Below are 70,922 nucleotides of genomic sequence, written 5' to 3'. Positions count from 1 at the left end.
GATCGTAACTATATGTATTCTCGACTAATTTCATGTATTGCAAGAATTTCAGAGTGATTAGAGGATGTTACAACAAAAGTCTGTTTTGTAGACTTCCAAGAAATTGTTATACCATTAAACATAAAAACATATTTGTTTGTGAATGAGCTTTATGTGGACAAAATAAATAACCTCCATCAGCATAACGAACAAGATCTAGATTTTTTTGTTAATTTATTAAAATAAAATAAAACTAAATCAATTGTTCTTCGATGATAACAAAAAATGTGTTTAACACTATTCAAGTGTCTTCTAGCTCGTTCGGAGTTGAATCTAGCTAACAAGTTAACAAAAAATGCTATGTCCAATCTGGTACATTGTGCTAAATACATTATAGCATCAATTGCATTTAGACATGATATTTTAAGACCAAATATCTATTCATCCTCCTTTTTAGGACGAAATAGATCTTGTTTAGGATCAAGATATCGAACCATCATTGAGGTACTTAGTGGGTAAGCTTTATCCATGTTAAAGCGTTTTAAAATTTTCTCAATATAAGTTGACTGATGGATAACGATGTCATTAGGTTTGTGCTTGGTTTGCAACTCGTGACAATAATTAGTTTTCCCAAATTTTTCATTTCAAATTCATTTTGCAAATAGTCAGCTGTGTTTTGGAGCTCTTTAGAGGGTTCTTATTAAATTCAAATCATCAACATAAACTATAGCAATAACAATACTAGATTATGATTGTTTTATAAAAACACATGGACAGATAGAATTATTAACATAACCCTCTTTTATCAAATATTCACTGAGGTGATTATACCACATGTGTCTAGATTGTTTTAATCCATACAAATCTTTTTATAGCTTTATTGAATATAAGCTATGATATGATGACTGACAAGATTTTGGCATTTTAAATAAGTTGTCACCACATATATGAGATGTATATCATGATTTTCTGATACAGTCAAACCAATTAAAAAATCAAAATGTAATTACATACGTTATTGGAGAATATGTCTCATTATAATCAATACCAAGTCTCTATGAAAAACCTTGCACAATAAGTCGTGCTTTATATTTTATGACATTTTCATTATGTTTCCATACAAACTCCCATTTGTACCCTATAAGTTTGACACCCTCAGGTGTTTACAATATAGGTCCAAATACTTCACGTTTGGCTAAAGAAGTCAACTTTACTTGGATTGCTTCTTTCCACTTAAACAAATCATGCATCAGTCTACATTCATCAATGGTTTGCAGATTATGATCATTTACAATGTCAGTGGCTATTGTAAATACAAATACATTATTGATGATAATTTCTTTATTTCCAACCACTTTTAGGGCTTGTGCCATATCTTGGGCATGTTCATTTTCAAGAGGTCTTTCAGTTTGTTTGGTCTCATCAAGGACTAAATGCCTATTCAATAGATTAACCTGTGTATAATCAACAGAAATCTTATTATTTCTATATTCAAGTGCCTTTTCAAGGCTTTGTTCTTCATGAAGAGTTTGCTATTGTTAGGGTTTTTAGTTTTTTCATAGACCATTTGCTCTTTTGAAGCAATTTTTTCTTTTAGATTTTTAATATTGTTTGCAATATAACCCTATTTAATTATTTCTCTTTTTCGTGGAACACTATTTTTTGAACCCATTGGTCTACCATGCTTCGGCGTGCCATATGCAATTCTTCAGCTGCACTTTTCATTAATTGTTTTTCAGGTATAATGACTTGACTAGGCACATTAGCAGTTGATATATATGCTTTCATTACTTTTACCACATCTGTAAATGTATCTAGTAATTGTTATGCAATTTATTACAAATGAACTATCCTATGCACTTCATTTTCACTTTAAGATGTGTATGGATATAAATGAGACAGACGGGTCACTTTCCACTAAAAGATCATGCCTAACCTCATGGATCTTTTTTCTTTCTCTCAATATAGGAAAATTTCTCTCATAACAATGACAATCCACAAATCATGCGGTAAATATATCACCCATAAATGGTTCCTGATATTTAATAATAGATGGTGAGTCAAATCCCATATAAATTCTCAATCGATATTGGGGTTTTATTTTAATAGATTGTAGGGGCGCAATCAGCAATTATACTACACAACCAAAAGTGCATAAATGAGATATATCTAGTTAATGTCCTAATATTAATTACAATGGGGAATATTCATAATAGGCAATAGGCCTCAAGTGGATCAATGCCACATTGTGCAAAATGGCATGTTCCCATGTTGAAATAGATAATTGACTTCGTAATAATAAAATTTTAGCAACCTATGGACGTTTCATGAGAGATTATACTAATCCATTCTGAGGATGCACATGTGGTATTGGGTGTTCTACATCAATCCCGATTGTCATGCAGTAATCATCAAATGTTTTTTAAGAAACTCACCAACATTATCTAAACGTATGGTCTTGATTGGATAATTTAGAAATTGTGCATGTAACATGATTATTTGTGCGAGCAATCTTGCAAATGCAACATTACGTGTAGATAATAAACAAACTTGTGACTATTGTGCAGATGCATCAATCAAAATCATAAAATATCAAAATAGACCACTTGGTGGGTGAATAAATCCATAAATATCTCCTTGAATCCTTTGTAAAAATGATTGAGATTCAGAATTAATTTTACTGGGTAATGGTCTAATTATTAATTTTCCTTGTGAACAGGCAGTATAATTATTCTCATTGGACAATAAAATTTTCAAATCTTTCAATGCGTGTCCAAAGAGTTTTCAATAATTGCACGCATTATTGTTGATCCTAGGTGACCAAGACAATGATGCCAAAGTATAAAAGATTTTGGATCATATAATTTATACCTTTAATGACTACATAACTTTCTGTTAATTTTATCGTTGTATAATATACGGCAGATAAGAGAATTAAAATCTTTTCTAATATTTGTTTATTTCCAAGCATATTAGAAGTAATGTATGGATATTCTACATTATTCTCATTCATTGTCTCTATATCAAAATTATTATGATGAATGTCTTTAAAACCAAGTATTTTTTTTTATTTAGGTGAATATAGAGCATTATAAATATCTAATTTAATTCCTTTCGTTAATATGATCATTGATCTTCTTGTACCTTTAATAAGATCTACTGAACTTGATATTGTATTCACACATGCTTTAATTAAATTTGAATTAGAAAAATACCTCTTGTTTCGAAGAATCGTATGTGTAGTTGCACTGTCAATCAAATAAATTTTTCCATCAAATATTTTATTGAAATCCATATCTAGAGTGAGGTCGTGCTGATAATGTGTTATAAATTTGAATGTAAAACTTTTTCAATTGGTACACCTCTTGGTACACATGTGGCATAACAATAAACATGTCAACAGAAGCAAGCTTGAGGCAATGGATAAGTTTGTTTCGAGGAGCTAAATGAATTGTAATGTTATTAGTGGAGAAAGAGCAATATATAGGCATTAGTGGAAGGAACACTTACATTTCTTAATAATATAAAAACATTAATGGAAAGACCACTTCCATTTGGTGGAATCCACATCCACAATCCACAATTTACAACACCCATTTTTTTATTTAACTCCTTCAAAAGAGGCTTAAGATACATTTTAAAAGAAAAAAAAATCATAACATAGGAGGGGCTTCAGTGGTTCAGCCCGTGATCCCAACTAAAACTGTCAAAATAGGTCGTCAGGTCATATCCGTGTCGTGTCAAATTTTGGTCAACCTAAAAACGGCTCATTCAATAATCATGTCAAAATATTAAGACCCAAACCTGACACTGAAAAATAAATAGGTTTTCTAAAATATCTATATATTTAACAAATGTTACACACACACACACACACTCTAAACTATTACACATTTACACTATTAAAGTTTTAATTATATATATGAAAATAATACTATATATTAATGTCATAAAATATATATGTGCACCAATATTTTACACATTTACACTATTAAGTTCTAAATCTGTATGCAATTTTATAAATAAAACACTTATATATGTTTATCATTCCAAAAAAATAAAAATAAAAAGAGAGAATTATGTCCAATATTTAAATTTTGATGATAAAAACTTAGAAATTAATTTAAAAAGAAAAATATAATCGTGTCATTGATCGGCTAAATGAGTTAAGAAATTTAATCATAACCCAACATGAAAAAAAATCATGTCGATTCGGACTCGACCCATTTAATAATTGTGTCAAATTTAATAGACTATACCCATTTATTTATATTATATTAGTATCAAATAATCGGATCGTGTCAAATTTTAGAATCTCTAGTCTCAACATGGTTACTAGGGAGGTCCACTGCAAATATAAGAAAAAAAATAATGGTCGGATTATTTTTCCTTTGTTAAAGAAAGGGGAGGCCAGCGGGTACGTGCTCTAGCATGTATTGTACCCCTAACGGGCTGAAACAAAAGGCCGCCTTATGGGCCTTAAGGAGGAAGGCCCACTCGAGATCGGGCTCGATCAGGAACCACTAGCAAGGGGTTAAAGCAATTGGGCTTTAATAGCAGTTTATAGACTTGGCCAACCGCAGAAGTCTGTAAAATTGAACAAAAATCAAATGAATTTCTTTAAATTCAACTCGATTACTTAAACGCCTAATTAGAGTCAATTTTGGCATCAAAATCTAATGCAACCAAATCCTTTTCTTTTTTTTTTTTGAATGGCTAATGCTACCAAATCAATTATACTAATCTTCAATCAAACGGTGTTAATCATTAATGACTGACGAGCTAATACTATTCCAAAAAAAAAAAAAAACCGAAGTAATACGAATATAATCAACTTTGAGTAGTCTTAATTAGTCAGATTATCAAAAACTGTGGAGCAGCGCGTGGTAAAAAATGGTGAGTGGAAAAAACTTACGACAAGAGATAAGGTGACATCAGAGAGAAGAGGATAAGAAAATCAATGTAACAACCAACCAACCAACCTGATTGATTAACGGCTACGAAGGAAAAAGGAGGGGCAGTTGCGCGTCGCTCGTCACAGTTTCGCTCCTGTGATTGACTGACGGCCGGATGGACAAGTAAGCTAATTCTTGATCAATGGCTACGCTTACACGCGTCACATTCATTTCCGCATCGTCACCATCAGGCAGCATTGGTCACTCTCGTAATAAATGCCGTCAGGTGGCGTCATCAATACCATTCCTCAACAGCCTTCCAGAATTTTCTTCTCACGCTTTCCGCGCTCGCTATTCTCCTTCTTCACTAACATCACTTCCGAGAACGAGATACCGAAGGAGTTGCGTCAGTAAAACCGAAGCAGTCAAAGTTTTATCGATGGCTAAGAGTACCGTTCTTGTCACCGGCGCTGGTGGTCGAACCGGTAATTTTTTACCTTTTTTTTGTTTTCTTAATTATGTGATTATCCAAATTAATTGTCATTTTTTAGCTTGCTATAAAATCCTATATCCCGTGATCATTTTTCGCTGGCGTCAGAGTGCGTAAGCTTTTCTTAATTCTAAATTTTAAAATCTGTTGAATACAATTGAGTTGATGGATTAGGAGCCTAATTGTTATGTTTAACAGTCTGTTTAGTACATCACTGCAAAACAGTGACTAAGCAAAACTGTTTCCGTAGTTGAAACTTAGCCAACATGAGCTTGTTAGTTACCTACTCAACAGTATGAGATTTTTTGTTTTTTTCCTTTTTCTTGATTTTGTGGTGAATTTTTGATGAGGTAAAATTACAATTAGGCTCTAAATACGCAGGCAGGTTACAGGCCTAGAATTGGTGCTGTTGGTTGAGATAAGCTTGTCAAAGTTGGTTGTTTGGTTTCCGTTTCATTGGTTGATCAGTTCAACTGGATCTGGATGCCATCTCTTTTTATGACTTATGATCTAGTTTTGTCTCCTCACACTGGTCTATTGTTGTGGCTTCCTTTGCATTTTTAGCTAGCTTGCTGATTTTGATGAATTCCCATTCACCAAAAGTAATTTTAATCCATTGGGTATGTACATTTTGCTCATTCCATAAAAGTGAAGTCAGTTTAAATGATTAACAAGCTTGTTACATGGTGAATTTTAAGGGATTGAGGAAAAAAAAAAAACTACATATTCTTGCAATTTTACATTTCTGTCAGATATCCAATTGGTGACATATGATTGCCTGATGCCTTTTTATTTATTAGATGGAATTGATTTCATTGTACCAAATGGCAAATGGACATTTGACAAACGACAATGCTTGAGTTTTGTTGTCTATCTGGGACTTTCTGTTAATTCACTAGATTATTGCGGTGTAGTAATCATCGATCTGTGTATATTCTCTGATTATAACATGAATACAAGTTTCACTAACATTTGAATTATTCTGGTATGACATATAGTTGCTTTCTCTGCAGAAATGAAAAGGATAAAGACATACATAGTTCCTTCTTGTCTTATGGATCATCAATTTATCATTTCTTCTTCTTTTCTCTTCATTTTTCTCTATTGACATCTTCCCATTGCGGACTTCGGCAGGTCAAATAGTTTATAAGAAATTAAAGGAGAGGTCAGAGCAATATGCTGCTAGAGGTTTGGTCAGAACTGAGGAGAGCAAGCAGAAAATTGGCGGAGCAGATGATCTTTTTATTGGTGACATAAGGGACTCTAATAGCATCATTCCTGCAATCCAAGGAATCGATGCTCTCATAATTCTCACAAGTGCAGTACCAAAGATGAAACCTGATTTTGATCCTGCCAAAGGTGGAAGGCCTGAGTTCTACTTTGAAGAGGGTGCATATCCTGAACAGGTAATATTTACGTGTATTCTTGTTTGAGAATTCTGACATTTATTTTTTTCTCCTTGTTTTCTTCCTTACTTTAATGAGATATTTTTGCTTCTTAGGTTGATTGGATTGGTCAGAAAAATCAAATTGATGCTGGTGAGTATCTACTTTCTTTCTTTTCATTAATTCAAAATACTTCGTTTTACTTTTTTTTCGCAAAATTAAATAGTAGATGAATTAAACAATTTTCATGAACAGCTAAGGCTGCTGGAGTGAAGCAAATTGTGTTGGTTGGATCGATGGGAGGAACAAATCTTAATCATCCCTTGAACAGTTTGGGCAATGGCAATATATTGGTTCGTAATCTTTTCTTATATATTTTTAGATTAATAACTTGTAGATATTTAGTCTATGTTTTGTTAGAGTCATTCCTTGTTTGTTGTATGAATCTATCTTTTAGTTTTTCCCCTTTGTTGTTATGCCTATCTTTCTTTTTCAGAGGGGGTAAACAATTTTCGAAGAGAACTGCTGTTTTAATTATGCTCTGTTTACAGGTTTGGAAAAGAAAGGCTGAGCAGTATTTGGCTGACTCTGGTATTCCATACACAATTATAAGGTATTCAAATTATAATTCATGTTTATTATCATAATAGCTTTATTTTTCAAGAAAATTAATGAAATTTGAAAAACGTGTGGAATGGGGAAAAAAACATATTTAGATAGAAAACTAGAAAAGTATAACTTCAATGTAATATTAAAACATTACTTAAAAATAGAAAAAAAACAACTATAATGTAATCATACAAATAGTTCTATGATTTTTCTTTTCTATTATTCTTGTGGGACCAAAAAATAGAAAGAATAATTTGTTTTGTTGATAAGGTGGGACCAATAAATTTTTGTGTTTTGCATTTGTGAATAATTTGTTTTGTTGATAAGGTGGGACCAATAAATTTTTGTGTTTTGCATTTGTAAAGAAAAAGTGAAAAAAAATGTATACTACTAATTTTCATATAAAAACAGAATTGATTCAAAAGTAAAGTCTACTGAACATGTTTAACTCTTTTTCGTGTTTGTCAAAGAAAACACTATTAGTAAAAAAACAAAAAAAACTGCTTCCCCCCTTCCCCTCTTTTGCCAATTGTTTTCAATTTTACAAAAAGAGAAAAAAGGTACAACTTGGTTGGGAAGCCTTATTTTTTACTAAGATTTTGTGTTCTATGAAAATGAGTTCTATTTGGTTTTCAATCTCTCTTACAAATGTGAAAAAGCACAATACTTGCTTTCTCTCTTAAACTGCAGCTTGAGTGTAGGTCCCACATTCTATTTTGCAAATATTATATGTAAAATTTCAAATATTTAAATCTCACATGTCGTAAGAAAAAGATATTTTTTTTAAATTTTTTTGGTACAAGTAGAAGAAAAATGAAAAATAGTTTTCCATACAACTTTTTACTACATAATCTAATTTAATTTATGGACTTAATGTATTCTTAGAGAATCACCCAGTTGATTGATCTCTGCATATGGTTCAATTCCATAGGAATAATTAAGTCTGCTCTTCCATCTCTTTGTTGATCCTTTTATAGTATTTCTCTTTCAAAAATTTCTTACAGAGAAGAGAACAAGCATTGTAAACTTAAAAGAAGAAAAAGAAAATTATTTCTTTTAGACCATTTGGGTGGATGAATTTGCTTGTTGTTCCACATTACTCTATCAATTTAACTTTTTGATAAACCCTTTTAGTTACAGATTGACAATTTGTTAAAGCTCTTAAAATATGATAAATTCTTATGATGTTTAGTCAATTAGGCTGAGGAAAATGATGGTTCATCTGTGGGACGATTATTAATTTTCTTTTCTTTTCTCATTATTTTTAATCTATTTGATACCAACTTTAACTGTGAGGCACTGTTTCATCAAAATAATAAGATTAGTTGTATCTGCCAAACTTGGCAATGTCTATTTGTCCTCTTTTTAAGAGGACTGGAAGTGTTGAATCTTGAAGCATTATTTACTATTTATTTATCATCACATAACAACATTTTTTATTTCCTTTTCTCTATGCACATTTGTGATTCTTCTACCACAAATTTTTTTTCTCTTCGGTCTGAGAAAGAAAAAAACATTTTGAAGAAAGATAACATAAAACAACGGACTGAGGTTGAGAGGAAAGAAAAATTGAAGAGAGTACTAAGTATAATTAGTGGGGTCCATTAATGAAAAAAAAAAAAAATCCATTTCATCCTTCAACCTTGAATCAAGCTTTAATATGATAGTTAGAATTTTGTGTCAAATCGTTATGCATGGGCAAGAAAAAAAGAAAAAGAAAAAGTTGACTGCTGTATCTGCCCTGTCCCTTTTATATATAGTGAGCAATTTCGCCCAACATATGGTGAGCAAACAGGCACGTACCATAATTCTGTGACTTGCTATTAATAGTGTTGAAGTGTACCATAATTCTGTGACTTGCTACTAATAGTGTTGAAGTTGTGGATTAACTTGATAACACTATGTAATAGTGTCGCTCACCATAATGTGAGCAATGTTACCCACTAGATCATTACTCATTCTTAATCCTAAATTTTTTCTAAGCAAAAGTCCAGTACAATTATCACGAAGTGGTGGATATCCAAGGAGTGTGTTGTGAAGTGTATCTCCACCTTGAGAATCGGGTTGGGTAATAGACGCCAATCAATTTGGAGGGTGTAACACACACACATCAACCTAGTTGTCTTCAAACAAAAGTTTTGAAACAACGCCTCACAATTCCATTATTCTGTTTTTTGATTCAAACAATAGTTTCTAAACTCAAATGGCTTCTTCGATATACAAATCATCATATATTTCTTGAAAGTTTTGGGTAAGAAAAGATCATTTGATGATCCCTCCTCCCAATTTGGTGCATTTGATGTGCAAAAGGCTACTGTAAATATGTAATAAATTGCTCTCAGTTACTCTCTCTCTCTCTCTCTCTCTCTCTCTCACTCACACACACACACACAGAGGCAGGCTCGCATAGATTTGAGACATGAGATGCATCCCAGGGTAGATTAGCTCAGGTTGACCTCAAATTGAAACCAATGCAAGGGTGGTGATTTTGGCAAGCTATTGAAGTAACATGTTGCTCATTGTAAGTTATTAGTTATTTAATTTTAGACCTCTGAGACTCTTCTGTTTATTGTCTAGGGCCGGAGGCCTTCAGGATAAAGAAGGTGGTATCCGAGAATTGCTTGTCGGTAAGGATGATGAACTTCTTCAGACAGAAACAAGGACAATTGCCAGGGCCGATGTTGCCGAAGTCTGCATTCAGGTATGAACATAAGAATTGTGCTAATGCAAGAATGCACATTAATTTATTTCAAGATAATCTCAATCTTTTTAGAGTAATGTGAGTGGTTATTTACATGCGCTTTTTGTTCTCCCTCAACAGGCACTACAGTTTGAGGAGGCCAAATTTAAGGCATTTGATCTGGCCTCAAAGCCTGAGGGAACTGGCACACCCACAAAGGATTTTAAAGCTCTCTTTTCTCAAATTACTACTCGTTTCTGAGTCTCAGTCGCCATTCTCCTCCTGAGTTTTTATGTTAGAAAACTGTAATGCCTTGTATTAAAAAGGGGAATGAATAAATGAATGCCGAAGATTTCTAAAAGCTGGTGTAAAACAATTTTATGCGAAAGATATTCTCCGCACTTGCATTGGATAGTTGTCTATTGGTATTGGAACTTTTCACATGGATGAATAGAGTGGATTCGGTGCTTTTGATTTTCAAGCTTCTCCTAAGGTAAGATCAAATATAAAATATATTAAGCGCTGAAAAAGGACTTCTCTCTCTCTCTTTTTTTTTAATTTTTTAAATAGTTCAAGTTCCCACAAAAGTATTGAGGGGGCTAAATGTTCTTAATATTTATAAATTTTTTTTTATTGCGAAATGCGAGTGGAGTATAAAAGTGAGAGGTTATTTGTCTGGATATGTATTTTATAGAATTTAATATAATAATATAAGTCTCAATTATGTATACTTGATTGTAAATATTAACATAATATATCTGTTATAATAATAATAATTATTAATATTTGTATAATATAGTAATTTAATGTATAATTAATATTAAAAAAAAAATTACTTCACTCATTAAAATTCGAATCCGTGACTGGAGACTAAAACGACTGTTAGAGCGATATCTCAACGTCACACATTAGTTTGATTTGATACTCGGGTGCTCACTTCTTTTGAATTTTTGTTTTGCAGTTGTCTCTAAGTTACGTAAGCGCCGTCGTTTCATCCAACTTTAAAAAAAAAAAAAAAAAAAAAAAAACTCTAAATCAGTAAATCGCAAAGTGAGCGCGCAAATGAGCTCAACAGAAGACTTGGACAGTTGAAATGGCGGTTTCACTTAACTGCCATAACAAACCCTTGTCCACCTCGCTTCATTTCCAGAACCCTAATTTCAGTTCATCCAAATATCACCGTAAAAACCAAAACCATATTTCCGCTTTTCGCCTTCCCGCGAAAACCAAAACGCACCGTATCGTAACCGTCCGTGGATTGGGCACTGACTCGGATCCGAACACTCCGCAAGAAGGTCTGAGGTCCCCCTCACTCTCTCTTCTCTCGACAGAAAAAAAGGAAAAAATTCAATATTTTAACTTCTTGACTCTGAAATTTGATGGGTTTTGGATTTTTAATTAGATGATAAAGAGGTCAATAGTTTGGGAGTCAGAGCTGCACTATCTATGCTGAGCTTTTACAAAAGTAAGTCCCTTTCGCTTTTTATCTTGTTAATTTTTGAATTTTTGGTGAATTCTATCAAATCATTGAAATGGGTATTGGTGAAAACAGGGGAAATCTCGCCACTGATGCCGAGGAGTTGTAGATATGTGCCAACATGTAGTGAGTACTCAATGCAAGCGTACAAGAAATATGGAGTTGTAAAGGGCACTGTCTTGACTGCTTGGCGTCTCTGTCGCTGCAATCCTCTTGGTAATTCAGTTGCTTTATTCTCCTTTTTGAAATTCATTTTTGGAACCCTTTTGTCCGTTGTTTACGTTGGTTGGTTTAGAATAATAGCTTCTTGGATTGAACTTTTTGATAACAAATAAGAAATAGCAAAATAGGTCATATTCAAAACCATCTAACTCTTTCTTTAGTCTAACTCATAAGTACTATCATTTTGTTTGTGTTTGTGCATTTGTGTCTCTTTATGTTTGGCCTAGGTTTAAAATTCAGCAGTTCCAAGATTCTGTCAACTTTACACTTGGAATTGCTTATTGGATTCATAAAAGAGACAAATTCATGATATAGTCTACATCAATGCTCTAAACACGGTACAAGAGTGTTGCTTCTAGGGGTTTTAGCTTGCTTCTTAATTTCTTGTTAAATCTATCATGGAAAAAAGCATTAATAACAAAGTGAAAATACATGAGGTTACGAGAATCACTCCTTTCTTCAGCTCAACCACTGAGTTTTCTTTCCCTCTAACTTTATTTGATACATATTGGTTCAAGTTTCATCCTATAGAACGCCTCTTCTTCTGTCAGGTCACTGATTTAACGGCTGATTTTTTCCACTCAGTAATTTTCCCCAAGCTTAAGCACTTTCTTTCTATTACTCTTCTTCACTGTCTTCCTCTTGCCGATAGTCTCATGTGGCCCTTAGATGCCGCAAAACCAGCCATCTACTACTTCCCAAAGACGGTGTTTCAGTCACTGTTGCTGAGTCTAACACCGACTTCAATTATCTCTGTGGAAATGCAATTCATGAAGCTGTTGAATTTCTTCCTTTGACACCCTTGACATCCCAGTTGTCAACCTCTGACGATAAAGCAGCGGTAATTGCTATCCAAATAACAATGTTTCCAAATGAAGGGTTTTGCATTGGCATTTCAACTCACCATATTATATTCGATGGAAGAAGTTCAGTAATGTTTATGAAGTCTTGGGCTTCTTAATGCAAACAAGATGAAGAAAACCCCTCTTTATCACCAGAACTTACTCCATCGTTTGACCGGACTGTCATCAGAGATCCAACGGGGATTGACATGGTGTTCATTAACAATTGGTTAGCTTTTACTGTGTCAGATACCAATCCCAACAAACGAAGCTTGAAGAGTTTGCCAAGCTTTGTCGATTTGGACAATTTGGTTCAAGCTACATTTGTGTTGACATGTGAAGATATTAAGGAACTTAGGGATAACATATTGTCTGTTTTGGATAAGGTTAATGGAAATGAAGTGAAAAAATTCGACAAACTACATTTATCAACTTTTGTGCTTACAGGTGCTTATGTATACTCTTGCATGGTTAAAGCCAAAGGAGCAGAAAACAATAGAGATGTTTTGTTTGGGTTCACAGCAGATTATAGGAAGTGTTTGGATCTCCCAATCCCAATGAATTATTTCGGTAATTGTGTTGGGACTCGTGCCATGGTTGCAAAAACTAGAGATTTCATGGAGGAAACTGGAGTTTTATTTGTTGCAGAGAAGTTAAGTGATATGATCAAAGAGTTAGAGGATGGATTAACTCTAGAAGGATTTGAGGAAAAGCTTGTGAAGTTAATGCCCATGATGAAATCAGTAGCACAAGGAGCACAGGGGCTTGGGGTTATTGGCTCCAACCGCTTTGATGCTTACAAATCTGATTTTGGGTGAGGAAGGCCAGAGAAGGTGGAAATTTTGACAGTATTCAGCGCAGGATCTATCTCTTTGGTGGAGAGTAGAGATGGTCCTGGGGTTGTCGAGATTGATTTGGTCTTAGAGAAGCAAGAGTTGGATATTTTTGCTTCTTTATTTGAGCAGGAGCTAAAAGAGCTTATTTAAGTTAGAAAGCTATTTTTAGTAGCCAGATTGCGAGTCTATAAACATTTGAACTACTGGTTGGTATTTTTGGCGTGAGTTTTGTATGTTATAAAAGACCTACTTTCTTTGATGATGTAAGACACCCCTTCAGATACACATAATTAGGCTCCCAATGTCAGAGTTATTAAGCATATAATGTCATTTTGAAGCTTTCGACAAGATCCAAAAAACTCTTATTTTCTCATCATACTTATTAAGTTTCATCTAGAACTTTTGTTCTCAATCTCTTTTGCTTTCATTTTGCCATTCAATTAAAACCAAAGACATCAAGTTTTGTGCTTCTAGTTCTTAATGGTCCATAATTAATATCCTCCATATGGTTTTTTCAGGTGCTCTTTGTTGACTTGAGTATTTTTCTTTTTGTGTGTGGTTAGGAGATCCATCAGATTTTGAACTGTTCATTCCCTTGAAGCTTAAAAGTATTCAACTCCCAATAAAACTCTTAACATCTGTCGTTTTTTCATTTTTTAATTATTTATTAAACACAGACTACTATCATATAATGAATCACACCATGATCTATAGAACTAAGGACATTTATGTTCATTCCCAATGGTTTCTCTGAATGTGATGTATATCTCCTCTTTTACCTTAACCTGGTATTCCTTTCTCTTCCCACATTATTTATTCCTTTTACCCTAAGAAAAATTTTATTTTGTGGTGAGCTAAGAGAATATTTCAATAAAATTTCAAACTTGTCCCTTTTCTAACTTGTTGGCTAGAGCAAGCCAATAACTAGAGGGCCATATGTCAATAAAGAAGAAAGAAGTACAATTTAGTGGTGTAATGAGGTTGGATGTTGCAAATAATGAACTAAATATTGCTCTAGATTATGCTAGCGTGCGTTTTTTTTTTTTTTTAATATGATATTTTTGAATTAGCCTGAGATCGCAATAGACTTGAATGTCTAAATATGGAAAAACATGTTTTTCTTTTTAAGATTTAAATATAAGTGTTAAGTTGTTTGTCTTTCTAAAATTAAAAATAAAAAGGAGAAATCTAGAAACCAATTCTTACACATCTTTGCCCTTATGAATTTTAACAATTATACTGAATGGATAGCTCTTTCTAGCCAAGGTTGACGTTTTTTTCCAATTCCTTACTATATGAGCTTTTCCAGATTACTTCTGAAATAATTCATTTTTCTTTAGGTGGGTCCGGATTTGATCCTCCTCGATGGTTTGATGAGGAAAGTCCACCTGAAGTATGACAGCATATAGTCTAATAGCTGCCAAGCAAAATGGTACTTTTCAGAGTCTTGAGGCTAAAGGTTCAGAGAACAATTGCTTATTTGGCCAAGTAAGCGGTAGGCATGCGGATAAAGTACTTACTTTGCATTGATTCTTTTTTCAGTCTGTGTCCCAAGATTGTAAATTACACTTTCATACTCAAGAATACAATGTAGAGTCCCTGCTTAATTATGAGTTTTTCTTAATATACAATTATATAGTGGTTTACTATTAGATTTTATGTGTTAATTTTCAAGGCTTTTGGCTAGAACAGTTACAGTTTGCTGGGCTCTCAGTCTTTTGTTTTGCAAATTTATGAAAACTTCAATCCGGATCCCTGAAGCCTTGACAGCTAGGTAGAAAATAGTTATTAATGTAATTAGCCACAGTCTTCTTTATTCGCTGACGTCAGAGAATTAGTATGTTGTTGTCACAGACTTGAGCTTTAAAGGAATTACTAGATTTGTAAATCGAAATACCAAGATATAGTGAGAAACTAGACTCGGTGGTGTCTGATTTCTGAACTGATGTTTGGTCCTCTGAAAGATCTCTCTTTTATATAGTGGTTCTTGTCTATGTATTCTGTTCAGAATATGGTTGAATCAGAGTTTTCATTTGTATTTATAGCCAAAAAAAGAAAGAATAACTTTTCATATGGAACAGCTCTTGCCATGGAACTTGTATACCAGAGGCTAAACAACTTAGACAAATATTTATCTACCAAATATTCTCGAGAACTTGTTGAGAAAAGGGAACTTCCAGAAGTGTTGTTGACCTTCATGCCTAAATTATCGTTCTTTCCTTTGTATCTTCTTTATATTCATGTAAACTCTGTTCTTGTTTTCGCTTACCTTAAGTTTTATACTTGTTGTACAAAATGTGTAAAAGCCAACAAAGGAATGCGCATGAATAGTGAAGTTGAAAAGTCATGCTTCCCAATAGTAGGGAGCAGGAGTCATACTCCCCAAGAGCGGGAACCAATAGAAACCGTGCTCCCCAAGAATGAGGACTAACAGCCATGCTCCTAAAAAATGGAGACTAGGAGCCATGCTCCTCAAGAGTGGGTACCATAGTCATACTTCCGAAGAGTGAGGACTAGAGATTGTGCTCTATCAAGTGTAGGGACTAAAATTAGAATGAGGACTAACAGCCATGCTCCTCAAAAGTGGAGACTAGGAGCCATGCTCCTCAAGAGTGGGTACCACAGTCATACTTCCGAAGAGTGAGGACTAGAGATTGTGCTCTACCAAGTGTAGAGACTAGAATTCATGTGCTCTAAGAGTAGAGAATAACAAAATAAGTCATGGACCATAAGCTCATGGGGACCGAGTCTATGGTCCCATGAGCTTATGATTTATAACTTATTTTGCTATTCCCTATTCTCGAGATGTATGAATTCTGGTCTTCACACTTGGTGGAGCACGATCTTTGGTCCCCACTCTTAAAAAGCATGGCTCCTGCTAAACACTCTTGGGGAGCATGGTTACTGGTTTCTACTCTTGGGAAGTATGGTTGCTGGTCCCTATTCTTAGTTGTTGGTCTCCATTCTAGGGGAGGGTGACTCCTGCTCCCCACTCTTAGGGGGCATGGCTTCTACTCCCTACTCTTGGGGAGCATGGCTTCTGTCGGTCCCCACTCTTGGAAAGTATGGTTTCTACTGGTCTCCATTCCTGGGGAGTATGGCTTCTGCTCCCCATTCTTGTTGAGCATGACTATTCAACTTCATCATTTCCACACACTCCTTTGTTGACTTTTTACACATTTTGTACAACAGCTGCTCCCCAACTCTTAATTTCTATTTCTACTAGAATCAAAAGCATAAGAGCTCAAGTCATTTCTTTCTTTATGCCTTCTATATAAACTATCTTTTACACCATTTGTCGGCATTGTTGAGTTTACATCTCTTTGGCTTTCACTTTCCCTGATGAGTATATTTTGTTTTTCTTTTAAAATTTTCAATGTCTTCAAATTATAAGGATAATGCGAACTCATTCTACCATGACTACTCTGATGATAATTATTATCCTGTATCAACCGACCAACCACCTCTTATTGTAAATTTTACTCCCGCATTATATCCCTGCTAACCAAACTAACTTCTAGTCTAACTCTGATTGGTCCATCGATAAGGTAGGGAATAGGATATTTGAAAAATTCATCTCATCCCTTTGAGTCAAATATGAGATCCTAAATTCAATTGAATTTAAAAAAGTACAAACTAGTGAGCTTACCAGTCAGCCTCCTTCTAGGGCTATTGTTTTTCACCCTGACTTTTTTTGATATGGCGTTTGGTTACCATTACACCCTTTTTTGAGGTACATATTTATATGTCTCAACTTTGCTCTGACACAGTTTTGTCCCAATGTTTGGTGCATCATGATTGCTATGTGTGTTGCATGAAAATTAAGAGGCTAGTTTTGAGGTACAATTTATTTGCCTCAACTATGCTCTTAACACAGTTTTGTCCCAATGTTTGGTGCATTATGATTGCTATGTGTGTTGCATGAAAATTAAGAGGGTTCTCTAGGCCTGCATTTAGTCAATTTCGGTGAGTTTACCAACTAATGAGCCTTTCATGTGGTAAAAGATCTTCTTTCATGCAGTTTTAGGTTTTTGGTGCAACCCTTGAACAATTGCAACTGCGTGGGAGGATGATCCCACAGCTTGAGGTGATGATTCTAGAGCTTGAAAGGATGGCTTATTCCTGAGTTTTCTACTGATCTTTGAGGCTGAATACTTGTCTATTTTCTTCTTTTTCCTAACAATGTCGTCTCCCGAAGGCATAGTTAAAAAAAAAAAAAAAAGTAAAATGTTACAATATTTATGTAGCATAAAAATTGTTATTCTTGAAGAGAAGCTCACCTGCTAGTGGAATAATAGCAGAAGCAGGAAGTCCCAAGTAGTTAGAAAGCCTATTTGAGAAAGATATTTTTAGAACCACAAGTTTTTCAGGGTCTTTAAATCTTCGTCGATCTAACCTTGCTCAGCAAGATCGATAGAGGCATAGCTCTATGACACTATTATAAAGAACATTAAGCACATAGAGTAAAAAAAACATATTCTGCAAAGATTTCCTATGAAGTTACTTGGGGTGAAAAAGTTAATTGGAACTCGATACGTAGGATACATGTCACGAAAATTCATTAACTCTCAATCCCCAAAGACAAAAAGCCAAGAATCCTTCTAGGAGCCATCTCGTTGAAATTGACTAAATGTAGAGCATAGGAAACCTCTTAATTTCTATGCGACATACACGCCAATTATGGTGTACCAAACATTGGGGTAAAGCTGTGCCGGAGCACAGTTAAAGCAGATAAGCATGTATCTAAAAAAAAAGTGTAATGGTAACCTAACGCCATATTGGAGAAAGTTAGGGTAAAAAGCGACGGACCCAGAAGAATGCTAACTGGCAAGCTCACTAGTTTTGCTTTTAAGTTCAATTGAACTATGGATCTCGTATTTACTCTAAGCGATTATATGGATTTTTCAAATATCGTATGCCCTGCCTCATCGATGGACCAGTCAGAATCAGATTGAAAGTTGGTTTGGTTATTAAGGATGGTTTGGTTATTAAGGATAATAATGCTGGAGTAAAATTTACAGTAAGGGGTGGCTGGTTAGTTGATATAAGATAATAAAAATCATCATCATCAAAGTATTCATGGTAGAAGGAGTTAAGACTATCCTTGGAATTTGATATAGGATAATAAAAGTAGTCATTTGATATAGGATAAGGGGTGGTTGGTCAGTTGATATAGAATAATAAAAATCTTCATCATTAAAGTAGTCATGGTAGAAGGAGTTAGGATTATCTTTGGAATTTGAAGACATTAAAAATTCCAAAAGAAAAACACTCACTAGGAAAAGTGAAAGTCAAAGAGATGAAAACTCAATGATATCGATGAATGGTGTAAAAATTGGTTTATATAGAAAGTATGGAGGGAGAAACAACTTGAGCTTTTATGCTTCTTATTCTAGTGGAACTAGAAACTAAGAGCTGAGGAGCAGCTATTGTACAAAACATATAAAAAGTCAACAAAAGAGTGTGCAGGAATAGTGAAGTTGAAAAGTCATGCTCCTCAAGAGTGGGGAGCAGGAGCCATGCTTCCCAAGAATAGGGACCAGCAGAAATCATGCTCCCCAAAAGTGGGGAGTAGTAACTATGCCCCTCAAGAGTGAGAGCAGGAGCCATGCTCCACAAGAATGATGGGGGCTGGAATTCATGCACCCCAAGAGTAGGGGATAGCAAAATAAATCATGGACCATAAGCCCATTGGGATTGTAGATCCGATTTTAGATCATGGACCACCCAAAAAGACCAAGTCTAAGTAGAGGAGCTATTGTTGTATTAAGGCCAGTTAAATAAAAATCAACAATTAAAGGATATTGCTTGGTTCAGAAGTAGAATAGATGAGGCTTGACATGGATAGAATCAGTTAGAAAATAAAAAAATATTTTATAATTAGAATCCTAAATGATAGAGGACAATTAGGATGAGTTTCAATTAGACATGGATCCTATCTGTAGAGAGCTATAAATAAATGGTCTCTCTTAGTTGGGGAACAAGCATGGAAAAAAAGTAAGGAAGAGAGTGGGAGTTTAATTGTAATTGCGATCCTAATGAAAGATTTGTTTTCACTACCCGTTGACGTAAGCCAAGAGTAAAACCATGCTAATTATTTGTCTTTTTATTATATCGCCCCCACCTAAATTAATTCTATAGTTGACCGGATTTTTACGTAACACTACTTATTCACGGTGTTTTTTTGTATGGTGGAATGATGACTGAATAGTGAGAATTGGAAAGGCCTAAATATTTAACCCGCTTATAAGAAAATGAAACATTTTCGGCATTGTACACATCGTTATATTTTTAAAACCAAGAGATACGTGATGATTGGCATTAGGGATGGCAATGGGCACCGCCCGCAGCGGGTTTGCCATTACCAAACCCAAATTCGTACAAAATTTAAATTACCAAATCCACCTGCAACCCAGAGCAGATTTTAATTTTTTTTTAAAAACCCACCCGCATTAGGTTTTGACAATTATCAAACCCGCAATGGTACCCGGCGGATTTTTTTGCGGGTTTCTATATTTAAAATCACAAATGTTTAATATATAAATTTATAATAATAACCTCAAATTTCATATAACATACTCAATTTTATATTTAAACAATGTAAATAAAAAAATAAAATTTTAACATCAATCCAATACAAATTCTCAAATTTAAGTATAAATTACACAAATCTATTTGAAAAACACTAACTAGTATCTAAAAATAATAATTACATTTCGTATTATCATTTAAAACAAGCTCGAAGAGAAAATATTCATTTCAGTTACCATCATAAGCACCCATCTAACACAATGCCTACAATAATAATTAAGATTAATATCTTCAAATACTAATTCGAAGAAAAGAATTACAATAATAAAATAATTCATGTATTAAGTTAAAGAAAAATAGTACGTATAAAATTATAATAGATATATAATAATCCATGAATTAAGTTGGGTGTAGGGCGCTGGCTCACTGTCACAAGGTCACGGCTGAAAAAAAAAAAAAGAATGATTGAATGAAGACAGAGATAAGAGATGGTCAGATGGGTGTGCGGCTAAGTCAAAGGAAAATGCATTTAGTTTTCTTTTAGGTCACGACTTTAAAATAGGAGATGGGCCACGTACACACATACACAACTTTAGGCCTTTGGCTATTTGGTAATTTGAATAATAACATTATTTTCTTTATACATTTTTAGATTAAAATTAAATTAAAAATATTTAGAAAAAATATTGTGGGTCTAGTGGATATCCATGCGGGTATCCACCGAATATAAGGTTAATACCAAATCCACCCGCATCCATGTGCGAGTTTTTATTTATAATATTAAACCCGCCCGCAACGGATAAAATTACCTGCATCGGACGGGTTTGGGCAAATTTACGGGTTTGCTGGTTTGCGGGTACAATTGCCATCCCTAATTGGCATCTTGTAATGATGGTTGTTGTCATCATTTGTCATAGAAATGAGTTGGTAGTCTTTGCTATAAGCAAACATTAGATTATCATAGTAGTATTAATTCTCTTTCACTAGTTCTTTTCAGTCGATGGCTAGGTTTGTATGCCTCTTTCTAGAATCATGAGGTGTGAAATCATAAATAACCGCAAAATATAAGTGGTTTGTGTGGTAGAACTCTGGCTCTGAACTGGCCAATCATTGGATTTTGCCAGCTCTAAATTCCTTTTCAACGTCTTCTTTTCTTATTCGCCATATTGCTCTCGATATTTCTAGTGAGATTCCCTTGACAAATTTTAGATTTGCAGTTTGTATCTTTGTGCGATGTATTCGTCCAATGGAATGAATTATTTCTGTGCCTCCCATCTTTTCTTTTCCACACATCACAGATTCTACTTTGTGGGTTCTTATGAATCTTGTCTATAGACCTTGTTTTAAGGCAACTAAGGATCTGCTTAGAACTTTGTTATATTAAAAAAAAAAAAGTTATTGGATTTCTTCTCCAAAGAGAATATTATTACTAGGGTATAGTCGTTAGTTATATCTACCCTTAATTCTCGACTACTTCCTTAAATTTTTCGTTACGTACCTATTGTATGCATATACAATGATAAAATTTGGGATGTTACCGAAAACTTGGGATTTACAACTAGAAGTGCGGTGGAGCTCTAACTTACTGTGCTGGTAAATATAGCTGTAGCCCAGTGAACGACAACTTGTTAAACAAAATTTGACCCCATTCCACTAGAAATCCTACCTTCTTATTTGCAACGGTTGATGTCCTTGTCGTTGCTGTCTCATCCAATATTATCGTCTCTAACTTGAGAAAAGAAAAAAGAGATAACGACCATGAAATTGAGAGTAAAAGAGTTGGACATTTTCCAATTATTATAGTGGTAACCGATCCCCACTGAAAAAGCAAGAAGCTTAGGCTAAGGTTCCGCCATGTAATTGGTTGCCTCTGTTGGACGAATCAATCCCAAATTTTAATAGTGGGTATCGACTTCATTCTCGAGAATAAATATCCATCTTACAGGACCACTAGTCCACTATCCTCAACTGCAGGTCTCTCTGGAACTTAGGTACCAATTTTCAATACAACCAATACTTGATTGAAGTAATGGCAAGTGTTAGTTTGATGGGTTTTCTAGAATGTGGAAGAGTTAATAGATGACCTGGAATGTTAATTTTGCAACCTTGTAGTGGCTAGACTTTGTTTATATTTTTGTTTTGTCGTATGTGGTTAGATGACATATTGGTAGGCCTAAGAATGCCTTAGTTGATTACTCTCTCTCTTTGTGGCAGTGGAAGCAAAAGGTTTAAAAATCAAATCCTACGCGCACCATGTTTGGAGGTTTAAGCAATTTGCATATGGTACAAAAAGATAGGAGAATAAAGACCACATGCTACTGAAATAAGAAGCTGAAAGCATTGCTGGTGGACAAATTCACATTAGGCGATTGGAACTTGTATGGAATATTAAAAGGCTCAAGAAGATGCTGATTGAAACTCTGGAAGCTCTCTCTCTTTCTGTCTCTGTATGAATATGATCTGTTTAGTGGATATTGAAAGCTCAGTTTTGGCTTCTATGAATTTGATTTGTGTACAACCAAAATTGAACCAGTCATCAAACTTGGAAGGAGCAAATAAGACATTCATTACCATTTGGGCACAAATACTAAAAACAAAAAATTAGAGCTTACAAAGAAAAAGGTCCATTAATAACATGCACATTGCACATTATAGCAGCATAGCTAGCCTATAGAGCAATCAGTATTGCTTAAGATTCAAGAATGATAATGAAGCTGAACTCTCACACGCATACTGTTTTCTGGAACAACTGAGGAAAAGTCTGAGCTTCATGTTGAACCGTTAATTTTTGACAGTTCCATCTACATGTTAATTTTTGACACGGTAAATATATTTTAGCCTGTTAAAATACAGATGGAACAATAAGAACTCAGCCACAATACAACATCTGCAAAGATATTATACATGTTCTGGTTCTCCATTCTAGTTGAAGTGAACCAAGAAACTTCATTTGTCAATACTTCGCTACCATATATACCTGCCATGTTGGCAAACATGTCACTAGCATTGCTTAACAGTAACAACATATAAACAGATCAAGGCTAATGAAAACCGATGAAAAGTCTTACATTTGCAATACTATATCCCCAAGAGCGATCTAAGGGGTCAGGACAACAATCAGATTCTAACAAGCATGATTTTCAAGCTACACAGGTTTCCAAGCTGAAAGAGCATAGATGATCCGTCCCTTCCATCCCTGCAGCAGCCACCGGTTATCTTCATCAATAACAAAGTCCTTGTGGTAACCTGACCTCACTCGATCAGTTGCCTTCTTCACTATATCTCGGTCTAAAGGAAGCTGAACAAACCCAGCCCTGAGGTTACGGACCTGCCACTGCTTGTACGTCTCTGGCCTCTCCACTCTTTCCCAGCCCTCACAAGCTACAACATTCAAGGCCTCCCTGCCAAAGATGTCTTTCTCGATCACCATCCTCTCACGATCTTCACGAGGTACAATTGTTTCAAGCATATCAAACATTGCAGAGAAGTGAAACAGAGCCTCTCGGAACCGGGTGACAAAGAAGGGTGCATTGTAGGCTCCATTCGTAATCCCGTGAATAAACATATGAGGATTAATCTTCCTTATAAAATTGAGAAAAATATTTCTTGAACTATCCACTGCAATAGTTTCATCAAGCAAGTTCTTGGCTCGATACAAGCAATTAACAACCAGGACTTCATCTCTGTCAATTTTGAGTTCTTCAAGTTGAATGGTGTCCCACCTTTTTGCTATGGCATTGTACTCAAAAGGCACATTGAAATCCTTTGCATAATCAGCCAAGCGACGGCCTGTTTCCTCAACTCGCTCCGCCGGCCGGAAACCAGGTTGGGGAAATTCTATTCCGGTAATTCGTAGCTTCGGAGGTCCACCTGGTCTCATTGAGATTCGCTGAATAAAGGTGGGCCACTGGAAACCATACAGGATACCAAAATCTATGATATGAAGTCTCATTGAATTTTGTGCCAAGCTCATTATTGTCTTGTTTGCAGTAAAATTAGACAACTTTCTGAAAGGGCATGCGGCAAGATATAGCTGATAAGCTTTCAAGATATCAGCAGCTGACGTTCTCTTATTAACAAAGCCTTTGTAGATCTGGCTACCAGTACCAGCCAAGCGTGCCTCAAGGCCATCAGCGAAGCATTTAGCCAATCTCTGATTTCCATCCCCAAAAGGAGAAGAATGCTGCCTTATCTGCTTCAAAAATTCATGTGCACTTCTTCGGTCATCAGCGGCAACAGCTTGTGCACAATGAATCAAGAGACTTCTCAAATCCACCACCTCTTTTTTCCCACTTTGTTTCTTGCCACGACCCTTTGCACCGTTAGATCCTTTTGATTGTCCTTTCTGCTGCACAGTTTTGCTAGATGCATTTTTCAAGGCCTCACGAAGAGCAACAGTAGGAGACTGACCTCCTGAACAAAGCAATACCATATCAAACATCTCTGTCCGCAGTGGGGATTCTGAATAAATTGCTGCCTGCTTGCTACTTCTTTCTTCTTCTAAATCTACATCCTCTCTGTAAGGATTCTTTCTTCCCCTTGATCCATTAGATGAAACATCTTCCACCTCTTCTTTCTCCTCCTTCACTGCAACCTCGTTAGTCTCTCCCTTCGGCACCCACGATGACAACCGATTAGCCTCCAAATTGACAAACAACTCATTTTCACTGGGTAGGAATTTATTAGCCTCCTCAACTCCCTTCCTGAACTGCCATATAGATTGGCTCTCATTATTCCAATCAGGAAGCTGAAGAGAACTGCTTGGAGAGTCCACCAGTCCATCCACACTTGTAATTACACTATTTGAAGAGCTATAAGATGATTGAGGCATGGTAGAAAGCGGAAGAGATTGTAATTGAGAATTAAAATACTCCCCTGAATTCTGGATGAAATTATTATCAATTAAATAACTACTCACATCACTGCCACCATAAATGTAACCGTGCAAATTTCTAGAGGTATCACCATCTGGGCTCTCCCCATTTTGATGAAAATAAGTCAAACTATGATCAGGGGAAGGAGGGTACTTCTTGCCAAGAACGTCATAGAATGATTTCTCAGCAGCTTGAAGGTCCAAAGACTCTTGAAGCATGCAATTCTTCTCCTCTATATCCTCTTCCATAAGCATCTGGTTTATGTATCTCAGAACTGCATCTGAAAAATCACAATCTTCTGGAGAATCCTCTTCATGATTCACAGTTGAGCTTGAGACAACATTGATTGGTGTCGGATCAGGTTGACGGTACCTACAGTCCCTAAACCTTTGATCTAGAAAAATATTCTCAAATCTTCCTGCAACAAGGTTCTGATTTGGGAAAACCGACACAGGTTGATTACTCAATTGGATCCCATTTCCAGAACCCGGAAATCCCCTCAACCTCGGATCCATAATCACCAACTTTTAAATACAACCCAATAAATCTAGAACCTCCAATGGCAAGTATCCAATCCCCAGTCAATCAAACAACCAAAATTCCTTCAATAAGTTAGCTTCCTGCTCTAAAAAATCCCAACTTTGTAGACCCTTAATAAACAAGCATTAAACCTTTTCAGATTCCCACTTTTAGAATTTATCACAAGAAACTTGCATATAGAGAAAACCCATCAACAACCCTGATTCATGAAACAAAATTAACTCTTTCAAGTTTTTAACAGTCAACATTTAGAAGAAAATACACAAAAACTTAAAACATTATTAAATTCTAATAAATTAATACTAAACATTCAAAATAAAATAAAATGAACATACCTCAGTTGAAACCCAGATGGTGATAGAGAGAGAAGAAACTGAAGACTTAAGTTAAGTGGGAGACTTGCTTGGGACTGAGAGACTTCAGGTAGTTATGTTTGTGTTGTGTCTTAAAAGGAGTGTTAGACTGTAAGTGAAAGAGAAAAGCGGCATGCTACGTTAATCACGGCCGTTGAATTTTAGCTGTCTTCCCAAATCTTGAGACGCAATGAAACTCTAGTAATTTACTAATTTACCCACTCAAATATGAACACGTGTTTTTCGACTAGTACGTTTTTGGTTTATGTGCACTGAACGCTGAACAATCTCAGTCGAGCACTCTCGCTGTCAACTTTTGTAGTAAGTCAATTGTCTTTTTTGCCCTCTAAGTCTTTTGCGCCGTTGCGCGTGTGTAGGGCAAATGATGAGGCTCAAGTGTGTGGACGACACGTGGGGAGATGGCATTTTTTTGGCACAAAAGTGAGTAAAGACGTTCAAGTGAAGACGAACAACTATTGAAGTGCGTGTCTCTCGTAGGTTGACCTGTTATTTTCGGCGGAATCTGACGTGTCGTGCTGCGTTGGCATTTGTCTTTTCTTTTTAAAATTAATTAGGTTGCTTTCCTATTGTCCAGTTTCCAGTACGTGACATGGCCCTCACCTCACCTCACCTCCCTCGTATTTAATTTTAAAGTTTAGGAACTCAATTTAGTTTCTTTTCTTCCGTGGGGTTCTTTTGAACCCTTCAATCTCTTTTCTACACATTTTTTTAATTAAAAAATTTATCATTTAAATATTTTTTAAAAATTATTTATTTCTCTTTCTCTTGTCAATTTTATAAATATTAAAATTTACCCGGTTCAAAGCCCTACCCCATCTTATATGGAGGCAGAGCTATCGTCCGTTGATAAAATGTAACCCATTAAAAAAAAAAAAAGAATGATTATCGGAGGCCACCGGCTATCTGAGACCCACATAAATTTATGTTAACATGATTCCACGTCCCCACATTTAAAGTTTTCTACATTATGACCCAAAAGAAATGTTATCATATTATTATGATCCATTGTAATGAAGACAGAAAAGTTTAACAACTTTTTTAATTTTCCCTTCCTGCTGTTGGTGGATGGCAGATCCAAATCCCATTTCAAATCACAGAATATTTTTTGTAACATTGATTCTTTTTCACTTTTTTTTTTTCTGTCTTACTCCCGGGATATAATTAATATACTTTGATTCTGCAGAATGGGGAAAGCATATTATGAATTAACAGAGCACTTGTTATCGAAAATAATGTGTGAAGCACAGAACATTATTATTCAAAGAATCAAAGGCTTACATAACTATCATTTACAGTGAAGCGGATTACTAGGCATCTGACATAATTTTCATTTACACAATATCTATATGTTGCAATGTGAATCTTTACATGGTGATAACAGTGAGAAAGGATGTAACCATTAACCCTGCCCATTTTCTTATTCGACAAGAGGAAGATGGGGAAGCGTTAAACGGCTACTTTGACCTGCGCCTGGGCTTGCAGTTGAGACCAGAATGCATAGGCGGCAAGGACCCTGTCTAAGAGCTGCTGTGGTACAGGCTCTTCTCTCCTTTTCTGTGGAGAGATTCTTGCCGTGCGCACTAAACTCTTCCATTTATCCTCTGGCAACCGAATGAGCAAAGGATTATTTTGAGAATTGCAAGCCGGAGGGAGATAATGTTGGGAAAATATGCTCTTTAAAAATATATGTGTTTATTTAATTGTAATAAATAATTTTTCTGATTAATAAAATAAATAAGGTATTTTATTCAAGTATCTTAATTGCATTAATATTTTGAATAAAGTCCATTTAATCATATTATATGTATTTATGTGATCACCATGTGGATTCACATAAGATATAAATACAAATTATCTTATGATTAAATAAATTAAGTTCGTAGTTGATAAATAAAGTTGGACACTTTATTTAGGTATAAATTATAATAAATTCATTGAATGATTTGTCTTAATCATGTATGAATTTATTGATGTAGTACGAGTACATTGAACAAGATCACATATGAGATTTAATTAACTTTGTAATAACTGTCAGATTTATCAAATCTCATTTTTCATAGGCATTGATTTTACTGTAATCATAATCTTGAGTTAGTTATGATTTCATGATTGTAATTATTATTTCATTTGAGTTATCAATGGGCACGACACACACTTGTAGTCAAGATCACATGGTATCTTAGTGGGAGCAATTATGAGTATTGGAGTTATAGATTAACAATATAGAATTTGTACAACACATCTCTTGATGGGTTTTCGGCACTTGATCATAAAATTTTCTGGCCAGAGTGTGTCAACATATTTAGTATGTTGAAAATGATCATTAGAGAAAATCAGTAAGAATCAAGGAACAAGATGTAACTAAATTGATTGGACAGTTGAGATATCAATTTTATTAACGATGTGGTACAAATGATTATGCAATAAAGAAATCAATATGGCATGAGTCGAATTATTATTTGAAAACATTATCCTAGATAGCATACAATTATGGAGGTCAATTCCAATTTTTTAGTGGAGTAGATTTGGAATTAAATAATTGGACTAATTTAATTACATGTCTAATTATTGTAGCCGCTATTGTATGTACCCATATGATTCCCGGGTTAGCTAATTTAATTGACTGCACCGCTACTGGATTAATAAGCAAGATAACTAGTTATTTAGGTTAAAAGTCTAAATATATTATTTAATGGAAGACTCCATTTAATATGTTTGTGTTATTTTATAAGGTGGTCCCCTATAACACAAGAACAAGTAACGCCACTTTTGGTTTTATTATTTTTTAATTTAAATCAAATGTGATTTAATAGAATTAAAATTTAATAAATATGGAGCCTAAGATTTCCACAAAATAGAGATATAAAATAGTTTATTTTCTCTAAAAGAGAAAGTAGCAGCCATATTATATAGATTAGAGAAAAATATATTTTTTTCTCTCTAATTTTGAGAGGAATATTTTCTCTTGCTAGTTTCTTTTAGTGGTGATAAAGATGCTCACACGTTAAGTGTAGATCAAACTTGAGTCATAACCTGAAAAATCACTGGTGACGGATCGTGATCTAATAAGATTGGTGGTGACGAATCGTGATCTAACAGGAGTAGTGGTGACGGATCATGATCTGGAAGCCTAGATTAATTCAGCGAAAAACCCAAATCAGATTGTCAATGTATAATTTTCTAGATTACGAATTCTTATGTATTGTATGAGATCAGTCCTAAAAGCTTTTATAAAAAAATTTAAAAAAATTGATTTTTCTCCAACAGATGATAACATATGAAAAACAACATATGATTTTTGAGTTATTGATTCTTGCTAGTATAGTACTAAATCAATTACTCGCCTTGAGATCTACACATGTACGATGCTTTCCACTGTCAAAAGCACGCAATTTAACATTACGCCATATATAAAACAAGAAAAAATTTGAACAATTCACTTAGTGCAACTTAGCATCCTAAATGAAGTGAAAGGGTAAACATGAAACAGACCTTTCAGTTCCAAGTTTCTCAACTGCTTGTACTAGTGCTTCGATTTCTAAAACAAAGAAAGGTCTTCTAGTTTGGCGCCATACAATTTCATGATGCTTAGATTTTTTATGAAATGGAACTATAGCCAATGCCTCCATGGCAACTGCTGGAACAGCAACCAAAGCTTGGGAATCTGGCATGATATTATTGATGAAAATGTCATCACTAGAGTAATTATCAATAGACCACCTGTTTTCATCAGTTGAGGAAGAGGAGTAACATCATAAGGCATCGGTTGCACAGACCTTGATATCATATGCCTGATCATTGAACAAATTCACATAAGTTTGTTCTTAGTATAGAAACCTAAGAAAACAAGTGTAATAGCCCAATTCTCCTAAGAGTATTTAAGTCTTTTTAATTTTTAGTGATCTTTTTTACCCTAGTATAAATAGAATAATATGTCTTTCTCATTATATGAGAAAAAGGGAAAGAGAGATCGGTTGAGGGAAAAAAACGACAGAAAAAAGAAAAAGAAAAAACAGAGAGAGAGATGAAGAGAAAAGAGAGAAAAAAAAAGAAAAGAAAAAGAGAAGAAGAAAGTCTTCTTCGTCTTAGTTATGCCATAGGCAACACATGAGATTAAGTTGTATTTTTTGAATTGAATATTGTTGGGAGAAGTTTTTGAGGTAATTTTTAATTTTTGGTTTTCTCTATTAATTCGTTATGGAGAAGCATGATTAGATATTTGCAATACGAGTAGAAACCTAAAATTTTATAGGAAATATGCTGACAGTGCATTATTACGAAAATTATAGTAATTTTTGGATATGTTAAACTAGACATCATTTAGAATGTTTTGAAACTTGTTTCAAGTTAATCGGATAAGATTTCAATTAATTACGATTTTTCAAACTTAATTATGAAAGTCTGGAAATTTCTGATTTTAGTGAATAACATGAATTACAAAATTATTTTTACCATAGCTAGACATCTTCAAAATTTATGAAATTTGGATCAGTGATTTTTACATATGTTTAGTGTGATTCTGTAAATTTTCATGATTTTATGATAAAATAATAAATTGTTTTGTACTTTCAAAGCAAGCATGTTCAAAACAGAAAATCGTTTAACAGTATTGATGATGTCTGAAACGTAAATGATTTTCAATAGTTTTTCAAGGAATTAAATTATGAAATTTTTATCAAAGAATTTTCAATATGTCAACATATGGTCTGTAAAATTTGATATTTTTATAGTAAGGGAATAATTTATTAAAAATCAAAGAATATGAATTGTTCTGCTTTGAGGGCCGAATATTGAGGACTTTTGAGGGTGAGTTTAGGAGCTGTTTAAAATGAGATATTTGATGACATTAGAGTTTATGATTGAAACTTGATTTTATCTTATAAGGATTTTATTGATGATTTTATGATAAGGAGTAGTTGTTGAGTGTTAGAAAATGCATATTTATAAAGGAGAAGACCGTCATTTTACATTTCAAGTCTTACTAACAACCTTTACTTTTATGTATTTAACCTTCTTGTGATTTAATTACATGTGTTTTATTTTAATTAAGTATTTTATGTATTTTAGGGGCATTATAGTCATTTCACAATAAAGGAGAGATCAGACGGCAAAACGGACATCACTTTTGAACTCAGGACGGTCGAAAACCTTAGGAGGAGCATAAAAGGAAAAATGGCACTATTCACATGTACGGTACTATTCACGTGTACGGTACTGTCTACGTTACTGTTCACGACACTGTTCACATAGACGGATCAATGATGTGGCATTGACCGATGATGTGGCATTGACTGATGAGGTGTCACGATCCTGTTGGGCTAAAATTCTTATGTACTGTTGATGGTGACGTGGCAGCATATCAGTGGACGAAAAATCTCGCGTACGGTACATGCATCACACAGGATTATTTTCAACCAAACCGCATTACTGTTCATCCACGTGGTCAAACCGCGTACTGTTGACTGATGACGTGGCGCAATCCTGAGCGTCCAAACTGTTTTTAATCTGATGGCCATGATTTACTTGACGTATCTATAAAAAGGGGGCCTCTCCCCCCTAATTTGATATCTCTGAATCCATTTTTGGGATCCATTTTCTGTAATTCCTTCTCCATCTTGTATTTTCTTCGTATTTTAATAAATTTCCTTTTTGCCCCTAGTTCAATTATGAGTGGCTAATTTTCTTTCAAGCTTGGGTTGAAGGTGAAGTCTCAACATGTGTCATGGGCTTTATTTGGTAAATTTATTTTCTCTTCCCCTCTAGTTTTTGTGGATGTTTTGACTTCTCGTCGACAAATAATACTAATCTTGTCTAGTACCGCATTGGTTTCACCAGCCCTCTAGTACAAGGTTATTATTATTTGGCACGATAAGCCCTTAGCACCATATTGATTAGAGCGTGGTTCATGAGGTGTGGATTCCCCCCTCATGATTTAATTGACATTAATAAAGATTATTTAGCCCATGATGCATGTTGATACGGATCCAGATACCCAAGTACGTCATTTCAATAGATTTCGCTTCAATTTATTCTCGCCATTGCAATTCCAATTTTAGAATTTATTATCGCCATCTCAATTCCAATTTTAGGATAATTTAAATCACTTCCACTACAATTTCAACCACCCATTTACAAAATTAATTCTACATATAATTAAAATCCACCTCCTCGTGGGATCGACACTCGTCACCATTGATCTATACTACAATAGATTCGTGCGCTTGCGAGTACATTAAAATTTGCACAACAGCATTCACGGGAGCCACGCAAGTCCAGCAGAGGACATAAGCCATATCCCAAGTACATGACGTGAAGACTTGAGCCTTGCCCTTGCATGGTTCATGCACGCATGATTACATGTGAGAATAACCATCGTGCAAGGATTGTGGATAAGATCACATCCTTAGGATTGAGGATAATATCAAATCCTTAGTAGTTGTTGTTTAGGTTTGTGTTTCGTAAAAGTAGCAAGGGTGTTATTTCAGTTTACGTATTTTGATTGCAGCCGTTATTGTAGGCTGAGTTTGTTATGTTTAGTATTATAAATAAAGGCTCCAACATAATAAAAGGAGGCAGAAAATTATTCAAACTCTTTGTCTTGTGGTTGTTGTTCTCACCCGAAGAAGAACATTTTAATTTTATTAATTGATTGTAGCTAGCTACTGACTAGGACCGCATCATTTTAGGTTGGTGATATCAATACGCATTTGTTACATGATAATGTCAAGAGATAAGTTAACTAGACTTTTAAATGAATCACAATAAACAATATATATATATATATATATATATATATATATATATGTTTGATTTATCTGAAAAACCTATTTTCGATATGTATGTATATGGATTTATATGTTTCTACCCATGTGTTTTATGTGATGTGTTGTTGTGTGTGTGATTATGTACATGGGCATATGTTGTGTGAGGATTCATGGGTATAAGCACGAAAATGCATTAAGTTTTTTATAAATGAGAAAGTGGATTTTAACAAATGAAATTTCTACTTTATGAGATTTTGCATTGGGGGCCATCTCTTAAAGTTGTGTGGGGGCCGCCTCTCGAGGGCCGACATGCCGCGAAGTGCCACGCACAGCTCAAAGTGTCACATTGCAAGATATGTATTTTTTTGAAAGAAAATGTGAAAGTTTGAAAGTGACAGAAAGAGATTTTGATGAATTTGTTTTACAATATTTCCAAAAGATCATGGCATATCATCCATGTGCATTATGTATAAGTATGTATGTATTTTGGTATAAGAAAACTAGTTTGCTTACTAAGTTTTGTACTCATTATAGTTTATTGTGATTCAGTTTCCAGAAGTCAGGATTGATTCGTGATGAGTGAGAAGATGGGCTTAAATTAAGGATGGTAGATGGTTTGGCTAAATTCTTAAATTATTCCATTGGCTTTTGTATTTGAGGATTGAATTGTTATCGGTTGTAAAGGGTTATTTAAATTTATATGTGAGTTGTGGTCAGATTTTCCCTTGGGTTTCGGGCTGGGGTGTTACAACAAGCCCCAAAGAACCCTCTTCAGCCTATAAAACACCAATTTAGGTAAATCAATATAGAGGGATAACCGACCTTTATTAAGTTGTTATGTTCATAAGCCGACATTTATTGTAACCTTACCCAGTTAGACCCTGACTAGTGCCATCAGATAATAAAGGGCAATCATTGGAGTGTGAAGGTGGAGTAATATGTACATGTTTAGGCTCCAACGCACCCAATCTATGACGCTTGTCACCATGACAAATCCATGTCTGAAGCAGAGTTTTGGTGTCATCTCTAACTCTTTTTCCCTGAAGGCGGATACCAACATGTAGACCATCTCCAAGTACAGCAATCATTGCCTCAATGACCATCCTTTACAAAAAAAAATATATATTTTTGATATCAGCAATGGATAACTATAGCCCCAACATAATCATACGGAAAGAACTTGGGTTAAGGGACCAAAATGGCACCTATATACATAGTAAGGGAGCAACATAAACCCAAAATGGAAGAAAAGAAAGTCACATATGGGAGTATCGCAAACCTTCAATGAACCAACAGTTGCAGTTGCAGGAATCTCAATACGAAGGTCTGGAACTTTGAGTGACTTGATATGAAGTTTCATTGAGTCCAAAAACAAAGGCATGTCAGAGCCTTCCATGATAAATAACCTAACCGTAATATCAGATGTTCCAAATAATCTTTTCACAGGCTTTTTACCATTGCAACCTCTAGAAGGTTCAGGAGGTACCTGTTGAAATCCTGCCAATGATCATTCTTTCACTGTATGCAAAAGCTAACATTATTCTGCCAAAATTGGACATATTCCCAAAGCCTAAACCTAAACAGAAACATAGAAAATACAAAACAAAAAAACTGGAAGTCGTCTGTATTTTCATCTCCGCAGTGGTTATCACCATTGCTTCTGTAATCAAGAGAATTAAATATGTCTTTACACTGAAACCCTCCATCAGATGTTGATAGAGGGATTTGATTAAACAACTTTATCTTTTTGGTTGAAGAAATCCTCTGAGATCTTTGGTGAGTATTATAGGATCTCCCATTGAAATAAACTAGTTTCCGTTTCCAATCTAAAAACATCAATCTAAAAACAGAAACTGATATTAATTCATAAGTTTTTTAATTCAAGAACTTTTTCCACAACACTAATAGGAAAAATACATATATACAATAATAACAATAGTGTATAATCTAACTTTTATTAAACCATGAATAAACAATTCATCAATTTTAAGAGAAGCCCTACCCTTCATCTTTGGAGCAGCACTCCCGTGTCCAAACCCGGATAGATTCTCACTCCTTCGGTGCACAACATTAGGTGATGGTCTATAAGCTATCACTATGGTTCCCAGTTAGGAGCACTGAACAGATGTTTCGTCATCATCTCTTCTAGCTACTTCTATATCAACAAATACTCAGAGAAATGATCAAAAGTTTTGCGGCCCCTAAACAAAAGAGCTACTATCTGAACTGACAAGAGCAGGAGGTTTCATGTGCAGTTCCTCTGTATTCAAGCAGCCTTTAACTAATGCCCTAGACTGAGGGGACCCTCCGCATACTTTGCCAGAAGGACTCCGACATGCATTTCTACTATTGAAATTGGGCCACTTTGTAGTAGAATATATTTTTTCTGACCTTCTACTCTGATTAATCAACAATTCAGCTTCGAACTTTGGCTCTATTCAACTGATAACATGGCCTCCGATAAATTTTCTCAAGTAAGGGAAGTCTCCAGAATAGCTTCCACTTGAATTTGTGCTACTCACAGTAGGAAACTTATCAGCAAAACATATTTTCTCTAGCTGATCAAATTTTTTTGATATTGTATAGGTATCAAAATTAAAATTTTGTCATCATGTGACAATTCCTTCACTGTGTAGGTTTGACGGTGCCCTCGCAACCCACGCATATGGGGAAAGTTATTCTTCTCAAAAGTTTAATGTTCAAGAGGCTTAGTCTTCAATAATTTTCCCTCGTCCTCTTTTTCCCACTCAACATTGTTATTTTGATCATCCTTACTAGCAATATTAGGAGCAGAACTATCAGCATCTTACAACAATTCACCAGCTATACTAGCTAGAATTTCAAACGTACAAACTTGATTGTCCTCATGTGTCTTCCTAATTGGTACTTTCCCCTGCCATCAGTAATAAAAAATTAGAAATTAGGACGCATGTTCTTTATACACAAAGATAAAACAAAGGCATCTTGAAGCAGAAGCAATTGTTTACCCTGGATGATCTAGATGCATGAGGAACTATAGGTACCTCATAGCCACTGAAACCATGATATAACTTCCTTGGCAACGCCATATCTCAGAAACTAAGCAAATTATTAAAAACAAGCCTGGTCGCTTGAGTCACACACCTAGAATACTCCCTGATAACAAAGCATAATTGAATATGATCAGCAGTTTTCCAATAAATAACACTATGACTTCAGAAGAAAGATATTGTTTGCAAACACAACGAAGATGACAAGTAAATTTAGCCATTTGAGATTAAGATAAGAAGAAGACCAAGTTTGGCAGTCCAGTGCCATGAAAAGGAAAAACACGAAAAAACAAGCAAAGGAAATAACATCTCATCAAATAACAAGCACTACTTCTTTGAAAAGTAATGCAAGAGACGAATTCAATTATCGAAATCTAGGATTGGTTCTAGTAGATGCTGCAAAAATCATTCCAAATTCTATAGTTTGATTATTGTAATATCACATTCCCTTAGTCTAAATAAACAATTTCACAAGCACTTATGTTTTACCTGTAGGAGAAAAATCAATTTTTTAAATTTTTATAAAAATTTTTAGGACCGATCTCATCCAATACATAAGAATTCGTAATCTAGAAAATTATATCTTGACAATTTGATTTTGCTTTTTCGCTAAATTAATCTAGACTCCCAGGTCACGAGCCGTACCACCACTCTTGTTAGATCACGATCTGTCACCACCATGAAATGTAAGTTATGCAACTTAAGAGGGGGGTGAATTGGGTTTTTAAAATTTATGCAATACAATTCGTACAACAATTTAATCTATTGTCTTAATCAAATAAAAAACAATAAATTCAATCAAGCACAATATTAAAAGAGTAAGGGAAGAGAACAAACACAAGAATTTTTACGTGGTTCGGCTATCCCCGCCTACGTCCACGCCTCCAAGCTCACCCGGCTTGAGGATTTCACTATCCAAACCTCCCAAGGCTTCAAATATTTACAATTGACTTCCAATATGTCAATGGACCTTTACAATAAGAGATTATATCCCCAATCTCTTCACCCCAAGTGTTTCTCACACTTGTACACTCACAATTTGATGAGAAATGAAAATCACAATAATGAAACTCTCTTTAAGAGTGGATAAACAAATTATAGCTCAATGATAATTCAACAAATGATGATTCACGAAATGGAAGCTCAATATATGTTATATGATCTTGTTTTTCCTTGTATTCGTTCTTAAAATGAAGTTGGAGTTGAGTTTTTATAGTTAAAGTCCGAAAACTAGCCGTTATAGGCAAATTCCAGCGCCCAAGCGGTTAGCGCTTGATTTATCCAGCTAGCCGCTCATGAACAGTGATATTACCGTTATTTTTTAATTTTGCTACAGTAACACTGTTCACTAAAATTATATTTTGGCCCAAAACTTTCTATAATTATACTACGGACTAAAACGTCATAAAACTTTACAAATAGGTCTAATTTCAGAATTTCCTAATAATAGTTGTCTTTCCAAAACTTTTTGAAATTATGATATGGCCCCAAAGATATTATTCTTTCGCAAAAAGGTCTTTTTCAACATAATACCCATATTTTTTAAAGTTCTCAAAACCTTTCACTTTAGTCTAAAATATTCATAAATTATAGTATAGCCCAAAACATTTCAAATGTTTGTAAAAAGGTCCAACTCCGAAATTCAATAATAATACTTATTAAAATAAAAGATTTCAAAACTTTGCATTTAAGTCCAAATTACTCAAAACCACAAGGTACTTTATCTTATAAAAATAAAACCTTTTAGTTCATAAAAAGTAATTAATTAAATTAATCTCTTGAGCTTCTCAAATGCTAAATCATGCATCAATTAAATCATACCGGCTTTACAAGAATTTATCGCACTAATTTGTCGGTTGAGCTCTAAACTTTATTCTTGATTTCGCCGTTGTCCGTTAAGTGTTTTGAGCTTGATTTCACTTGATTCACTTGCATAAATATTACCCTTCAAAAACTAGTGAAAATGTGAAATACAATATCTATTAAATCACTTAATACATATGTTTGTTATCATCAAAATTACATTATGTGTAGCCCTTTAGGCTAACACACCAATCTTATTAGATCACGATCCGTCACCAATGATCTTCTAAGTTATGACTCAATATTGATCTGCACTTGACGTGTGGGGCCTTTATCGCTACTAAAAGCAACTAGTAAGAGAAAATATTTCTCTCAAAATTAGAGAGAGAAAATATTTTTCTCTGATCCGTATAATGTGGCTACTTACTTTTTTTTAGAGAAAATAAGCCATTTTATATCTCAATTTGATAGAAACCCTAGGCTCCATATTTATTAATTTTTTAATTCTATTAAATCACATTTGATTTAAATTAAAAAATAATAAAACTAAAAGTGACGTTACTTGTTCTTGTGTTATAAGGTCCCATATTATAAATAACACAAGTCCCCTTACACACAAGCATATCAAATAGAGTCTCTCACTAAATAATATATTTAAGCAGTTAATCCAAATAGCTAGTTATCTTCCTTATTAATTTAATAGCGGTGCAATCAATTAAATGAGCTAACCCGAGGATTATATGGGTACATACAATAGTAGCTACAATAATTAGGCATGTAATTAAACTAGCTCAATTATTTAATTTCAAATCTACTCCACTAAAAGATTGAAATTGACCTCCATAATTTTATGTTATCTATGATAGTATTTTCGAATAATATTTCGACCCATGCCACATTGATTTTTTTACTGCATAATTCTTTCTACCACATCGTTAATTAAATCGATATCTCAATTGTCAAATCAATTTAATTACATCTTGTTCCTTGATACTTACTGATTTTCTCTAATGATCATTTTCAACGTACTAAATATGTTGACACACTCTGGCCAGAGAATTCTATGATCAAGTGCCGAAAACTCATCAAAAGATGTGTTGTACAAATTCTATATTGTTAATCTATAACTCCAATAGTTATAATTGCTCCCACCAAGATACCGGGTGATCTTGACTACAAGTGTGTGTCGTGCCCATTGGTAACTCAAATGGAATAACAAATTACAATCATGAAATCATAACTAACTCAAGATTAATATTACAATAAAATCAATACCTATGAGAAATGAGAATTGATAAGTCTGACAGTTATTATAAAATTAATTAAATCTCATATGTGATCATGTTCAATATACTCGTACTACATCAATAAATTCATACATGATTAAAATAAATCATTCAATAAATTTATTACAGTCTATACCTAAATAAAGTGTCCAACTTTATTTATCAACTGCGAACTTAATTTATTTAATCATAAGATAACTTATATTTATTTCTTCTGTGAATCTATATGGTGATCACATAAATACATATAATATGATTAAATGGATTTTACTCAAAATATTAATGCAATTAAAATATTTGAATAAAATATATTATTTATTTTATTAATCAAAAAAAATATTTATTACAATTAAATAAACTCATATACTTTTAAAGAGCATATTTTCCCAACATTGCCAAATAAGATTCAGAAAATGCAGCAATCTAAACTTTCTTAATTGTCACTATCTAAGAATAAATAATTCATCAAAATTTTAAGCTGGAAAAATCTATTGATCAACTGTAAAATCTTATCAGTAATCTGCAATTGTCAACTATGATTAGAATAAAAATTACTTTCTGCAATTGTCAACTATGATTAGAATAAAAATTACTTTCTATATTAAAAAAAAAAATGAATGTAGTGGTAGAGACAGAGATGCTTACAGTCAAAAGGGCATTGAAGAAAATTCACCTCGTACCCTATAGCCTTCAGTTCTTGCTTTATTTTTAAACAAATCAATGAACTTTCATTACGATCGAACTGTACCTCTCGGACATCAAAATGTTCCAATTAAAAATAGAATATTTGCCTGAAAACAGACAGCCTTTAGCAAAATCAAACACATTAAACTTTATCTAAACAGTTAATTCGATTATACATTTAGTCATTTACAGTTATTTTTCTGTCTGATGACTGATCAACCAAAAACCTCCTGAAAAACACCCATCTGCTTTTTCTTAAACCCACTAAAAAACTCTTGCCGCATTTAAATTAAAGACTTTGTGAGCTTTCTTTGACCCATGAAGCTTTTGACTGGAATAACCGGTGGCAGCATATGAGTTTAACGCTAGCTACGGTTGAGACAAAACAGTTGATCATTTCCTTCCGTTCGGGATGATTAACTCCTCGTTCTACAGTTGACACGTGGTGGCCTTTCCTTGCTTCGGGGTTAATCTTGTCTCATTCACATAAAAACACACATTTTAGTTTGGAGAACATTGCCGTCAATTTAAGCCTTTTTGTGCGTGTTTTTTGGACGTGTGAAATGCTTTCAAGTTACTACTTACGTTATTACAACATTGAATGATATTTTGATGTTATTAAGGTGATCCGGAAAAGAACTTGCTTCCCATGTTTTTTTTTCTAACCCTCTCTCTATGTCCATCAATTAAAGCAATATTTCTTTTTCCCTTATTAAAGTTCTTAATTTGGTATGCACAAAATGTGTCCAATTTTGCCAGTTAAAACCATATTGAATCGTTTCTTTAATCAACCCAAGCACAATCCCCACTGAATCATCCAAGAATCTTGGTTGTTGCTAAAGAATATTAGGTGGTCAAGATTTATGCGTGAGTTAAAATCAGATTTCATAAGGTCACTCTTGAGATTGAGACAAAGCTTATGTCCGAAATAATGGTGCGTTTACTTTTTGGATTAAGTAATTGGAATTTAGAATTTAAATAATTAATGGTGGTGTTTACTTCATAAAATTGAGGCATGAATCAGAATCAAAATCATCAAACCCACCACAATTTTGAAATGAGAAATGAAAGATTGATTCTCATGGGGGGTTAATAATGAGTCTCTCATTCCCTAGACTTTCAATTCTACCCCCTTTACATTTCAATATTCTCAAAATACCCCAGTTAATAATAATAATAATAATAATAATAATAATGTCATTATTATTATTTTAATATTATTTATTCAAATTTATTAATTTTTATTTATTATAATAATAATAATGACATTATTATTAGTATTATTAACTATTGTTGTTATTATTTTATATTATTATTGTTGTCGTTTTAATTAATATTATTGTCATTATTATTAAGGACTTTTTAATAATTTATAACAATTTAATTCATTCTGATTCTAATTATAAGACAAAGAAAACATATTAATAGCTTATCAAACATATTATTCGATTCATATAATTTAAATAAATAATTTCTTTCAATTTCAAATTCTTACTCTCGTTTCTATCTATTCCAATTTCAATTTAGTAAATGCACCATGAAAAAGGCAAGAGCCAAAATACGAAAAACAAGATCGTGATGCCACGTGGCTCGCAGATTTTCTACCCACTATACAAATAACGGTTTACATATCTCAAAATTTGCGTGACAATTATAATTTTAACAGTCCCTTCCATGTGAAGCCTCTGGGCAAGTCAATCCAGCTCAATTAGCCAAGAACCCAACACAGGGACTAAATAATAGAATAATAGACAATTATCTACAGACCACTTATTTTTTTCATATTTTTTTAAAAATACACAATTCTTTTTTTTTTTGGTGAATTCCAATCCGTCCACTTCCATTTCTATGCCGATATAACTTTGCTGATGTCATAGGGCTAAAATGGTCATTTCATCATGTACAACAAAAAACGACATTGTTTAACTTGGTCATCAATTCTTCTTCTTTGGGATTGGAAGCCGCAGACAGAAATCAATTCTTCTTGGTTGAATTTCACCTAAAATTACATTTTCTTACACCCATCCACTTCTGTTTATACGCTCTTATAACTTTACTGATGTCAAAAGGCTAAAATTGTCATTTCATCCTGTACAACAAAAAACGACGTTGTTTAACTTGGTCATCAATTCTTCTTCTTCGGGATTGGAAGCCGCAGACAGAAACCAAAGAATAACATCACAAAAATCTCAAAGCAAAGTATAAAAGCTCTCTCTCGCTGGCTTTATCTCTACTAAGACAAAACGCATCGTACCGCAATGCTCTTCGTTTTCGGCCTAAATAACAGGTTTCAAATTTTTTTTTTTTTTTAACTTTCCTTTTAGCTGAGATTCGATTTTTAGATAGTAATGAAATCGGCTTAAAAATAGAAAGTTGGGTTCTTTTGTAATTAATATTTTGTTACCTTAATTGAATGAATAATGGTTTGGGTTTTTGTGTTATTTATGAATTTTTTTATTTGTTTTTTACTTAATTTTCTTTTGGGTAAAATTGCTAGTTTTTGGGTTTTGTTTTATTGATGCTATGATTCAAAACATACACTACATTGTTTGTGCACGATTTATCATTGACTATTGGTTTCATCACTCTCAGTGCGGTATATTAACATCATTCTATATTCAATACAAATATTTTATTTTTGAAAAGTGGATGTGATCGCATTTGACATGTGTTATTTTTAATCTGCATTAGTGTTCTTTGATGCAATCTTAGCCTATGTAATTGAGTTGATATAATGGTGTTAAAATTTGTGTAACAATAAAAGAATTGCTTATCTGCTATTGTGCGTCTTTTTTGATGAAGTTTTTCTCACTTTCATGATATGGCAACAGAAAGTGGGAAAAGCTTTGCGAGGAGAGACTGTCTCTGGAGATTGACCAGATGCTGCGTTTGTTTGAATGAATGAATGGGGCTGTTGGATGTTTGAATGTGTAGATTCTGTGTTTGAATATGGTATGGTTGTAAGCTTCAATGTGTAAAACTGTCATTTTATATTTGGAGGCAAAAAAGTCATTATCTAGGGTAAAACTGTAATTTTATATTTAGGGATAAAAAAGTCATTTAACTAATATTCCGCTAGTTCTCTTCACAGTATGAAAACAGAGGTGGACGGATGCAAAAAAATATAACTTCAGGTGGAATTCAACCAAAAGAAGAAAAAATTGTATATTTTTTTAAAAACACCACAACATGAAAATGGAGGTGGACGAATGCAAAAAAAATATAACTTCAGATGGAATTTAACCAAAAGAAGAAAGAATTGTATATTTAAAAAAAACGAACAAAAAAAAATAATCGGTAGATAATTGCCCTAGAATAATTTCATCAATGGAAAAACAATGGAAATAATAAAAAAAAAAGGAAAAATATGAATACAACCTGGACAGATTGCAGGACTAGCAACTTCTAAATATAAGGCAAGTGTTAAGTTACATGTAATGTAACTTACACCCACTCACATAAACAGTGAGTGGACCTCACACCACCCACTGTTCATGTGAGTGGCGTAAGTTACATTGCATATAACTTAAGGGGATCCCAAATATAAAGGTAGAATGATGTGATTGAAGTTGGATGCAATGTCGACGAAAAACCAAGCTCCATTTTCCGATTTAAAAGATTCTATCACAATTGAAACTAGGTAACACAATAACAATAATACTGCATAAAGAATCAAATAATGCATAAAATACATCATAGGAAATCATTGCGTGATTTACTCATTCAGCAGCCGAGTCTTCATATTGCCACGGGTTGAACTCGGTTGTCTCAGGGTTAATCTCTCCAAGGCTTTCTGAATTATCTAGAGTAGCCCGAAGTTCAGAATACTTGCCATTGTACCGGTACACTTCCAAGTCACCCCAAGGAGTAGGGGTGACTTCATCACTAAGGTCAAACCATTTTGGAGTAAACATATCATCTTTGGCCTCACGGATTCTTTTTTCAGCTCTCTGTCTCTCCTCCAATCTATAACAGCATCAACAAAATAAAGACACAAGTTCTTTCATTATTCTTAAATCAAATGTGAAAAAGGAATCAATTTTGCCATATTAGAGACCTTTCTCTTTATGAAGATAAATTTAGTGCGTGCGTGTGTGTGTGTCTGTGTGTGTGTGTACGCGCGCGTGTGTGCGTGAGAGAGAGAGAGAGAGACCTGCTCTTCTCGGAACCAGCTTTGGAAAGGTCACCCTTCTCCAGTGCATATCTATCAGGACGTAAACGAGAATCTGATGGCAACAACTTCTTAGGAGCAGTGTCAAAGCTGTTTAACTTGTGCGTAAAATATGTGTACTGGTATTTGTCATCTTCAGGAGCATCAGCCACTCTCCAAACCTGCAAAACATTTCAAATTAGCTTAATTAAGGAAAAAAAAAGAGTTTCTCAGTCTGATGATTTAACACTATAAAACTTGGCCAAAAGAGGGTACAAACAACCAAAGAAACTCAAAATAACCAAACTGACCTCCTTCAATTCGGTGCCTGGAAGTGGCTCCCCCTCTGAGTCGCAGGGCTGGTAACTCATTGATTCATTCCATTTCCCAGTCATCAATATCTTGGGTTGTTCAGCAGCATCATATACATATCCATCCACTTCATAGCGACCAGCTCTGAAAAAGACATGTTTACTTTAAAAACCAACATAACATAATTATGATCTAAAGCTATCTTGGAATAAATTAGGAAAAGAAATCACAACTTGAGCTACTTTAATATTCCTTTCTTTTCATATACAAACCTGCAGGATCTAGTCATATGTTTTTGAAACATTATGAGATACATATCACCACTAAACATTACTTACGCCAAAAAATTGACAATGCTGGTATTTGCTAAAATCAGCAAGCATGTATAATATCCAATTACTAGCTGAGGAGCTCAATATTAACAGGGAAAAAGAAATAGTACCCAAACCATCCACATGGTTGAAAATATAACACAACTTTGTCGCCCGTGGTCAAGTTAGTCATGACCATATCCCCCGGTGAATCAATCCAAGTTCGTCCAAAAATTAAATTGTGAACCTTTGTGGGAGGGGGCACCAAATCGAGAACCACCCCATCTCTTTTAAGTGTCACACGTGTCCTGCACAAAAGAATTACTCCAGAAACTAAGTACATAAACAACATTCGAAGTCTTCTTACACATGAACAAAGATACAGAGAGATAATCTTCCAAGTTAAAAAATTAATTAGTTGTGAATTTCATTTATACACAGAAGGGAATTTCACAACATGGGAATTATAATCTTGCAAGCTAAAATGTACTAGGTCATCAATTTCATTCAGTACACAGAAATAACTCACAAATGGGAGAAAAATATATTTCAAAACAGTACACTTGTGAGAGCAGAATATTATGCCCAGTTCCTGCCTATGTGAATGCACTCAAAGAACTCCTTTGCCCCTTGGATCTATCAGAGGATTGTGTCGAATCAGCAGAAGCAAACTGGGTCTCAAGTTTAAATAACTCCCATTTTGGACAACTCTAATTCAAGTGTGGGTAAAATGGCAAAAAATCATATATTTTTAGAAACTAGGGCATAGAAACGTCACTTCTCTAAACATATCAATTGTATGCTACATTTAAGCATCTTCAAACCAAAATCAATAATTGCAAGTTAGAGAGAGAGAGAGACAGACAGACAAATTAATCACAATTACACTTACAATGTGTGATGCTAATAAGGTGAAAGCTTCCTGACTATTGTTATCAAACAAAACTTCCCAAAAAAAAAAATTGGGACCTTTATTTGTACGAAATAAAAACTAGAAACCAGAGAACAAAAACAAGTTCACATTTGCAATGTGACACACATTAACATCAAGAACTTCATTGAGATTTTAAAGCTATTATAAGATATCAGCAAAAATCTAGCCCTAGAAATTAACAAACGATATTTGTATTACCTTCCAACTGGATAAACATCAATCGAGTTTCCTAAAAATTTTGTTCTCAACTTTGAAGTCACATCATAAATGAAGTGCTCATTTTCGGCATGACCAGCACTCATTGGGGGGTGATGACTAACCTGAAACAGAAATATGAATTAGAGGGACTCAAAAACACGAATGACTTTAATAAATAAATATGTGGGGGGCAGAGGTGGGGAAGACTAGGAATACTAACTTTTTTTAAAGATAACTCCACTAAAATCTAAGCCATATACAAAAGGGAATAAAAGCTCATTGCCACAAAAAATCATCCAGAATAAAGAAAACTGATTAGAGAATTATGTCCAAGAAAACTCACTTGTTCAGCTATAAATGTAACACCACCATGATTAACCATTTCAAAAGTTTCACCAAGAACTGGATTAAATGGCTTCCAGGCCCGTCGATAGGCAAAGTAGATTGATAAAGCCCATGATGCTGCAATCAGCAACTGTGAGTCCCACAACTTATGAAATGCAAATATATAGACATAAAGTCCTCTCCAGGACATCCACATTTTCTTCCAATCTGAACCAAGATTTATTTGTACAAACAATTGCTAAAGGAATAAAAAGAATATTCAACTTCTTTGTGTATAGAGTTGCATCATCATCAAAATTGACAATTTTTTGTCTTTAACAATTCTTGGTACGAAGAATTGTTTGTCCAGATTTTACAAAAATGTGGATACAGCATTGAGAGGTAGACCCAAATAGACAGAGGGGTTCAGTATAATTCTTACAAGCATATACCAATCTCATGTATGGATCCTCGCATTCATCTGCCAGATCCAGAAGGTGGGAGTACTCCATCAACTGGCAAAACAACGTACAGTTTACAAAATCCTACGGACGTAAAAACTCAAAATAAAAGAACAACTAAATTGCAGAACTGTTGCAATTCAGAAAACACAAACCTCTGCCATTCTCTGCAGCACTGAATTTGGCTCTGAAATAAATACAGGAAGAGTCACCAACGATTGAACATCAGCACCTATATACTTTTGCATCATCTTCCAGTAATTGTCCCTTTCCTGGAAAATAAAAGAATCTAGAAATGAAGATGCAGCCAAAGAAAAATCATTTTCTGCCAGATATAGGTACAGATGCATTTGAACATCATAACTAATGTTCTATTCTATCAGTGTATGCTATATCACTGTCAAATAAATGTGGCACATCACAGGACAACAAAAACTTTGATTCACCAACTAAAAAATGCACACAATACATTTGCACAGAACCTCGGCAATTGCCTTATGTTTTTCTTGTGAAGACTGATACAAGACAAGGACTCAAGATTATGACAAAACCATGATCCTAGGGCGTATTGCATATGATACAATCATAAACTTCGGAAATAAAACAAGAGGTAAAGTAATCTGCTCCTCACCTCCTGTTTCCATCTTCCTCTTCTTGCTTCATCTTCAGCATCTTCCGTGCTCCCTTCAGGATTAACAACTTCCAGCCCTTCATAGCCCAATAAACTAAAGAACAGAAACACCATATCATCAAGTCACCATTTGAGAAAGAAGTGACAGAAAGACCAAATGATAGGTATCCTACACTAAAGAAACTCATAAGATGATAAGGATAATATGTAAAAGCAAATGACTGACCTAATTTCTTCACCAACTCAATAATTCAAAAGAACAAGTGCTATACCACAACAGTCTATTTTAGCAGAAGTAATAGTTACAGCTAATCGAGTTACATGATTAATTCAAACTAAGCATGTATATTTGGAACAATTGTGCTTCTGCTTAACTTCCAAAGCATAACAGCTATAGTGATTTCATTTCAAACCAACTTAATCTCAAATTTACCCTAAATAAGGTTGATCTATGGGCGTACTTCGAGCACAAGGCAAAATGACTATTGTTATAATAATAATAACATTAGTTACAGCATCAATCACAAGATCAAGCAACTAATTGGAGCACATAGAGCCGAAATACGAATCTCATGAAGCAAAATCAACGTACAATTTATATATACAACCCTAACATGCTAAAATTAGAAGCTGAAGCACTGAAACTCAAAATCAAATCAGCTGATAGATATCAAATCGGAATCGGAATATGAATATATACCCGTTGACCGATTTACTCATGGCGGAGCCGATAGTCGACCAACCGGCGGCGATGGAGGCGAAGAAACCGCCGCCTTGCTTAGATCCATCGGAAGCCATGTCTCAATTAACAATCTCAGGAGAAAATACTCGCAGCTATCGAATGAATACGTAGCTTAGAGAGAATAGAGAGAGAGACGTTTTAATGGGGGCGCCTGATTTTTAAGATATGGGGAATTTTTTTTTTTAATTATTATTATTTTATAGATCAACAGCTTGGACTGGCAAATATGCTTGTTGGCGGTTCTTTGATTTCAAGTCAAAAAGGAGACCTCTCAAAGCGCGTGGCTTCCCATTTCTTGAAATACGTTCACGCGTTTATTGGAGAGCGTGGGATATATGACTATCGTTGTAAATATCTAGGGGATAATAACATCCGGATCCCTAATATTTTTTAGGTTTTCTCTAATAATTAGATAGTTCGTCTTTTCTTCTTTTTTATTTTTATATCATAAATACATAATATACAAATTTACGAATAGGTATATCAAAAGTTTTAATTAGACTTGAAGTTTAGTCCAATCTCTTTCAGGATCTATATTTGATATATTATAGTTAAAGTTAAGCATGGATATTCAAAAATTTCATTATATTCTCCAATTTAATGTTCTTGAGAGTTTGTCTCGATATATCATAGTTAAAATTCAATCTGAATATTAAGAAATTCTATTGTATTATAGTTAAAATATTGCCAAGATATTTATACTACCAAAGGAATAAAAAAATTACTCTCGCATAGCATGAGGAGAAGATTCAAACTATCAGCTTCAGTTAAAAAATAATGAAGTATCTACCATTAGACTAAAAAATAGTTGATAATTATATACATTGTCAATTTAGATTAAATAAGCCCTTAATTCCTATGGACATTAACTATTAAATTCATTGAGTTTTGCTCACATTAAGCATATGACTCTTTTGATAAAATGATGAACTCCCAAGAGTCTAGTGTAGAGGTGGGCAATCCAATTAAGTTTAATTGAACCAAATCAGAGCTGAAATTTATTTTGGATTAGGTTCGATTTGGGTTGACCGTTATTTTTCAAATGGGTTGCAAATTAATATCCAATCAATATATATATATATATATAAAGTGGTTGTTAAGTTACATCATTATATAACATACATTAACCCAACAGTTGTTACTAGTAACATAAAAGTATAATCAACAAAACTAATTATGTGTTACTAATAATAACTATTAGGTTGAAATATGTTACATAATTATGTAACTTAAGTAAGGTAAAAAAAAGTCAAAATCCTTAAGCTTAACCTAATCGGACAATAAATTGACACACACACCTACCAAGAACCAACCACACGCACTCACCCATTGAGAACATTAAGCTAATAAAGCCACCCAGTCGCTACCTTTTCCTTTGTTCAGGTGCACTGGTGCTCCTAACCATTACAATCACTATTGTCAAACTGAAACCAGACGTCGTTTGTAGCTTCTCTGCCTATGTTCGACCGCTATTGTACCTGCCTCAGTCTCCATTCATCCATCATTAGTTGTGAAAGTCACAAGATAAGGTTATTGGTAATAATCCTAATTATAATATTAGGATTTACTTGCGATTATAATATTTTATGGTGTATGATTTTGAGGATATTGTTGGCAAGTTTACTTTTTTTGCTTCAATAGCAATTTTTTATGTTAAATCTACGTTCTTATTCACATGAACTACAATCTTGAGATATATGCAAAATCATATGTGTTTTATGCATAATTTCATAATATCTTGGTGACAATAAATTTTATAAAAATCTTCCAAACTTGTACAATTCATTTCTAGAACTTAACCTATTTGTCTTGGGTGTTGATTGAAATGAATTATTAATCTTATTGTCATTTGGAGGATTTGTAAGTTAAGTAGTTTGCTACTTTGGTGTGTGTGTGTGTGCGCACACACTTCAATATTTACTTCCTTGGACTATTTAAATATTTGACTTTAGAATTCAAATTTTTATAACTAATTTTTATATTCATTTTGTTCATTATTGAGGCTAAATTTGAAATCTAATTTGGAACTTTAGGTTATAAATCGAATTGCAACCCAAACCAAGTTTGTAACCTAAAGTAAATATTCAATCCAATCTGAATGCTAACCCGAACATACAATCTAAACCGAATCAAAATTAGAACCGCTCCAAATAAAATTAAAATTGAAATCTAATTCTTTCTAGGTTCATGTTTACAATTCAATTTTGAATTCCCCACTCTAAATGGGTTGCAACTCGAACTAGAACTCAAACAACCTAAATCGAAACATGATTTATTCATCTCTTTAGTGGCAAAACTTTTTTGAGTCTTTGTATACATTATTGTGGATTGATCATTCTGACTATAGAGATTTAAGTTAAAAAATCACAAAATTGTTCTAAACGTGTTCTCATAGATTCATAAGTGTAAATATATCCATACTTTTTGTGTAATGTTCAAAAGAAAAATAAGGGTCAGAGACTGGTTTGATTAAATAGAGAAATTATGTCTTCATTCGAAAATTACAAAATAATTAAGGAGCTAAAAGTTACTACGCTAATATCCACTTTATGTTTGCTTCGTGGAAATTTGCCTAACGAGGCCAAGTCACAAGTGTACAAGTTGCAGTGCCGGCTACATGCGGCCAGGTACGGTGTGATGCACCTTCGCCGCCTTCAAAAGAGATTACGTGGACTCGTCAATCCGGGATTAATTTTTATGTGATCGTTTCACAGTTGATGGAATCCTAACCGTTCCATCTAAATACCGTTCAAACGCAATGCGGTGATCTGTCCCTACGTTTCCTTTATTTTAAGCGAAGTGGGGAAGTGAATGATTCAATAAGTGATTATCATATGAGTGATAACGCACTAATCTCGTACTGTAATGACCAGTAATAGAATAATTCAAAGAAAATTTCTAAAATCTACCAGTCATAGAAGCTTTTATTTCCTAATTCATGTTACATAAATTCATAGACAAGCAAATAAATAGTAAGTAATGTATAATTTATAAAGGCGATTTAGTAATAACATAAAAAGTCCATTAATTCATATAAATATTTATAGATATATTACCTTATACTTTGTTAGTATCACACAAATCTTTTTTTTTTCTTTTTCCTCATTAAAGATTGGCTTGCGCAGGATCAAGCTGCTTTAGGGCTAGTTTGGGATTACTGTAATTTTGAGAATAATTATTGTTAGCTATATTGTAGAAATAAGATAATCAATTAAGTATTTGGAAAATTTTATTTTTCAGAAATACTGTAAATTTTAAAACCAGTTATAAACGTTTGGTAAGTTTTATTGTTAAATTACTGAGAGAAAACAAATTACTAAAATATACATAATGTAAGATAAAATTTATTAATATATATAAAAACATGTACATACAATATTTTTAATTGTGTATCATAATAATTTTAACTAAAAATTAAATTTATAATATATTGATTTTAATTTTTAATTTTTTGTCTTAAAAAAATTGATAATTAAATTTCGAATATAGTGAAACAAATTTAATAATAATTCGAACAATAAATTGATCTTAAGAAATTAATATTGATAAATTATAACAAAAAATTTATTAAAATATTGATTTTGTTTCCAATTTGAATCAGGATAATTTTGGATTTATGTCATAATTTTAAGGATATTTATGGAATTTATTAAAGGATAAAATTGATTTTTAAAATCAAAATCTAAAAGTTAATTATTTCCTACTTTTCAAAATCAACTGTAGGAGAGGTTGATTTTGATAAAAATTATTTTGATTTTTTATATTTACCAAATACTAAAATTAATTTTTATGTTTTCAAAATTACTTTTAAACTTCCCAAAAACAATCTTAAACGGGCCCTTAGTGATTGTCATGATTAAAGTTTTCTGCCAATCTCGCCAAAATAATTAAAGCATAATTACGAAAATAAGAATGATAGAATTGTAAATTTTTGTATAAATTGATCTGATATAAATTTATGTGATATAAATTAATTGATTAGATGAAAATAAAAAATAATAAAAATAAATCCTATGAGTCAAGAATCATTTAACCTAATTAATAAAATTATATCAGATCAATTTATACAAAATATATTTACATAAAAAATTTGTAACTTTATTATTACTATTGCAATAATGTACACATAAGATACTTTAAAATATTTTAAAATTAAGTAGAAGCCATAAAGTTACTGGCCCTTGGACCTCGATAATTTATTAACGTAAATCATGTCAATTATTTCTATTTGAAACTTTCCGATTTGGAGCATAGTCAATTAGCCACTGTCACCACATCGGTCCATCTTTCATGTCTTTATGACGTAACAGGAAACAACTTGACCTTTATTTCCACAATATAAAACACAACCAAAATCTTGGCACATATACACTATTCATGATCGGAAGATGATAACAATGGTGCCCACGTGTCTTGATGTAATGAACTTTGAACCAACTTTTCTTTTGAATTAATTTTCCCCGTTCAGACACAAATATAATACAATAATAATAATTCCAAATTTCATGACCAAGCAATCTTTTACGTAACACAAAAGAAAAAATAATTTGTCAAAAGTTATTTAATTGGATTAGGAATTGAAGCAGGTGCAGATGATTTAGTTGGTAAGGCCGTTGACTTACCGCCGATTTTCTGTCTCTGTGTACACATTTGACGCCAATTTAGCGGCTTCTGCGCAAAAATTTTGATCAGTCCTGTTGCTCAAATTTTATTCCAATGGCTGCGAGAGAATCTCCACCGGGGATCCAAATCAAGGTCAGTTCAAAGGGCGGCGGCGGCAGCGGCAGCGGCAACACAGTACACCCAGTAGAAGAAATGGACCGGCCGGAAGGAGTCTCAGCACCACCGCCGGCTGTTTACGGAGAGATCAAGCATTCTAAGAAATGGGTCACTTGGTTAATCCCTTGTTTTGTGGTTGCAAATATTGCCATGTTCGTCATCACCATGTACGTCAACAATTGTCCCAAGAACTCGGTTTCTTGTGTTGCAAGATTTTTAGGTCGATTCTCGTTTCAGCCCTTCAAGGAGAATCCTCTTCTTGGTCCCTCTTCGGTTACGTAAGCACAATATTTTTCCAAAGTATGTTCGTATATGTAGTGTTTCTGCTTAATTTTGAAAACACGGCAGCTAAAGCAAACTAGTTGTCTGTTTATTGGTTTAGGTTGCAGAAGATGGGGGCTTTAGATGTGAGTAAAGTGGTTGACAAACACCAGGGGTGGCGGCTTATCACTTGCAATTGGTTACATGGAGGAGTTTTTCATATACTGGCAAATATGTTGAGCCTTTTAGTTATTGGAATTCGGCTCGAGCAAGAATTTGGGTTCAGTATGTATTTCTAGCCTGTGCATTTATTATGAAACTGGCACTTCTAAGTAATATACTAATAATGAATTTCAGAGAATTGACGACTTGCTTCTAGTTCAAATTGTTGACCTTGTGTGAGTTATCTTGTTGATCCATTATGCTTACTGAAATTTCCAATTCATATTGATACTCATCTTGGTCCAAACCCATTGTTTTACAGTTCGGGTTGGGTTGTTATATATCATCTCTGGATTTGGAGGGAGTTTGCTTTCAGCTCTGTTTATACAGTCAAATATCTCCGTTGGTGCTTCCGGTGCACTTTTTGGCTTACTTGGAAGCATGCTTTCTGAACTCATCACTAACTGGACAATATATACTAATAAGGTACTCACTGCAAGGGCTTTCTATTGACTATGTAAGTGAAGTTACACCGTTCATTCAATAATGTGCAATCTCCTGTGGCATGTTCAGATAGCAGCATTTTTGACTCTCGTGGTCATCATTGCAATCAATTTAGCTGTCGGAATCCTCCCGCATGTTGACAACTTTGCTCATATTGGAGGATTTATTTCTGGGTTTCTTCTCGGGTTTGTGTTTCTTATTCGCCCCCAGTTTGGATGGGTTGAACAGAGATATGCTCTGTCTGGTTATTCAGCTTTGTCTAGAAGAAAATTCAAGACGTATCAGTGCATACTCTGGATAGTTTCTCTCGTCCTTGTAATTGTTGGGTAAGCATTTGAAAACATTTTTTTTCATCCTTTGATTAAAATGCGTTTAAAAGACTGTTAAAAAGAACTTTGATTACTAAAAGTTACATTTGAAACTAGATAAGTTTGCTAAAGTACTCTGATATAGACTTGTCTGGTAATAGCTCTTTTAGTCTCTAGCCTCTAGACTCCAGGCTATTTTCAGTGTAGATCGTCTGAAGTAAAGTAAAGAATTCGTTGCTCAATTCTCCGCATTTCTGCACCTTTGATATTTATGGAGCAAGTAACTCCTCATCTTTCTCATTACTGGAAACCGAGCAAATTTTTTTCCACAACACTTCATCAAATATTTCCATTGTAAATTTCCCCTATTGGCCAGTAATTTATCCTGGTTTTTGCTTCTTGTGAACATAGAGTTGATTGTAGCTGATTTGGTATAATCACAGTCCGCGGCTGTAATTAATCTTCAGCAATGTAGTTTTCACCCATCGCTCTACGTCTCATCGCTGGAACTTTGAGTATCATATCGATATAGCTGGTGTTGTAAAATCTGAGTTGCTTTCAAATTACGAAGATGCGCTAACTTTGCAGGTTAACTCTCAGCTTGGTTATGCTTCTTCGAGGAGTTGATGCAAATGATCATTGTTCCTGGTGTCATTATTTGTCCTGTGTCCCTACTTCAAGATGGAGCTGTAGAACAGAGCCTGCGTTCTGCTCGGTAACTCTACTAATACTCTCTTTTCATTTCTGTTGTTTTCTTGACGTACTTTGATCATTATAAAAATTGAGATAAAATTTTAAAGGATCCCTTGTTGATTGGAGTGATTCGTCTAAATGGGTAGTTAATTTTCCCTAGAGTTAAAGGTTAAGGAAATGATGAGATGGTGGGTATGCAAATGCAAACATAATCAAGCAAGGTATCTGCAAGTCGTTGTAAATGATGAAATTTATTGAACAAAATGAGAGCAAATGTGTTCCAAGTTTCTGTCAATATGTGAGATTGATTTGTCTATGCCAATGCACATTTGGAACAGAAGAGAAGAGACTTGTTTCTGAAATTGTCGTCTCTAATTAATTATACGTGTCATGTTTTGATTCGTGTAAATATTACTGCAGACCACCCAAGATGGTAACCAGCTAAATGTAACGTGCTCGAGCAATGGAAAATCCAACCTTTACATTTTGTCAAATCCAAGCAGTTCCCAGATCCAAAGTTTGTGCACTGAGCTTTGCAGCTGACGTTGTATGCTGAAGACACAAGACTGATATAGAAGTTGACAGTAGTTGTTTAGAGTGTGTACACAAAAGACTGCAATTCTATTTTCCCGGATACCATTTTAGTTCACATTATACAGGCTCTATCCCCTTCTTGTATTGTTTTTATTTTGTAAATTTCCTTTAGACTCTTTTCATATGTTTACTCAATGTTCAATTTCTGAGAGCCTGTGAATATTGGCAGATCAGAATCTCTTTGTGATTGATGGGGTGTACACAGTTTATATACGGGGTGTATTCAGTGTTCGAATAATAAATAACAGGCCCAATTAGTCGCAGTCTTACCCAAAATATTAAAAATTAAATAAAAATCTTTTATTATTATTATCATACGCTCTTACAACTCCCTGTCATCGTCGGCTTCGCTCTTTTCACTCATAAACTAAATCCTCATGGATTATCTGCTCATTGCCTTATACGAGCAGCACTAACAATTTTTTTTCCCCTGCTGTCGTTTCCTTCTTTTCACTCAATCCATGAACTGCAATTTCATTTAACTGGAGATGATGGCCGTTAGAGCCGTTAACTCTTGCTCCATGTTTCGCTCCGCTGCGTGTCCTCCTCTCGTTTCGTTCAAAATTCAATGCTGTTATTACCATTTCCGGTCTTTGCAACTTCGCCGCAACAAGTCCAATTTAGGGTTTCGGCTCCCGGCATGTCGCTCCGAGCGACAGTTTTTGAACCGTTCCGGTTCCCAGAGCTGTTCGGTTCACAGTCTTGTTGATAGTGTCATGCAGGAACTCGTAGCAATCCGTAAACGTTTGAGAGTTTTCGCTAAGTATGTTTAATCTTTTTTCTTTCGAAATATTGAAATAATATAACTTGTTATTATTCTTTGTTGATGTTGTGTTGTTCAACTATGAATGTACAGGAATTTTGAGGACGCCCTGTTTAGTATCTAATAAATTGTATTTTTGACGAAAGAAATTACGATCAATATAAGCATGGTTTTAATATTCTGCTCGATGTTATGAAGCGTCTGTTATGCGGTTTCAAAAATTACAGCTTATTAAGTGGATTGCTGATAGTTGATATGAAGAAGTTTAATTGAGTATCTCTTTTTGCTTCATTTTGAATTAAAATGTAGAAAATGGCTTCTGGTTAGACTGTTGGAAGAAACTATTGCTCCTATTTTGCATGTGGCATTAGTGAACCCGAAGTGATAATTTTTGGCTGCATTGCTGATGAAAAAATGAACTTATCCCCTTGGTGGTTCTAGAAAATTTTCATCCTTTACACCGTCTTTTTCTGTGTATTCAAAGTGACCTGGTTATTACCTCTGAAGACTCTGTAATTTCGCCTTTCTTTTGGAGGAAATCAATGGAATGCAATGTATTGTCTGCCTTTCATTTAAGATAAAGAATTCCTGACTTCTACTTTTAAGAAGAGGCTGAAGCATGAGTCCCAAATGGCTTGGGGGAATTGGAACAGCAAACGCACAATCGATGCACTTTTTTTTTTCACTACAAGTTTGCTTGATACATTTGACATGGTAGTTAATTGGCTTTGCAGGGTGAAGGTATCAAGTGGTGAACTTCTTGAAGATAAGCTTGAAAACCAAGTACTTCAGAAAGGATTGCTGCTGGAGTTCAAGAAAGACTCTGATAGGGTATTGCTCGCTGTTGCACAGCGACCTGATGGCAAAAAGAATTGGATGGTGTATGATCAGGTTCTAGTAGAAACACCTAATGCGGCATGTTCTCTAGGTTGCTAGGTGTTGGAACTTTACTGTTTATTTCCTTATTCTGAGAAGTTCTGGGGTTTGCAGCTAAGTGAAACTGTTTCTTGATCTTTTTGTGCAGAATGGTGCCTCATGCTCCATTAAACCACAACAAGTTACATTCGTTGTTCCAGGTGTTGAAAAGTTTGACCACAAAGATATTTCAAACTTCCTTCAGAAAGCTGAGGATAATCTGGTTGGTTTCTCTTTCATTATGCAAAATATTAACTGTTCTGTTGTTTTCCAATCTGGTTGATTGGTATTTATATTTTTGATGCAGGACCCAACACTGCTTGAGTTTGCTTGGGTTGAGCTTCTTGAAAAGAATAAGTCAGTCACTCCTGAAGAATTAGCAGAGGTACTCTTTTTTCAGTTAACAGAGAGCTGTCCTGTCGCTCCTTTTGATGATCGCAGCTTACTCTGCAGATGATTTTTGGTAGTGCGGAGCCTCTGGAGAGCTATTGTGCCCATCTTCTGCTATCTAAAGATGAAATCTATTTCAGTGTGCAGGCCACTAATGGCTCTCGCTCTATCTACGCACCCCGACCCACTGTGCAGGTAACTTTCTGGTATTTTTGAAATTTTAATAAGTTTGGTTCACTAGAGGTTGGGTTGTTTAGGATTCACAGTCACACAAGGCCTCCTGGGCTTGGGCTTAACTGGAAAATCTTATCTTAAAGGGTTTCCTATATTTGGTGCTTCAAGAGTTAGGTTTGTTTCTCCACATCAAGTAAAATTCCCTCTCCAGTTAATAGCTTTGCTGATGAAGCCAAGTTGCTCCAACAGGATCATTTTTTATTAAGCAATGGTCAATATCCTTCTCCAGTAGGGTGATTGGGGTCCCATACTAGAACTGCCAATGAGTGGAGTTTTGGCTGGGTAATTTGGTCTTACTTCCTATTGCACACTTCAGACGCTTGGAATCTAATCAGTCTAATTTTATTCAGAATCTATTTAGTATCTTAACCAGCTAGAATAACGAATTTAGTGCTGGTTCAGTTCTGTTTAAGCACACTTACGAACATCTAGCTGTGCTTAATCATCTCAGTCTAGCTTGGGGAGGTTGGCAGATTCAGTTCAGTGTGTTATCTTCCTGTGTTAAGTTATTTTCTTTACCGTCTATTACTTTGTGAGCGAAATCTTTTGATTTTCTGCTTCATTGTTTTCTTAATTAGGTACAGTGTGTAGAAATTAGATTTTCCTTGAAGCTAATGTTGTTTTATGGCATATTTCATAATTTGGCACATGCCTTAACTTCATAGAAGTTTGATTACTTAGGTGGCGTTTGTTTTTTTAACTTAATGACTTAAAGTGACTTAACTTAATTAATTAAGTTAATTAGAGATGTTTGTTTTTATAACTTGATGAGACTTTTTAGATAATTTTGACTTAATAAAATAAGCTAATTTTTTTGGCTTTTTACTTAATGGAGAAATCTGAATTAAGTCAATTACTTGCTAATGTCAAAAATATCCTTGTATTATAATTTATTTTTCATGTCTATCCCAAAACTCACCCATAGATATTTACCCCACATAAAAATATCCCTGTTTTTTCTTTCTTATATTATATACGATAAAATTTGAAATTTATGGTATTCTATATATTAAAATTCCAAAATAATTATGTATTCACTTGAATATGGTTTTACTTATAAATGTTAAAATATTGTGGTATTTAATATATTATTTATTTGACATTCAAATTTAATAAGGATACAAATGTAAAAGTACATATTTTCAGCTTTTTAAGTTGAAAAAAACAAACAACTTAATACTTATTTTCCGAGATTCAGACGAAAAAACAAACATATTATTCAGATTCAGACATTCAGACCTATTCAGAATTCAGACTAACTCAGGTCTATTCAGATTTCAGACAAAAAAACAAACGCCACCTTAGCATATCCGTGTATAATATCTTAATTTTTGATTATCGCTATCTGTTCATTGAGCACATACTATTCCATTTGTGTAAAAACTAGGTAGAAGAGCTTTTACATAGGAAGCTGGCCAAGGAGGCTGCAGAGAGAGAATTTCAGGAGTTTTTGCAATTGCTGAAGTCTGCTAAGGCAATGCCTGCACATGCAAAACCTCTCAAATCTTCATGGATGGCAGAAGAGAAACTCCGACATAAAATTGAGTCTCTGGAAGCATATGCTATTGATGCATGTAAAGATAATGATCAAAAGAAAACTGCAGGGATGGTAACTTTTCTTACTTGACTGGATTTGATCTGATGTAGGAATAAGTGTCCTTGATTATAGAATGACAAAGATGAACTTCTTATAGCATTGTTCATGTAATCCATGCATATCAATTGTATTCCTTACTTCTGGACCTCAGATTAATATTTCCTTTTTCCTTGTTGTCAGATACTTAAGGAATTGGGACTAGCGAGAACAGCATCTTCAGCATTGAACCTCCTTATAGATATTGGGTATTTTCCTGTACATGTCAACCTGGACATTTTAAAGTTCAACATTCGCACAGATCATTCTCAAGAGGTTACATCAGCTGCTGAAAGTCTTCTGGCAGATTTGTCTGACCCAGATGAGGTGAGCTTTCTTCCTGCTGCATGCAATTTTGAGGAACTTACATGAATACCTGATCAGATGGTAGTATATCTCTTATAATAATTATTTTATGATTAAGCTATCAAAACTTTTCTAGGGTTCAATATACCTATTTTCTCTGACTTTTGACCTTTTCCTCTCCAAGATAGAGAAAACATAATTAATCTTTAAATTCTCACATTGATAGGAAAAATCATCACCAAAAAGAAAAAAGGGCAAAATTGAATAGTTGTCATTGGGAAATATCCTGTAATTTACAGATAGTGGGGCTACTGCAGAGAGATGAGATGTCACATGTCTTTTGCTAAAATGTCATATAAATTGGATATGGTAAATGCATCAATGCCGTGAGCAAAATACGATATTAAATTTTGATACTGCATGGTTCTTTTTTATGATATCTTTGGAAACTCATGTTGCTACATGCTTACTTGGTGTTCCTTGTGTTCAGCTGAACAGAAAAGATCTTACTCATTTGAAAGTTTATGCCATTGATGTTGATGAGGCTGATGAGGTAATTTTTACTATAGTTGTCTGAGGTTGGTGCTTCAATTCATTGATGTGATCTTGAACTGATTTGGTGCATTGTTATGCAGCTTGATGATGCCCTGAGTGCCATGAGGCTGCAGGATGGAAGGATTAAAGTTTACATACATGTTGCTGATCCAACTAAATATATTGAACCTGGGAGTTTATCGGACAAGTATCCTTGCAAATCCATAGTGCATTTTGAATGAAAAAGAATTCTGAGTATCTTCAATCATTTGATACATTTTATGATTGTAGGGATGCAATGAAAAGAGGAACTTCTGTTTTCTTGCCCACTGCCACTTATCCCATGTTTCCAGAGAAACTTGCTATGGAGGGAATGAGTTTGAGACAAGGAGAAGTTTGCAATGCTGTTACCGTGTCTGTTGTTCTGCATTCTGATGGCAGGTAAATTTTAATTTCAAGTCAATGTGCTTATTTAAGTTTGTGCTTACAAAGTTACAATGCCATATTTGGAATTTGTGAATGTTTGAGATGTGTCGCCTTTCACATTAGAGGATCTGTGGAGCGCCCTTTGCATCCTAGGAATTATATAATATGATGACTATGGGTTGTTGAGTTTTAGGAGGTTCCAAAGTTTAGTCAGTTGTTTCCTATATTTCTGAGCTTTGATGCTTTCAGACGTGCTTTTTATATTACTTAAATGATTCTGTGTTAGTTACTTGAGCTATGTTAAATTGGGTCTTCTAGGTATTTAGTTTATAACCTCTTTGCTACATTACCATAACATTGTAGTTGTCTATAAAATGACATTTCCAACCACCCTTAAAGTGAGAATAAAGAGAATTCAAAACCACCCAACTGATTATTGTTAAGAACTCATAGAATGGGTATGATTTCACCGGGTAGTTATTTTTTCCAATTGTCGGATAAATATGATTGATGAGAATGGTATGTGAAAATTTCATGATATTCAGTTTTGTGAACTTTGATGGAGACTATTTATCTGAAGTATCATGATTGCATTTAGTTACTGTTATAATCATGGATAGTCCTCTTCACTCACTGATAGCCCATACATAATATACTCATATCTTAAGTGTAAAGATGAAATTTTCATTAATGAAGAAAATGTTGCAACTGCTATACTATAGCATTGCAGAATACTCTGTGGATAACTCCATTATCAAACCAACCTACATGCTAACGTATGAGAGTGCAACTGAGCTGCTTCATCTAAATTTAGAAGAGGAGGCTGAACTAAAGATTCTATCCGAGGCAGCTGCTCTCCGGTTACAATGGCGTCTCCAACAGGTTCTTCCTTATATGTAGATCAATTTTGACTCCAAATAGTGTAAAGTGTGATTTCTGAGTTCCAACTTGTTTTGACATCTTATCCTCATTAACTATGGGTTTTGCAGGGTGCAATTGACACAGCGACGTTAGAGACTCGCATCAAGGTAGCTAACCCAGAAGATCCAGAACCGATAATCAATTTGTATGTTGAAGACCAGGCTGACCCTGCAATGCGACTTGTTTCTGAGATGATGATACTTTGTGGGGAAGCTATAGCTACCTATGGCTCATTCAATAACCTTGCTTTACCCTACAGAGGACAGCCTCAATCAAATATTGATGTATCCGCATTTGCACATCTTCCTGAAGGACCTGTTCGGAGCTCTGCTATTGTAAAAATAATGCGTGCTGCTGCAATTGATTTTAGGAAGCCTGTACGCCATGGAGTTCTGGGGCTTCCTGGTTATGTGCAATTTACTTCTCCTATTCGTAGGTACATGGATCTTCTTGCTCATTATCAGGTTAGTTTCTTCTTCTTTTCCCTTTCTTTCTTTTTTCTTAATGCACGTATGTGATAATGGATTATGGACGTTCTAGATGCTGAGTGTTATTCCCGAACTGCAACTGTTTTATACAGTCTTTTCATTTAATTAGTTTGTTTCATGACCATGCAGAAAGTGCCATTAAATGTGCTTGGCATGACTGCTGGCATCAAGTAGATGGACCAAACATAGCTAGTGCATGTAGGCTCTTCATGCAAGTGCCTTGGTTTCCTAGGTTTTTAAGTTTTTTTCTTTCTCTAAAACAAATAACTAAGTTAAATTGAAAAAAAAAGGAAGATGGATTTGATGGTTTTGTTGGTAATGTGACCATTGATTGATCACCAGACAACTACCTCCACTGAACCCTGTCCTACTTTAGTAAATTGGTAACTTATTAATGGGAGCGGAGAAATAGACCAAATTCTTTCTATGAAACTTATTTATATCTCTTAACATGTGTAGGTAAAAGCATGTCTTAGAGGTGAATCTCCTCCCTTCTCTGCTGGCCAGCTTGAAGGGATGGCTTCTATAGTGAACATGCAGACTAGAATTGCAAGGAGGCTCAGCAACACAAGTCTTCGGTATTGGATAATAGAATTTTTGAGAAGGCAACCGAAAGAGAGGCAATATCGTGCATTGATCCTTAGATTTATCAAAGACCGTACTGCAGCCTTGTTATTGGTTGAGGTAATTCAGAATGTATCGGTTACTTGCTATCCATGCTAACTTGATCTACATGCTGTGTTCTGGTGTTCTGGAACAACAAATAAAATACTGATCCCAAGGCAGCCTGCTAACTGAGAGATCTTTACTGATGTTGTAAGATAGTAACCAGTAGCCTCGGAATGTCTGCTTTCAACTTCATTAACTTATTCGGACTCAGTTGGACCACTTCCTTTCTGGTTTAATCTAGTTGTTGAGTCATTGCTGTTCATCATATTTCTCAAACCATTGAAGGGCTCATTCCTGTTAATTTCTCCAGACCATTTAATCATGCCTGGAACCGAAAACTCTTTATATCATGTGTTTACCAACCTCAAAAACTCTTTATGATTCTTGTTATTGTCAAAGCAATTTCCATTAACTAGGCATTTATTTTTGAAATTAGAAGGATGGGCGTACAATTTCTTGTCCTACACCATCATGTTGCAGTTATAGGATAGGATTGTGTCAGGAATTTCTCAAAAATTACATGCAGTATGCAATTATGCATAAATAGTTTTCCTGTATTAAATAGCCCCTTCTTTTCCAGTAACTGTAGAATTGAAAAATATCTTCTCTTTTGGAACATCGTGATCGGACAATAATGGTGTTTTATTAAATTATAAATGTTATTTTGTAATAGCTAATATGCTCGTGAGCATATTACACTCAACTGTATGGAGGACTAAAGTGTTAACTGCTAAATGTTTGCAGGTGGGACTTCAAGCCGCTGCATGGGTATCTGTGGGAGCACAAATTGGAGATGAGGTAGAAGTTAAGGTGGAAGAAGCTCATCCCCGCGATGATATTATTTATCTCAAGGAGGTTGTTAGGTAGTAAAAAGTAAAGTCTTTGGAATAACTTATAATCAAGGAGACATTGGAATACGCTCCTGTGAATTAAAATGGGTAAGAAGCATTCTGTTATTCAGCTAACTTCGAAAATAGTTCCTCTCAATGACCTTGGTAGAATGATTAGGTTTTCTGTTCCTGGCAGCTTATCTGTTGAACTCCTCTAGAATCCCAGATGATTAGACAAGCCAACAATCATTGCTTGCAAGATATATATATCTCTCTAAGCACCATCATTTTTCAAAAGGGTCACGGCTGAAGTGGTGTAGATCACAAGCACACATTCTTTCAGATTGCTCTTTCTCCAACCATGCCATGGAAACCTGAATTCTGCTGACACACAGATTCTGGGTTTTTGAGCTTTGGAGATTTTGTTCAATAAATGGCTGACATGTATAGATCACACATCATATGGTTAGCCTTCTGTCTTGATTCATAAGAGTGGAAAGTTAAATTGTAAGTTCTGAAACCAAGGAAATGCTGTCTATCTCATGTAATAGGTGCTAGTATTGGTTGATGTAGCAAAGCCAGTTAAAATTTGTAATCTACGAGTAATTTGATTTGTTTTCCGTCACTAGTTGATTGAACAACATGGCAGTAACTCAGTATTTCTGCTGGTGGATTACATTCCTTTTTGTTGGATTCCTACCGTGTGCATTTATTTACATTTTTTAAGGGGGAACGCGATTCAGCAGAACAGCCGAGTAAATTTGTGTTTGAAGTTTGAACTGTTTGTTGTGCATATTCTAAAATCTCGGAATGTCGGCTAACTGCGAAACCACAATGAATGTTTCGAAAGTTTTCACGGGACTTGTTTCACACGATCTTTACCAATAAACATGTCTCAGTAAATAATTCTCTTGGGTTTCACATGAATTATAAACTGTACGGGGAAGTTGCATCAACTGGTAGGGACTGAATCTGAAATGAGGGTTTCTGTCACGAAGCATTATGCATGTGGGGTGTGTGCTTGCAATAAAAGGTAACATTACTAAAAGCATGACCCTAGTGACCAATGACTACAGTACTTTGTCACCCTTTCTGATATCTAACCTTGTGCATTTGAGCCCTTTTGGGCATCCATAGAAATGCATTTTGGCTTGTAGTTGTTAAAATGAGGCTAGGGATTAATTAGCTTTTAAAGTTGCTTGCCAATTTTAAGTAAGTTGAATAGAGACCGAAAAAGGCTATCACATAGGCTGGGTGGTGGTGCCAACAAGCCTAAACCCTATTCGCTTGCTTAAAAAGAATTGCAGATATGTGAATTGAGAAGGGGGAGAAAAACATCGCTTTACCAATTCCATCATCTAGGAGAAATCGACTTATAACCGACATGTCCTTTACAAGACTAGAAGAGAACCGACATAACGATTTGTAGAAAACAAAGATTGTTGGTTTGGTCTAAACTGAAATTGAGTTCGAACTTCGGAAGTGCCCCAATCTGAGTCTGTAAGCATAATTAGCATGTGAAGTTTGGCGTTGTAGTAGATTGAAAACATCATAAAGCAACCATGATATAGAAAGTAAAGCGTGCCCCGACTCTTTTGATTGTGAAAGTATAAGTACAATGCTGACCCTGCTGGCTACATTGAGCAACTCTAGTGCTATCACCGTTGCAACATTGTCGTCCCATTAGATTATAGGTTAGGTGTATGATGAACTATGAAGCCCTTAAAAGTAAGGGACAATTTAAAGTAAACCATTAGCCAATTCCGTACATGGATATAACTTATTCTTAAAAATTGGCTTATAAGGTGGTGTAATGCATCGAAATACTTATAAGCTCACATGTCAAATCTTAATTTAGTAATGTGAAACTCGAAAAAGAGTCATAACAATCCACTCCTCTTTTAGAAATGACGATCATCGGGGCTCATATGTTGGGCTCGGTGAGATCCTAGGCATAGCGAGCAGCATCCTTCCCCAGTTTACTCCCTCTGTGATGAGGGAATTTCATAAGAAATGCCTACTCTAATGCCAATTGTTAACGCAAACAAAGAACTCGTCCTCAGAAAAACGACTTGAAAGAAGGAGCCCAAGTGTTCATAAGCTCATATATCAAGTGAAATAGAACCCAATTAGACTTCTTCCATTTACTATAGAACTATTGTCAATACTCTTCTTTTTGTTCGTAATTATCGATGGAAATTGTTGAGAAAATGAGTAGTGTATCAATATTCTTCTTTTAGATTTCATAATCGTACTACACGGAGGAAACTTCCTTCACAAGATGAATAATTACTCAAACCAACTCCTTGATTTGCGTAATAGATGAAAAAAATACTGAGGGTACGGCCCAATTATGCTCGTACAATAAATCTCTAGTCATGTTTGTTAAATTTTTTCTACATGATATATAATAGAAAATTTACTAACCCCGAAATCTCGAACCTTAATTACTCAATAAGCTAGCTTGATATGAAAACATGTACAGCACTCATATAATTGCTATAAGTAATCAATTTTGGGGACCATGGAAGGTCAAAGATTGCATCAGAGGTTTCCTATAGATGATAAAGGACATGCCATGGGCACTACTCTCAATTCCTTCACAAAATGTCTTATAAATTTTTCTTCATATATCATTAATGATCCCATATACTATATATTATTTTGGCCTGTGGCTCCCTCATAAATTTAATGCATACTCAAAACTCAGGCCACGAGAATGCTCATCCAAGAAGAAACGAAAAATGTATACTTCAGTGGGTGAGAAAGACAAATCAACTTGATCCTTTGAATGAGTTATGCCAATAGAAGATCACTGAAAATATTCCTATATCGACTTGAAAGATTCAATGGGATTAAAAATTTCTTTGAAGTGTGCAAGATGAGAGGTCATGAATAATGCTGGGCTACCAAACATATCCAGGAGACGCAATACATGTGCCTATCTGTTTTGGACGACCCATCTCAAGTTTGGACCAGTTTCAATAAATTCTGAATTTTAATAGTTATATAAGTATTCTTTTTCAATTTGAATAATATAATAATTATGAGGAATTTAATGAGTTTTTTCTTATTTTATTATTATTTTTTTAACAAAGGTAGGGGTAGGTATAGTTCATTTTGATTTTTAACCTCTACCTACTTCAAGATTCTAACTTGGTTAGCTAGATAAAAAAGCTGCTTGAAAACCAGTCAACCATGCTTTTGGGGTAATAAGTGTTTAAAACATGAATAATACCAAATACAGAAACTCTTATACATACAATATTTGTATAAATTGAGGGGCCATATTAGAGTATCTCCAAAATGCCATCTACTAATACTTTTCCAATGTTTGTTTGCTTACTTATATAGCAAATAGAAAAATAAATATCTCTTCCAAAATACTTCTCAAATAAAAATAAGTTTATATTATTCTAATCAAAATTTTTCCTAAAAAAAAAAACATTTATAGCACTTACCTCTCTTCAATAATGATAATATAAAAAATAAGATTAAAGATGGAGAATGCAACTTTTCTAAATTGAAGAGAGATAAGGACAATCGACATTTGAAGAATATTATTTTTTAACAATCTTTTAGAACTTTATTGGTGATATAACTCTTCAAATGAGATTTATGTAGCTTTAACTCAGAAGTGAAATCTTTTTAAAGAGCATTTTAGAAATGCTCTTAAACACGTTCTATATTATATATTTATTTTATTTTATTCTCTTGAAAATGAGATATGCGACAATGATACAAATTACTAATTTGTTGTTTTGTGCAAATAAAAGGTTCTAAAACCTACATATTGTTTATCACATTTTTGTTATCGGTTTTCAAATTAAGCTTTTCAATTTTGATGGTTTTTGACTCAAAAACATGTTTTCAAAACAGTATTGGTCTAAAGATTTATACAACACACATATATATATTCAAAGAGATTGTTTTTTGGAAGGATAAAATGTAAAAAAACATTGGAAACACTATTTTATCATTTTTCAACTTTCTTCACTAAAAATGAAAAAGAAAAGCACAGGATTCGTTTTTCATAAGTTATTTTAGGAAAAGAGCTTGCCACACATGTTTGTGTTTAAATTCGACAAAAAAAAATAATATTTGAATATGTATGGGTAAATTTCGAATCACCCCTTGTGAAATGAGATTTTTCAAAATGTTATCAAATTATTGTAAACCTAAACTTATCACTTTTTCTGTTCAAAAAATAAGAAAAAAACCAAATTAATGAAAAAATCTGTATCTTCTTAACAAAAAAAAAAAAGGAAGCAAGTTGAAAATTACAATAAGTTGAAGAATATTTTAAATTATCATATTATAAGGGGGTAATCTAAAATTAACCCAAAAACTACCAAACAAGATTTTAAATGTCTTATTATAAATATCGTTAGCGTTCTAATTATTATAATATATATGAGTGTTTAAAAAATAAAAAAAACTCTGCTAAGAGATTTTTATATTTATCTATGATTCAAATTTACTATTAAAAAAATATTGATGGCCAAAACTGATGACAAATAATTAAAAAGGGAAACCAACAAATAAAATAAAATAAAACTATTGGAAGGTCTAGTTTGTGTGGCCCTTCTTTATAAGTACATTATGTTTCCTAAAATTAAATGTTGACAATAACATGCAATTCAATTGGATGCTTTTGAATTAAATAGCATAACTAGTGAAATTTGATCATTACACTAAGGTAGTGTTTACTTTCTGGAGTGGGAGTGTGGAGTGTGGATTTCTCCCACTCCAGTGTTTACTTACCATTTTTAAGGGAAGAGTGGGATTCCCACTCCCATGGAGGGAGGTGGGAGTGGGAATCCACTCCCCTCTCTTCCATTTTTACCCTCATAATTAAAATAAATAAATAATATTTAATAAAATAAATAATATCATATTTATTAAAAGTAATAATTATAGCATATTTATTTTATTAAATTTAATAAAATAAAAATAAATAAATATTATATTTAAATTAATAATATGAAACATTAATTTTAATAAATATTAATTAATTAATTAATAATAATAAATATTTTATTCTAAGACAATATTAATTTTGTACTATATTATCAATAATAATGTTTCATTTGTGTTGTTATTATTAATAATTTTTATTCACATAATTTAAATTTAAATTAAAATTAATAAAAAATTATGATTTACATAATTAAGAATATTATTAATTATTATTAATTTATAAATATAATAAAATATTTATTTTATTTTCCAAATATATTTTTTATTAATTTTTAATTACAAATTATAATTCTTTACATAAGGATAAATTTATAATTTAAAACAATTTACTTCCAATTCAAGATAAAGTAAATAAATAATTAGGATTCTCATTGACAATCCATACTTTCATTTAGTCTAAGTAAACACCTTACTCCCACTCCCACTCCAATCCAAAAAGTAAACACAATATAAGGGGTTTCAATGTATAATTTTTTAGGTAGTTTTATTTGGTTGATTATTTAAATTCAAATCTTAAAAAAAAAAAATTACTTTGCCAAATCCCTATCAAATGATACGATTTTAGTGATAAATTTGCTTCAAAATTATCATTGTAGTGTCGTTTTCGCCGGGCCCAATATCCCGATGAAATTCGACAAATCAAGTGGATGCGGAGGAGAGGGAAGCACACATGGATATACGAACAAATCTAACGGGCATTAATATTGATGGCTCAATCAAAAAAATAAAAAATAGATGTCCAAATTAGTGCGCATGTCTTGTCGCCTATCTTTTAAAAAGTGTAAGGATAAATTTTGAATTCTCACTTAATTTAATTATCTTCAATTTTTTTTAAATTTAAATTATTTTTATTTTTAATTAAAAGATAAAGAAAAAATAGAAGTAAATTAATAATTATTTTCTTCTTAAGAAAAATAAACGGTAAATTAAAATTTTTAAGAGTAAGGGAATAATTTTAAGATAATGAGAGAGGTAATCCAAAATGAACTCAAAACTGAAAAAGCTTGAAACCCACATGCTTGTTTGTATAATTTCTCAGCCCCCACGCTCTCTTGCTTCTATTTCTCTTGACAATTCTTTCTCTTTCTCTTTCGTGTGAGAAAAATTTTTCTTTCAAAAATTTCGGCTTCAATTATATGATTTTTTTTAAAAACTTTTTAGTCCATGCTTGAATTAAGGCCATGAAGTCTTTAATGTCTCATGTCTCATGTGCTTGTGTTTTTCATTTTGTTTTTTCCTATCTACCATGTGATGTGCAAATGCAAATGCCTAAATTACTATTATTTGTAATGTAGATTTGCCCTTTAATACCAACCGGATTTTGTTTCTTGTATGTTAAGGTATTTCATATTATATGTTTCCTTCTTATGACTTTCATGAACCTTTGATACAGAGCGTGTAAATAAGTTTATAGGAGACTTTTATTTATTTTTACTAAAATTAATATATAGTACTTAGTTCTTTAATGTCTTCATAATAGTTAATAACCCTCATGCTAATATAATTTTATAGTATTATCCTTTTGGAAAAGCATTGGAAATAATTGAAATGTAATGGCATTTATACAAATGCAAAATAAAAAGAATACAATATTAATCAAATAAATCACTATACTATTAATTACTTTCTAGTTCAACCTGAGGCTTTGTTGAGAATAGTTTGTAAATTTATGCCGACTAGAAAATAAGATCTCTATTCTAATATATAAGGAAATATATCTATTTCTACTCATAAATATGGGAGAAAATATTAAATTGAGTCCCCAAATAGAGACTTGAACCACAAATCTCATCTTTATTGAGAGCTTTTTTTTTTTCTTTTTTTTTTGGGTACCAATTAACCAAAGGCTTGAGTCGCATTTTAGATATTTCATTCTCAAAGTACCGTGAAAATCGAATGGACACATTAACCCATTAATCTCAGTTCTAAATTAATTTTTAAAAATTTAAAAAAAAAAAGCGTCGGGAAAGAATTGAGGTGTAAAATATTTTAGAAAATCAAAACAGGAAAAAGAAAAGCAATTACTTTTTCAACAATAAGTTTCAAATCTTCTAAAAGTGCAAGTGATATGATCATGAGTGAGTCAAAAGTATGTTAGCACCTTTTCTACCAATATATACAGAGTCAAAAGTCACAAGTGGAAATTAACTTTATGGGTTCCATATTTCTAAGCTCATTGTGGGGGGGGGGGGGGGGAGGGGGATTACAATTGCTTAGTTGCTAGATGAATAATTAATTTTATTAATCCGAAGGTCAATTGGATCCGCAACATTGCTCAGTCAAAATCTAGAAGCTTAAAAGTCAGCAGGGAAAGAACAGACGCACGTTATAATATTCCATGAATTTTAAAAACTAATGCAATTATTTAATGTGTGTTTATAATCTAAACAGCTAATTCACCGACAATTGTAATACGGTATTGATGCTTAATTAGTAATTAATCTCACAATTCTCAAGTGGTACGGAACCTTGCTTTGAGATGAGTCAATCAAAAATTCTTATTTTATAAATTTGAAATTATTATTCTTCATGTATACTGTAACATTCTATTTGGAACCCTAAACCACTAAAGAAATGAAGCACTGCAGTTGGAAAATTGAAACAACCCAAGCTCGTTGATTATCCCAAAATATAAAATAACGACACAACCGATTAAAAATATGTTGAATTTGTCTTAATTAAGCAAACTGGGATATGATATGAAATTGAATTATTTAATAAACCCTAATCCAATGTTCAAGCAAAAATGATTGGACTGATAACATGGGTTTCGTATTACATTACATGAAGAAATTAAATATAATCATGCAAATCCCATGTGACGCTTTCATTGGCTAAAATTGCTTTTGGGTCTCATAATAGATTGACTTCTTCATTAATTTATCATATTTAAACACTTATATTAAAAGCACTTGTACAAGAAGTTTAAATAATTAATTTGAAATGCACTATCGACTTATATACACACATGTTTTTGGTTACTTTTCTACGTAACAATACAGAATATATATACACACAAACATTAGAAATATACAAATATGTCAATTGTAACAGTTGTGAAAGCAGACCAAAGTGTCAATTAGCTCTCTTAAGATTTAAGAATGGTTAGTGGGCGTCGCATGCATGTGCTTGCATGTACTAGTTTTGGAAGCTTACAAAAGGTCTTTAT

The 70,922-nt window shown here is 33.8% G+C and overlaps 6 protein-coding genes and 2 long non-coding RNA genes across 12 annotated transcripts; 6 read left to right on the top strand and 2 right to left on the bottom strand.

Annotated features, from left to right (window-relative positions):
* Positions 1-4,930: 4,930 nt before the first annotated feature.
* Positions 4,931-10,519, top strand: LOC102622764 (uncharacterized protein At5g02240). Its single transcript, XM_006480778.3, has 7 exons — positions 4,931-5,359; positions 6,499-6,770; positions 6,866-6,902; positions 7,005-7,102; positions 7,301-7,362; positions 9,936-10,059; positions 10,180-10,519. Exons 1-7 carry the CDS (start codon positions 5,077-5,079, stop codon positions 10,297-10,299), a joined length of 996 nt encoding a protein of 331 aa, XP_006480841.1. The 5' UTR covers positions 4,931-5,076; the 3' UTR covers positions 10,300-10,519.
* On the top strand, positions 7,369-8,647 carry LOC127903026 (uncharacterized). The gene is made up of 2 exons (XR_008055781.1): positions 7,369-7,628; positions 7,686-8,647. It is a non-coding gene; the product is annotated as an uncharacterized LOC127903026 (long non-coding RNA).
* Positions 10,520-11,130: 611 nt separating the features above from the next.
* LOC102622466 (UPF0161 protein At3g09310) lies at positions 11,131-13,674 on the top strand. The gene is made up of 4 exons (XM_006480777.4): positions 11,131-11,333; positions 11,441-11,503; positions 11,591-11,731; positions 13,027-13,674. Exons 1-4 carry the CDS (start codon positions 11,132-11,134, stop codon positions 13,395-13,397), a joined length of 777 nt encoding a protein of 258 aa, XP_006480840.1. The 5' UTR covers position 11,131; the 3' UTR covers positions 13,398-13,674.
* Positions 13,675-22,815: 9,141 nt separating this feature from the next.
* On the bottom strand, positions 22,816-25,859 carry LOC102622070 (scarecrow-like protein 9). 2 transcript variants are annotated; one of them, XR_370960.4, is made up of 3 exons: positions 25,696-25,859; positions 23,015-25,559; positions 22,816-22,923 (listed from the first exon to the last, which is right to left on the bottom strand). XR_370960.4 is itself a non-coding variant. In XM_006480776.4 (2 exons), the coding sequence occupies exon 2, from the start codon at positions 25,333-25,335 to the stop codon at positions 23,092-23,094; it is 2,244 nt and encodes a 747-aa protein (XP_006480839.1). In that variant the 5' UTR covers positions 25,336-25,559; positions 25,696-25,859; the 3' UTR covers positions 22,816-23,091. The 2 variants fall into 2 exon arrangements, 1 of the variants encoding a protein (XP_006480839.1); XM_006480776.4 differs by having other exon boundaries at positions 22,816-25,559.
* Positions 25,860-40,736: 14,877 nt separating this feature from the next.
* Positions 40,737-42,368, top strand: LOC107177398 (uncharacterized). The gene is made up of 2 exons (XR_001508484.3): positions 40,737-41,587; positions 42,132-42,368. It is a non-coding gene; the product is annotated as an uncharacterized LOC107177398 (long non-coding RNA).
* A 513-nt stretch (positions 42,369-42,881) lies between these two features.
* On the bottom strand, positions 42,882-47,555 carry LOC102621788 (oxysterol-binding protein-related protein 3A). The gene is made up of 10 exons (XM_006480775.4): positions 47,322-47,555; positions 46,622-46,715; positions 46,146-46,262; positions 45,972-46,044; positions 45,549-45,667; positions 45,206-45,327; positions 44,205-44,381; positions 43,762-43,906; positions 43,454-43,632; positions 42,882-43,266 (listed from the first exon to the last, which is right to left on the bottom strand). The coding sequence occupies exons 1-10, from the start codon at positions 47,417-47,419 to the stop codon at positions 43,020-43,022; spliced, it is 1,371 nt and encodes a 456-aa protein (XP_006480838.1). The 5' UTR covers positions 47,420-47,555; the 3' UTR covers positions 42,882-43,019.
* A 4,189-nt stretch (positions 47,556-51,744) lies between these two features.
* On the top strand, positions 51,745-54,853 carry LOC102621290 (RHOMBOID-like protein 1). 3 transcript variants are annotated; one of them, XM_025099710.2, is made up of 6 exons: positions 51,745-52,420; positions 52,525-52,688; positions 52,888-53,051; positions 53,139-53,395; positions 53,978-54,092; positions 54,491-54,853. In XM_025099710.2, the coding sequence occupies exons 1-6, from the start codon at positions 52,080-52,082 to the stop codon at positions 54,611-54,613; spliced, it is 1,164 nt and encodes a 387-aa protein (XP_024955478.1). In that variant the 5' UTR covers positions 51,745-52,079; the 3' UTR covers positions 54,614-54,853. The 3 variants fall into 3 exon arrangements, with proteins under 3 accessions (XP_024955478.1, XP_006480836.1, XP_006480837.1); XM_006480773.3 differs by having other exon boundaries at positions 51,749-52,420; positions 53,966-54,092; XM_006480774.4 differs by having other exon boundaries at positions 52,298-52,442; positions 53,966-54,092.
* A 137-nt stretch (positions 54,854-54,990) lies between these two features.
* Positions 54,991-63,470, top strand: LOC102620834 (ribonuclease II, chloroplastic/mitochondrial). Of its 2 annotated transcripts, XM_006480771.4 has the most exons (15): positions 54,991-55,427; positions 56,162-56,318; positions 56,452-56,565; positions 56,650-56,727; positions 56,796-56,927; positions 58,354-58,575; positions 58,744-58,926; positions 59,396-59,458; positions 59,541-59,647; positions 59,731-59,880; positions 60,588-60,747; positions 60,855-61,250; positions 61,734-61,958; positions 62,688-62,881; positions 62,970-63,470. In XM_006480771.4, the coding sequence occupies exons 1-14, from the start codon at positions 55,153-55,155 to the stop codon at positions 62,808-62,810; spliced, it is 2,385 nt and encodes a 794-aa protein (XP_006480834.1). In that variant the 5' UTR covers positions 54,991-55,152; the 3' UTR covers positions 62,811-62,881; positions 62,970-63,470. The 2 variants fall into 2 exon arrangements, with proteins under 2 accessions (XP_006480834.1, XP_006480835.1); XM_006480772.4 differs by lacking the exon at positions 61,734-61,958.
* Positions 63,471-70,922: the final 7,452 nt, after the last annotated feature.

Source organism: Citrus sinensis, chromosome 6, assembly GCF_022201045.2.
Source record: "Citrus sinensis cultivar Valencia sweet orange chromosome 6, DVS_A1.0, whole genome shotgun sequence".
NCBI lineage: Eukaryota > Viridiplantae > Streptophyta > Magnoliopsida > Sapindales > Rutaceae > Citrus > Citrus sinensis.
The sequence above is the reverse complement of the archived record's forward strand: the minus strand, read 5'-3'. Positions and strand labels throughout refer to the sequence as shown.

What these genes read in the sequence shown, in the direction of transcription:
- LOC102622764 (XM_006480778.3), top strand. Translation starts at nt 5,077, where the DNA reads ATGGCTACGCTTACACGCGTCACATTCATTTCCGCATCGTCACCATCA. An exon ending in AGGGTGCATATCCTGAACAG is followed by an intron (nt 6,771 to 6,865) that starts GTAATATTTACG and finishes TTTGCTTCTTAG; the next exon opens with GTTGATTGGATTGGTCAGAA. An exon ending in ATTCCATACACAATTATAAG is followed by an intron (nt 7,363 to 9,935) that starts GTATTCAAATTA and finishes TTTATTGTCTAG; the next exon opens with GGCCGGAGGCCTTCAGGATA.
- LOC102622466 (XM_006480777.4), top strand. Translation starts at nt 11,132, where the DNA reads ATGGCGGTTTCACTTAACTGCCATAACAAACCCTTGTCCACCTCGCTT. An exon ending in TCCGAACACTCCGCAAGAAG is followed by an intron (nt 11,334 to 11,440) that starts GTCTGAGGTCCC and finishes ATTTTTAATTAG; the next exon opens with ATGATAAAGAGGTCAATAGT. An exon ending in CTGTCGCTGCAATCCTCTTG is followed by an intron (nt 11,732 to 13,026) that starts GTAATTCAGTTG and finishes TTGTGCTTACAG; the next exon opens with GTGCTTATGTATACTCTTGC.
- LOC102622070 (XM_006480776.4), bottom strand. Translation starts at nt 25,335, where the DNA reads ATGGATCCGAGGTTGAGGGGATTTCCGGGTTCTGGAAATGGGATCCAA.
- LOC102621788 (XM_006480775.4), bottom strand. Translation starts at nt 47,419, where the DNA reads ATGGCTTCCGATGGATCTAAGCAAGGCGGCGGTTTCTTCGCCTCCATC. An exon ending in TTACATTTATAGCTGAACAA is followed by an intron (nt 45,328 to 45,548) that starts GTGAGTTTTCTT and finishes TTTCTGTTTCAG; the next exon opens with GTTAGTCATCACCCCCCAAT. An exon ending in GATGTTTATCCAGTTGGAAG is followed by an intron (nt 44,382 to 45,205) that starts GTAATACAAATA and finishes TCTTTTGTGCAG; the next exon opens with GACACGTGTGACACTTAAAA.
- LOC102621290 (XM_006480773.3), top strand. Translation starts at nt 52,080, where the DNA reads ATGGCTGCGAGAGAATCTCCACCGGGGATCCAAATCAAGGTCAGTTCA. An exon ending in CTTGGTCCCTCTTCGGTTAC is followed by an intron (nt 52,421 to 52,524) that starts GTAAGCACAATA and finishes TTATTGGTTTAG; the next exon opens with GTTGCAGAAGATGGGGGCTT. An exon ending in GGACAATATATACTAATAAG is followed by an intron (nt 53,052 to 53,138) that starts GTACTCACTGCA and finishes TGGCATGTTCAG; the next exon opens with ATAGCAGCATTTTTGACTCT.
- LOC102620834 (XM_006480771.4), top strand. Translation starts at nt 55,153, where the DNA reads ATGATGGCCGTTAGAGCCGTTAACTCTTGCTCCATGTTTCGCTCCGCT. An exon ending in ATTGGATGGTGTATGATCAG is followed by an intron (nt 56,319 to 56,451) that starts GTTCTAGTAGAA and finishes CTTTTTGTGCAG; the next exon opens with AATGGTGCCTCATGCTCCAT. An exon ending in ATCTTCTTGCTCATTATCAG is followed by an intron (nt 61,251 to 61,733) that starts GTTAGTTTCTTC and finishes TAACATGTGTAG; the next exon opens with GTAAAAGCATGTCTTAGAGG.